Source organism: Amphiura filiformis, chromosome 14 (assembly GCF_039555335.1).
Source record: "Amphiura filiformis chromosome 14, Afil_fr2py, whole genome shotgun sequence".
Taxonomy (NCBI): Eukaryota; Metazoa; Echinodermata; class Ophiuroidea; order Amphilepidida; family Amphiuridae; genus Amphiura; species Amphiura filiformis.
In genome coordinates this window covers 118,768-190,856 of record NC_092641.1, presented here as the reverse complement: position 1 = coordinate 190,856, position 72,089 = coordinate 118,768, and the positions used below count along the sequence as shown (strand labels likewise).

At 34.6% G+C, this 72,089-nt stretch overlaps 1 protein-coding gene across 1 annotated transcript; it reads left to right on the top strand.

Moving 5' to 3' along the window:
* The first annotated feature begins 23,648 nt into the window (after nucleotides 1-23,648).
* Nucleotides 23,649-33,517, top strand: LOC140170509 (uncharacterized). Its single transcript, XM_072193865.1, has 14 exons — nucleotides 23,649-23,778; nucleotides 24,300-24,413; nucleotides 24,998-25,111; nucleotides 25,672-25,785; nucleotides 26,672-26,785; nucleotides 27,300-27,413; nucleotides 28,254-28,367; nucleotides 29,201-29,314; nucleotides 29,803-29,916; nucleotides 30,937-31,050; nucleotides 31,488-31,601; nucleotides 31,909-32,022; nucleotides 32,666-32,779; nucleotides 33,462-33,517. Exons 1-14 carry the CDS (start codon nucleotides 23,649-23,651, stop codon nucleotides 33,515-33,517), a joined length of 1,554 nt encoding a protein of 517 aa, XP_072049966.1.
* The last annotated feature ends 38,572 nt before the right edge of the window (nucleotides 33,518-72,089 follow it).

The following is a 72,089-nucleotide window of genomic DNA, read 5'->3' as shown; positions in this document are numbered from 1 at the left end:
TCTTTAATTTTCAACCGATATCAATGAAGGAGTCTTAAATCAGGGCTAAAGGGTAGAGGTGAAAATAACTGGTATACTTATTTTGCTCTCTGAATACGTGTATACGAAACATGGTCTCGGGATGTTTCTTTCCTGTCATATTTTTATAAAGAATACTTTACACTGCCTTGAAAGGCCTAATCATTATCTATTGAGTAAAACTAGTGTTATCTATATCATGTTGAGTAATGACCATGATGACTGGTACCTTAAGGGATCTGGAATGAGCGTTTTGAGCGTGTCGGCAGTATTTTTGTGGGACATGAGAGCACATCAGACATATCGAATTGCATTCTGAATACGAAGAATGTCTTTCTGCTATCAAATAATTTTCATTTTTTGAAATTCACGATATAATACAAATTTTATGACAAATTATTAAAATTTGATATTATTCACATTTTTGATATATAACATTCCTCGAAGTAAATTTTATAAATCCAATGATATATTCTTAAAGTGTATGTAGCTGGGAGGAAAAGCCGACGATCAATTAAAATTTTGACCTTTCATATTGAAGATATGGATTTTTTACCAAAAAGACCTAATTTTTTTAATGTTTTGGGAAAAAAATCCATATCTCAAATACAAAAGGTCAAAATGTTCAATTGATCGTCGGCTTTTCATCCCACCTACATACACAATTTTTAATCATTTGCCATAAAATGTGTATTACATTGCGAATTTCAAAAAATCAGAATTATTTGATATCAGAAGGACATTCTTCGTTTTCAGAATGTCTGATGTGCTCTAATGTCCCACAATAAATACTGTCCAAACGTTCATACCCCATCCCTTAATGTTTTGCTCTCTGCATTGTGTATACTGTTATGTGTATTGCAGCATCAGTCGCTGATGATTGGTGCAGGCAGTTCCGTTTAACATGTACCCGTAATATTTTACTCATTCTTCATCCCCTGCCCCCTGTGCCATGTTTGCGGGGCTAAATTATAACCTTGATTGCTATTGGAAACCGTAGTTTAACTTTTACGAGGTGCCCTCAATTTGTGGGCTTTAAGCGACACCTAGACGTGATAATACGAATAAGTTGGTATGATTCTAAAGCAGTTTTCAATATATGCATTTGACCTGATAATGTTCGACTTGTATGTACCACCCAATGAGCCGGCGATAACCAGTAAGAGACGGCTTCAAATCTCGACCGCCGCTTTGACCAGCGGTTGATTGGGGTTGAACCTCGTTCCATTATTTAGAACAACAGAACCAACAAGAGGGAACCGGTAGGCAACCGGTGATTGAGTTTTGAAGGTATCCCTGAAGTAGAAGTGATAATAACATCCGGCGTATAATAACTACCGGCGTATTTATTATAACATGGACAGAAATATAATTTGAAGTCTATTTCTGTTAAAACAGCTACCAACCTAGCCTACCTTCAAGCTATAAGAAAAAAGAATAATAAGAATATCGTATACACATTCGCAATGATTATTTTAATACCGTATATTTTCCTTGAACGAAACCATTAGACTCTACAGATTTTTGTTTTGTTCTTCCATAGGCGGGGCATCTGTTGATTACAAGATATCAAATTTCGAATTGATCAAAGACTTTTTATTAGTCTAGTAAATCATTAAGTACAAAAGAAGAATTGCAACACTAACCAGAACAGCGACACTGACTCACCGACCGAGCACTTTGTAGAAATATTGTATTGATATTTGAACTTTAGTAGCCTCTCGCGAATATATTTCTTTCTTTATTATCTAACAGCAATTTACACGCAGCGATCTATATCACGTCTATTACTTCTATTACGTCTATTACGGGATTCCCCGGCTTTGCTAATGCTTTCGTGCTTATATAAAACTGTGTGTCCTGAACTCACCACCCAAAAAAAGGTGGCGATGTTACGTTTTTCCAAATTCGACTCAAATTAAATGATGATATCTCTGCCAAGCAAGAACTTATTGTCATGCTTGTGGTCTCATTTTATTGCTAAATATAATGCACTTTTAATCCTGTAAAAAGAAATTCTTTAGCCTTTTTAATACTGACACTGTGCTTCATAGAATTCACAATGGGCAGAGGTGGGGGATGTGGAGGTGGGGGATGTGGTACACACAAACTCTATGGGATTGATATTTTTAGTGCATAATCTGCTTCTGTAAAGGCTCTAAATTGGATTTTTACTAATTGTTTTTAATCATTTATGATTGGTTTAGTCTAGAAAATATAAACTTTTCCACACAAAAATACCCGTATTCATATTAAACACTGTAGTAAGTAATGCGGATGTCTTCAAAATCTAAAAGTTACTGTAAAATTATAATTACTTATCATATCATAGTCAAAGTATAGATTTTCTGAAGGGAAATTTGATGAGGAATCTAAATATGGGCAAATGTTTCAGTTCAAATGATGTTGAATTCTAACATACTTTGAGACACCCTGTATTCCGAGATTACCAAACAGCTCTGATTTTGGTTCTTCCAAAGTCAGTAGGCTCCCCCTATCCTCTAACCAAACGAATGATGTTTACTTCCAGTTTATTACTGCAAGTTGGTAATAAGCAATGCAATAAGTAACCCATTTTTTTATCCGAATCTTTTTTATTCCACCCTGTATAACTTGAGGGTCACCCTGTATATTGCGTTGAAATGTGTATATTTGAATTGCTTATGCCGTCAACTTTTTAAAAATGTATACTTTTGCTAGTTTAGGGTTAATAATTGTGGAGATAACCTAATTAGAAACTCGATTGGTGTAAAAAATCATAATATTTGTGATGCAACGCTAAGGGTGGCGAGTTCAGGACACACGGCCATGCAATATGTGGACCACAAACATAGACCACAAACCTATGGATGGTGTTTTCAATTTGTTTGCAATTTTGATGTGTATTGAGTGCTGAATAAAAATGAAATGAAAAGACAAGTGTGTCGTAAACACCAACAATATGCTATACTTTCGTGGGAATTAATATAAGTTTGCCATATCATGGATGCCCAGCAAACACAAAACGTTTTCGACATCATTCGCAAAAGGTTATAAAAGGTTGGCAGAAAACGTTTAAATGTCGGGTTATATAAAAGGTACATTAATGGTATAAAACGTTGTCATAACATTAAATAACATTTGTTGGTAATTTACTGCACAGCAAACACAAATGTTTTACAGAAAAACGTTTTAATAACATTCCAAAAACATTTTTGAAAACTTGGTACAAATCATTTTAAACAGAATGTTATTTTGGGGTTGAAAAAATATTTTGCAAAAAATGTTTGCCCAAAATATTTTCAATAACGTTTTCACGACCTTTATATAACCCGACATTTAAATGTTATTAAAACGTTTTGTAAAAACACTTTAAGAACATTTCTGTGTTTGCTGGGTGCAAATATTTTAACATAATGTTATTTAAGTGTTGACAAAATATTTGGCCAAAAATGTTTGCAAAAATAGTTTACAATGACATTTCGAAAATATTTTTAAAATATTGTTGTAGTGTGTTTTCATACAAAACGTTTTAAAACGATTTCATGACCTTTATATAACCCGACATTTTAATGTTATTAAAACGTTTTTACCTAAACCAAAACCCAAAATATAACTTATTTAAAATGTTTTAAAAACGTTTTTGTGTTTGCTGGGTGGTTTATTACCTAGGTAACAGGGAGGAGTGTTCGGACAACGGTGATAACAACGCGGTCCCAAGAATAGCCTGAAAAAAATAGACAAATAAAAACTTTCGGCATAGAGAAGTAATCTTTTGTCATGGTTAGTTCCGCGCTTTGATATTATTGATAAAACGTAAGGTATTCATATATCGTTATATTATGTGAGACTATTATTTTTAACAAACACACAGTAATTTATTTTAGACTTTTAATTACGCTAAGCAATACATTCTTTTCAACTTAAAAAGTACTTTAGCCTCTGTTCCTATTTGCCAGCTCTAGTTCTTGTTGATAATGACGTCACACAGCCAAAATATTATCAAATTGACATTTCAATCAAAATAACGGAGGCGTGCGGCCTCTTCACCTCTTGCTTTGACACAAAGTCGTGGCCCATGACAACTAACATATCGTAAACGGAATCGATGTAAAATAAAACCCTGAACACGTTGTTTAAGAACATGTTAAATGCCCATTTAGCGATTGTTTTCAGAAAATTGTAAAAGACATCAAAGTTCAATTTGTGCACTTTTGTTAGTACTAACATAGCCTCTTAAAAGCCGCGTTAAGAGTTAAGACATTTTTCCTCTAAGTTTACATTTTATGACTCGAGATCAAAGGAAGCTTTGAATGTATTTACAACATTTTGAAGATCCCATTTGGGTGCAATGCCCTACATGATATATTTTGATCCGATACATATACATTGACGGAAAAAATATTCCTAGTTGATTGGAGGCACACTATACAAAAGTCACAGTTTGTATCCTTTTTTGACGATTTATGTTGTGAAAAATTGTCAATATAATTCTATAGTTTTTTTTGTTTTTTTTGTTTTGTTTTTTTTTTTTTTTGTTTTTTTTCTTTCAATGTTTATTAGATTTTTTTATTATGAGAAAAACAATTATCAACAAATTACAATAATCACACACAAAAAAAGGATAAAAAAACCCAAACAACAGCAGACAACAAATTTTAACATGAAAGTACTTTGTTGGGTAATTCAATATACATGTAAATCATGATCATGCAGCCATTACCTAAAATAAAATAAAGTATTACAGGTCAAATCTCCATTTACGGAAGTGGGAGCTGAGTTTACCTTTCTTTTTCGCAATTAAATATTCTGTTTCCCTATTATTCTTAATGTAGGCCTTAACGCTAATAACATTTGGTTTTTTGTTTTGAAACTTGCTCACAAATACATGATACTTAACACATAAAAATAGATAAGTTAAGAATTGATCATCAGGGACACCAAACATTTTGTCAAAAACTGAAATGGAAAAATTAATCCTTGTTTTTTACAAGCTAGCTATTCTAATAAATTCAGATTATTTCCATGTTCTCGTGAAATCACTGAATAGGATTGTGTGTCGGCTTATTTCCAACGTTTTTAATAAATATTAGAGCACAAGACACAAATTCTATATCATTTTAAATAAGACTTAAATACTATTGCCTTTACGATCCAATGTCAACTTTGTCGCTCGCTCGCGGACGATGTGACAACAAGTTCATGGTTTGTTCCGTATTCATGATATCAGTTATATTATATACCTCAAAACACTATACAGTGTAACCTTCACAAACAGGCGTTACAATGTATGCTATGCCAAACCCAAAAGTCCTCGCCACACTTCTAATGTGTAGGGTTAGGATTTCGCACGATTACACACAACAAGACTATCGTATCTACAACACCATTACTCCCCCAGTGAAATAAATGCAATAAATGGATATATAGAGCACGGCTAATCAAATGGTCATTAAATTTATTTGCCTCATCTCGGCATCTGCATTGTTATATTATTGCGCTATTAGTCTACTAACTTATGATTGTTGAATGAATAGATGAATGCTGCAGCTGATTTAATTTACCAAGCACACTTTTGAACGATTTCTAGCTGCAATTTTCCAGAAGCGTTGTTGTCTGGAAGCAGTTGTTGTCTGGTAAGTGACAGTATTAGGTGTATCTGTTCCGCCCGGTTTACATTGTTTAGAACAATAGAAAACGGACAGAACCGTCGGTCGAGTTTTGATTTCATCCTTTACACATTTAAATCTTTTTTTTTTCATTCGTGGTATAAAGCATATGATCTCAGCCAATTCAAGACTTTTGTCTGTGGGATTTAAAGCGTTTGTTTTAATTTAAACAGTCAATGGGCATGCCCTAATTGTCCTGGTCCGATTTCTGAGCAAAAAGAGATCTTGATCACACTATGAAAGAGTACAATACGTAAAACTGGACCAACTAGAATTCTCTCTACTTAATGTAAATTACCATATCGTTTAAATATATGGTACACGATGTATTGTTGGTCGAAGCAGCCGAAAATATCGACTTTCATTATCAAAATCAATATATTATTAAAAAATAACACTTTGATATTTTGCAAAAGATCATTCTACAAATCATATACTTTGAAAACTTGCTTGATTTATTGTTGTTATTGAGTTCTGTAGGTTTTACAAAAGTGTTGCTGTTTCAGCCCTCTTTACAACATAACTCAAGAACCACAGGACCTACAAAAGTACATATGTGATATTTGAATTCTTCTCACACTCGCTATGAAATGATCAATGCAAATTTTGCCAAAGCTCACTACCATTTACAAGATGCTGTGAACTACCAAATCGTAACAGTTTAAAATAGATGCTAACCTTAAATGGAATAGAAAGAGCCACCGTGTTGAGTAATTAATCATAAAAGACTAGTGAAATTGTAAAGTAAGTCAAATTATTAACTCTATTTGGCTTATGCAGTCATGAATTGCACCTTGTTATTTCAAACTAAAGGATGACTTTGGTATTTTATAGGAAACGATGAATGGATTAACTGAGGCCTGGTGTTTTCCTTTATTGTCCATAAAAGTTAGGAAGTCATGATTAAAAAAATCCTGTTAGATGTTGCCTATCGTGAAAGATAAATATCATTATACACGCTTTATTTGACAACTCTCGTCAATTTAATTCTTTGAGTAAAGCTCTGAGACACACACACACACACCACCCCATCCCAAATAATAATATACTATAATGTATAAAGTGTACCTATTTGTTTCTTCTCTATCTAATTTTATTATGTTTGACAAGCTTTTTGATTTGAAAATCCTTAAACTACAAATGCTGTAGGTATGATTGATTTGTCGTTTTGCTTCATAATGTGTAATGAAAACCTGCGTTTTCTAATTTTCGAAGTGCTTCTTTATTCCACAATCTTTTAAATCATAAAAGCTGAACTCTATAGATTTTAAACTGATGCCAAAGTGAACAATAACGTAGATGCAAATAATTGCATTGGGCTTTTCCATAAAAATGTTGTCCATCTTTTATAGAGGATATGAAAACTTGATCCAATAAAAATTCAGACTTATCACAAGCTGAGGGGCGTATATTTTCTGGAATAGCACATTTCCCCGCGTAGAGGTTCGATACCAAAAGCCAAACCCTCAAAAAGTCAATAATTTAAACATTTGGTTGTTACGTACGCACAAGTATATGCCATAACAAAAATATATTCTAAGAATTCATCATTCCACTTTTACAACATCTCCCAGGGAACATCATCTGCTCAGAATGGACTCAATCCCACTGTGTCTCGCATTGCTGGTGATTGCTATATCAGCAAGTTTAGGATCAGCACAGGATACTGGAATAGGATCAGAATGCATTAATAACGTATGCCAAAACGGAGCACGTTGTGTAACGAAGGAAAGCGGTGCTGCCTTCTGTGAATGTATTGTTGGTTTCCATGGCCAATTATGTGAAGAGAAACTGGGTGGTAAGTTTAGTTATAAGGTTAAAATTATAGATATATTTGTTGATTTAGGTCAAAAGGGCGCACAACTACATCCGTATAATCAATCAACTATCACAAAATAATGTTCTGTTTGTGTTTTTAATTTGGTAAGTTGTAATGTTGGCGGTTGCAAAATTGGTGGTATTTGAATTAGAATACATACGTGTTAATGAATTAGTAATATAGTTTCCTTTGGTAAAATGTATACTTTTGTTTGTTTTCTTAGGAAATTCACAAAGATGTAATCCAACAGGTCAATCATCATTTCTATTCCAATTCGGACAGAAAACAGGGGAGTTGGTTTCGCCAAATTTCCCTGAACTCTATGATGATAGGCTCGATTGTAACTACTTCATTGGTACTGCTGACGCCAAAATGATAAGACTTACTTACAACGTTGTTCAATTGGAGCCCAGAAAAGACGTCATTTCAATAGGCTTGGGCGATACGTATGACTTAGCGAACGCGAATGCAACATATGATGTCAACACTATTAATGATATACCGGAAAACGAGAGAATAGTTACATATGAAACAGACAAGTTATGGCTAAATTTATTCACCGATAGAAATATTAAAAGGCAAGGATTTAGTATTACATATGAGATCGGTAAGTAATGAATTTCTAATTTGCCTTTTAGAATGATTAAATGAATACCGATAATAGGCATTATGTGCCTATATTAACGAGTTGCTCGCACAAAAACGAATTTTTAGGGTAGTTTGTGATACTTTTTTAATTTTGTTTCTTTTAATTTATTAATATAACACTGATATTTATAAATTAAACCCAACTACCCTAAAAATTAGTTCTTGTCCGAGCAACTCATTAATAGGCACATATGCTTATTATCAATTTTTTACACTATATATATAATTTGTCCTAAATTCATGTATTACACTAGCCTGAAGTAGTAAATTGAAACACATGAGGTTTAGGTACAACAGTAAATGCTGTTAAAGCTTTATACTGGGCCAAAACAATCATATTTGGGTATTTTTTTAATAGATGCACTCTGTAAACCTGCACATTATGTTATCCCATTGAATCCAATGTAATCTCAAGAAGTAAAGTAAGCATTTGATTAGATGAAAGATTCCAAAAAGGGCAACAAAGAGACAATACGGTTTCGTCAGTCAATCTTTATTTAAAGCATTAATTTTATATTTCAATTTTTTTCTTATCTGTTTTAATCTGATTTAATGGGGTATCATAATGTGCAAGATTAGATTTACCCAAATATTGTTTAGTTTAAAAAAAATTCAAAGTGTAAAGATACTTTTTTCACGTATTATACATTATTGCGGACATAGGTGATAAATGGTATGAGTACTCTAAAGGAGATCCCAAGGCTTAATATAAAGGGTATCGTTTGTGCCCCATGTGCATATATTATTGGCCTGAACTCAAGAATCTTCACGACCATATACTTGTTTTTGGAGATATTGAGTTTTTTAAAACTCTAAATGTAATGATAGAGAGGTATATAAAAGTATACTTTTTAGAAAGGAAATCATGCAAGTAATTTAACTAGCCTAGCATAACAGATTCCTGCAAAAATGAGCAGTTTTCAGAACGTTTCAAAATATCATTGACTGACTTGTGGCAGGCATACGGACTATAACTAAAAATTAAAGAAGGCTCTGCTTTGTTATCTATTTAAGAAATAAAGGGTAATGCTTTATCCTTTACACCCAAATAATGTGTCCGATGCAGTAACACCGTCAATAATGGGTGAGGCGCAGCCGAACCTATTACTTAAACGTTTTTACTGCCGAGGACACATTATTTACGTGTAAAGGATAATACTGCACCCTTTATTTCTATACTATTACCAGAAAATAATGCGATTTAAAGAGAAAGCATCCTTTTAGGCACAAATATTTTAAGTTCAAGGTGGAGAGCGTACGTGTAAGTGACAGCGCGTTTCGCGAAAATATTGCCCGCGTAACCAAACGTAATGCTGTGCGTAGAATGTGTTACGGCGCTTGACACATTATTGCAGAATAATGGGCTCTCACGTGACGTGTTTTAACATATCACAGTGCGCGATTTTTACATATAACGTTTGTAAGATAGATTAAAGATTATACTTGATCAATAATCATGAAGCTAATAATCTTTTTTTTAAATTCCCAGATGGTGATGAATGCGAACCCAACCTTTGCGGACCTAGTGAACAGTGCGTAGACTTGGAATTTGACTACATGTGTGAAGGTGAGTAGCTTCATTTGCTCTTTCATTATTAAACTCACTCTTGAAAGGGTTTAGCCAAAGCAAACAAAGACAAAGACAATTAAAAATTTTATAGACATAGGTAGAAGCTTATTATCCTCTTCAACAGTATGATTACGGATTGGTTTAAAATGTGTTTGACTGGCGCTATGAAAATGAGATACATGTAGAACTAAATTGAGGTACCTATGAATACGACCTTCATGCACATTTTACACTGTAACTCAGAAAAATAATGTGCTGACTTTAGGGGTCATTCGTGGTGTACGCTTACCTAATAATAGTGTAACACGTGTCCTAATGGCAGGAATGTGCTTTCTCTCCTTTTTATTGTTGTTTTCTTTATAAATCGAAATAACTTCTTTATATTTCTAAATGTGTCCTTTTCATTAGATATAAATGAATGTTCAAGTGAACCGTGTCAGAATGGAGGTACCTGCATTGATGGAATAGGGCGATATGAGTGTATTTGTTTTTCGGGTTTTGCTGGAGTGAATTGTGAGATCGGTGAGTATGTAGCCAAGCCTGCTTGACTAACGTGCTTGACTTACTTTGAAGCCTGCTTGACTAGCTTAGGTTAGTCGCTCGTCTAGTTAATTAATAACTTTTAGTTAGTCCAGATAGTGTCCACTTTGAACAACCTAACGTTAGTCAAGCAGTTCTTAGCTACTTGACTAGCTTGCTTGACTAGCGTGCTGCAAACCACGTTACTGGTAAAAAAATGTGGAAATAATGAAAAAGTCTATCTTGTCTAGTGGAACTTATTTTTAATAGTTTTGCGTCTAACCTGGTTATCATGATGACAACAAATTTATGACCACTTTTTTGAGAATAACATAAACCTGGATATAACAAACGTTTTACACTCTCCACAAGACCATGGAGGCACTTACAAATTGTGAAACTTATTATCAATACTTATCATGTTCAGTATGCTTACCTTAGATTTGTTTAAATATAAACAGTATATACATAATTTATATACATATACATACATAATTTATATAGCGCCTTTTACAAATAGATCAAGGCGCATAACAGTGAATGACAAGAACATACAAAATAGTAAACAAAGCATAAAATTAATAAACATAATAATGAGATTTTAAGAGTTTCTTGAAACTTGTGATTGAGCGTGCCTCCCTGATGTTACGTGGGAGGCAGTTCCACAGTGCCGGTGCAGCAGCTTGGAATGCTCTGTCGCCAATTTGAATTCTGCCAACATGAGGAGTTATTTGAGTTATGTCCATTGAAGATCTTGTGACGAGTCCGGAATGGGGTTGTTTTAGTGAAACTAAGTCAACGAGATATTGAGGTGCAGATCCTTCAAGGCATTTGAAGATGTAGAGGCAAACTTTGAAGGTAGAGAAGTTTCAGGGGTGATGCGTTCTCTTAATGGCAACAGTAATGTTGTTAACAATGATGATAGTGCCAGGTTGTCATTTCCAAACTTTCCATACATGCATGTTCAAAGCGGTTGCGCAATTTAGTATTGCGAAATGAAAGTTATTGACTAACTTAAAACTAGTCAAGCCGGCTTGACTAACTTAAAACTAGTCAAGCAAGCTTGACTAACCTAAAGCTTTGTCACATAGCACACGTCACTATCAGACACATTTGTCACATACACTGCTCCAAAAAGTATCCTTACACTTGGAAAAATAATCACAATTTCAAAACTAATCCTGCACACTATGACACCATATTGAATCCAATTTTACCTCAAAAAGTAAGGTTACAAGCAATTGAATAGACGAAGGTCCAGTTTTAAAAGTGACAACTATACAAGGTTCAAAAAGATTCCAACAAGCGCAACAAAGAGACAACACAGTTTCATCAATACAGCTTTATTTAACGCGGTATTTATTTCAGTTTTTTTACATCTCCGTACTTTTCAGAACTTCCATTTCATTTGTCAGCTCTTTTGTTTCGGTTTTCTGTTGTTCCTTTTGTTTTAAATTAAAGGCACGCACAAATTAGCCATTTACCACTCTCAAACCAGATGTCTAGTTCGTGGAGTTTTGAATAGACCAGGTGGTCACTTTTAAAACTTGACCTTCGTCTAATCAAACGATTGTAACTTTGCTTCTTGAAGTCACATTGGATTCCATGGGGTGTCATAATGTGCCGGATTAGATAGTGCATAAAAACAAAGTTACCCAAATATGGTTCAGTTTTGTGATTAGTTTTCCAAGTGTAAGGATACCTGGAGCAGTATATACATATCGTGACTATCACGCGTGTACGTGTGCACGGTGACCGCGTTATTATATGAATAAGGAAGCAATTAATTAGTCTGAAGGTTCATTAGTCTGAAAAGGGTAAATTTTGTGGTAAGGACAATTCAAGTTAAGATTATTGATAAGGTTAGGGTTAACTGTATGGTTAGTGCTATCAGAGACATTGTTAAATGAAAAGTTTAAAAATAATGCAAAATAACTTAAGCAAATGTAAAGGAAAATGTCATTTCTCCTGGTACTAAATTCCACTTAGACCAGGTCTAACTTTAGACCCGGTCTAACTCTTTTGTGCATACGGACCTTAGAGTTTATAAATTATTATATTGTTATATTGTTATTGGGTTTCTGAATAACAATCCGTTATACAATCGACTTCTTTTTTTCCTTCTTCTTCTATCTCGTTTCATTACACATAGATATCGAATCTCCAGTATTTCTTGATATACCCGACAACATTCGACAGAACACTGACATGGGCGTATCGTGGGCTACAGTGTCTTGGATGGAGGTGTCAGCATCTGATAATGCTGGATTTGTTACTATAACATCAAGTCATCCACCCGGTGATCAATTCCCTATTGGCGCTACAACAGTGACTTATACTGCAGTAGATTCTTCATCAAATACGGTCATTAGGTCCTTTATTGTTACCGTACAAGGTATGCACCATGACAATATAACTGATAACTGTAACCTTCTATAACTGTAACTAATCAATGTATATAATTCAAATGCACTTGACAAGGTGCCTCAAAATGATTGATAGCCACAATGAGGTAGAACCAATGAGTACCGACTCCAGCATGGTTGCGTGTCGTCATGGTGGGCAGATATTGTACCTGCTCCAAACTTCGATTCTTGCTGTCTTGTTGTTTGCGATAAGCGTGTAACGCGTTGGGCCAAAAATTCGCTCTAAGCGCCTAACACGATCACTTGAAAAATGACAGAGGTACACTGATTTCCCTCCATTAAAGAAAAATCAAATAAATGGATTTGCTGCGAGTTAATTTTGAGTCGAGACGAGGTAATTTTGAGTCGGGACTCTTTTGGTATAGTCTCATTGGTGTAGTCTCTTCGCTTTAGTTTTGAAATATAAAACAAAGCTTCTTTCTTTCAAATGCAACATTCGAAATTCTAGAAATGACCAGAAGTTTAAGGACCTTTTCTAATGTCAATTAATTTGATATATCTAGCTTATAATACAGGGTGTCCCAAAAAAAGAGGCCCCTCATTGTGCCCTCTTTTTCGCCTAGTTCTGAAAAATTGAGCAAATATATTTTGGTATGTAAAGAAACCTTTATTTGTTAGCTTTAACAAACCGAAATAAATATTTCAATCGGCTTATAAGTTTTAAAGATATGCCCTTTTAAAGACATGTATCCGTTTTTCACTCTGTCCACGGAGGAGGTTTGGCTACTTCAAAGATTGAATTCAATCTTCAAAACTTCAAAGTGAATATACCATGCATGAATATAAAGCATTCCTCGATGATAACCTTAAAAAACTTTACCGGTGGGTTTATGGGTTATGGATTTTGTTAAGTGTCATTAATTTGGGCGAAATTGATGTGGGATGGGACTTCTTTTACTATAGTTGCAATAACTTATGTTTATCTCGGTTATTTTATGCCTTTTTGTTTTATTTTGTTTCTTATACTTTTTTATTTTATTGCTTCTTGCTTTCTTTTTATTGACAACATAAGTCATTTCTCTTTTTGGAATAAAAGAAACAGCCCTGAAAAGGGATGTTTAGTTTGTCTTTGGTTCTTCTAAAGTGAGTTTACTGTGCTGCTCTGCCCTCTACCTGGTTGCCTCCTTTCAGGTTTAAGCTCTAGTCCTCATTGCATCAATTGCGTTGCGTACCAACCTTGTGCGCCGGATACTTGCGAATATAGTAGTAATACATTTGCAAATGTCTTGGATTTTGCCACAAATGAAGAAATCAAGTGGTGTGAGGTATGGTGATCTTGCAGGTCACTCCACAGCAAGACCCATCCCAACCACTCTGTTTGCTATCCGTGGACAGAGTGAAAAACGGATACTTGTCTTTAAAAGAGCATATCTTCAAAAGTTGTGAGCCGATTGAAAAATTTATTTTGGTTTATTAAAGCTAAGAATTAAAGGTTTCTTTAACTATTAAAATATATTTGATCAATTTGTCAAAAATAGGCGAAAAAGAGGGCGCAATGAGGGGCCTCCTTTTTTGGGACACCCTGTACGTACTATTAATATATGAATATATAATCGTCCCTAAACACTCATTTGTTTACAAGACATGTTGACATATATTTTACCGAATTGTTGTTAATGTATAATTTTATACATGTTATTTTTATAAATGTTGTTATATTATTATTATTATTATTATTATTATTATTATTATTATTATTATTATTATTATTATTATTATTATTATTATTATTATTATTATTATTATTATTATTATTATTATTATTATTATTATTATTATTATTATTATTATTTTTTTTTTTTTTATTATTATTATCATTATTATTATTATTATAATCACTAGCTACTGACGATGTCAGTCAGTTTGATAAGCCCTTAATAAATGCAACAAAGACCGATTAATTTTGTATGTTGCATAATTGTGAAACCATCACCTTATACACGATTCATATCAATATAATATACTTTAAACCAATAAATAGTCAACATTATCTTGCGCCGATTGCTAAACAATTACTAAACAAAACATATTTAGCGTTATATCTGTTTGGCGAATATATCTGTCAACTCGCTTCAGATTTATTTGTATAATATAGATTATAGTGTTTCCTTGACTTTGACTTTTAGACAAACTGCTGTAGTTTAACAACAGCTATATCATTGTTGCATACCAGATGTACATTTGCGTAAAATGAAAACAATAACGTAAACATAATGGAAAAACTGTTTTCTTAAATACAGATGCAGAAGATCCAGTTATCATTGGAAACCCAGGAATTACCTACCAAACTACGGACCCTGGTTCGTCAACTGCTGCCGTTTTCTGGACGGTACCCATTGCAAGTGACAATTCTGGATCAGTTACATTGACATCAAGTCATCACCCTGGTGATTTTTTCCTTATTGGTGATACGCTAGTGACATATACAGCAGTGGATCTATATGGCAATGAAGTAATTGAATCATTTACTGTTACCGTTGAGGGTAAGACAGTCCAGCTGATATTCCAAATGAATCATGTCAGGCTTCTAATCACAAGAAATAAGTCCCCCTTTCAATATTTGGGCATGACATTGAACGTTTTATTTGTGTAAAACATTACCTTACGATGTTATGACGAAATTTTGAGAGGGCACTTGTTTCTTGTGAATGTTTATAATAAGACCATAAAATATGATTTTAAAATTGTCTTAATGTGATCCATCATCACATTTTGAAAAGTAATATTCGTATACTGCCCTTTTTGAAAATCTGAAGGCTGCAAACCACTAAAGCAGTGATAACGACTGGAGTACAGTCTTTTGGTACCCTTCAGTTTTGAAATTTATTACATATGTAGCTTATTTCTTCCAAATGCAACATTCTTGTAATGATCAGTTACTGTGACACAAAGTCATTATCCCGGAGATGAGTTTTCTATTGGTGATACGACAGTGACTTACACAGCAATGAATGGCAATAGCAATATGGTTACCGAATCATTTGTTGTTACCGTAGTTGGTAGGTTATGAAGTGGAATGCGATTTACAATTCGAATCAAATCCTTAATACGAACCACTGTATACAAGTTTTAAGACAGTGTTTTTGTATTTTCTCCGCCTTGCAAAAAAAATTCAGCTAGAAAAAACTAACGAGTCTAAACTATTTTAATTATTTTGATACCCCTCGATGACATCTTCAAACCGTTTATTATTACATAAACAAAAATAAGTATACTAGCTGATCATGTTGACATCCGTACTGACTATTTAGTCATCTCAACATTGTTAGATAAATACCCATCGCATATAACAATTACTCGAAACGAATGAAAATAGAAAGTTAAAATATCTTCAAATCGTGGGCAACTGGAAGAAACAATCCAGCAGTAGTAAGTCTTAAACACATTTTCAATGTTTTCATGATATTTTTAATTCTTGTCCACTTTCGTTTTGCAGATACCGAGGCTCCAGTGATAACCGGCATTCCCGATGACATAGATCGAAGTATAGACACTGGATCAAATACAGCGACTATAACCTGGAATGAACCCATAACTACTGATAATTCTGGATCAATTACTGTGACACAAAGTCATTATCCCGGAGATGCCTTCCCTATTGGTGATACGACAGTGACTTACACAGCTGTGGATGGCAATGGCAATACGGTTATCGAATCATTTGTTGTTACCGTATCAGGTAGGTTACTGTTGGAGATATTAGCATCTCATTAATATGTATGAGTTACGTCATCGGGGTTCCGATACACGATTCCAGACAACACTTGGGTTTCTGATCTGCGTCTGAATTATTACTCAGATTTTCAGCATTAGGAGCTGATGAACAGTTAGGAAGTGGCATTCGAATGAACGTTGCTAAAAGCAATATCTAATTGAGATTTTTTCCGACTTGCCAAATATTCTACTAGGAAAGATTCGAATCTTTTTTTGGAAATAACGTCATCAAACCGTTTATTGTAACTGTATAAGGTGGCTGATAATAACTATAAAAAATAAAACAAGTATGCATACTAGTTGATCATGTTAATATTAGAAATACCATAGAAATCCTTCTTTAGGGTGTGAAATTTGATGCAAGCAATAATATCCCAGTTTAGGGTTTAAAAACAGGCACGTATTACCTATTCGTGTAAAATTATGCATTCAGTCCGTTTACGGTATCGTTTTAGCCCAGGGTTAAATCCTTGTTTAGGATGCTTTTCAAAAGTTGATTCTCGCGGATGGTGCACAGGTAACAATAGGAGCCCCCCCCCCTCCCGTGTGTTAGACCAACATCCATTGCATATGGTAATATACCACTAATTCTATATAACAACATTTTCAATGGAAAGGCAGGTCATATCAAGCACCGAAGCACGATTTTCTCATTCATAAAATTCTCAGAACGAAAAGACATTATTATCAATTAAGAGCAGAAGGTGGAATCCCCATATTAGCAAATTTCATCATATTTCTTGTTTTAAACCACTCAAGTTTAAAGACCACAATTTTACAGAACATCCTCTTTTTGGCGACCTGGTAGAAAAATCGATTTCCAGCAGATGAATTTGGGGGAACTCTTCATCAAAATTGTTCAATAATAGTTTTGCATTTGCATATGTAAAACTACTTGACATGCTCATGTCAGAACTGAGCCATCTCACCATTGTTATACCAATCCATATCGCATATAACAATTATCCGAGAACCAATGAACAAAACACCTGTTAAACAAAAAAGAACACATACAACTGTAAGAAAACAGTCCGGCGGTAGTAGGTCTCGAAACAATCCGGCAGTAGTAGATCTTAAAAACGTTTTCAAATTATCTTTATTTCTTATTTTCTTAGATAACGATGCCCCAATCATATCCGGTATCCCTGATAACATAGTGCGAGATGTAGACGCTGGATCAGACACAGCAATTATTTCCTGGATTGAACCTACAGCCACTGACAATTCTGGATCAGTTACAGTGACATCAAATTATGAACCTGGGTATCCTTTCCCTATTGGTACTACGACAGTGACATACACAGCTGTGGATATCAATGGCAATAGGGTTATTGAGTCATTTACTGTAACCGTAAATGGTAGGTTATAAAGTATATGTTTTGACTACTTGATATCACTCGGTGTACTAATTCACCATTTATGAATGAAGACACATGTAGCCATATATTATTTGTCACATATCGCACCTGTCCTGATTATATTATTACCCAGTTAGCTTATAATTATATCGGTTGACCTCGCACCTGTGACCAATCCCAGGATCTGGAGATGGGCTTTTTGGCGATTCAATTCATTGGGTCGTCTAATATTCCATGATGAAAATGATGATACATCATGGTGACGTCACCAACTAAAGCCTCATACTCCACAACTTGAGGTCATATTTGAAGCTGGTCTCCACTATATTGAGATGTCACTGACATCAAATCGTAATCCTGGAGGTGCCTTCCCTATTGGCACTACAACAGTGACATACACAGCTGTGGATATCAGTGGCAATAGGGTTACTACGTCATTTAATGTAACCGTAAATGGTAGGTTATGAAGTCTGTTTACTCTTGATATCACTCCATTCACTAGTCACCATCTATCATGTCTATGAATTGAGAAACGTATTTATTGTCTCACATCGCACGTGGTGACTGGGACGGACTTTTCTATCGTATTTTCTCACTTATTCTTATGCATTACTGTTAATAGAATGAACAACATTTTATTGATGAATTTGTCATTTTCTTTAGATATAAATGAATGTTCAAGTGGACCATGTCAGAATGGAGGTGTCTGCACTGACTTAATACGACGCTATGTATGTACTTGTCCTTTTGGTTTTGCTGGAGTCAATTGTGAGATCAGTAAGTATCTATGTGGATTCATTGGTAATTAATGTTGATTAATGGTAATTAATGACTTCAGATCATGTAATGTAGGGCCTACTGAACACGTGTGAATGTATGTACTTGCCATTTTGGTTTCGCTGGTGTCAATTGTGAAATCAGTGCGTATCTACGTTTATCCATTGGTTATTAATGTTATGACTGCAGATCATTTAATGTTGCGGCACCTGGACACATGTTATGTGCTGGACATCAATTTTAATATCGAGACACAGAGCAAACGTCCACCCACAGTTTATGTAAAGCATCCATTTGCCACCAACCACACAGATCTTTAAATGACCACGTGTTTTGGAATAAAATGATGAAGACTCTGAATGAACTTTTTAGTCATCAACGCATGTGATAGTTCACCATATTAATTTTTAAGCGAAGTAACTTCTTTTTATTGATCAATTTATCATGTTTTTTAGATATAAATGAATGTTCAAGTGGACCTTGTCAAAATGGAGGCGACTGCATTGATAGAATAGGGCGCTATGAATGTAGTTGTCCTTTTGGTTTCACTGGAGTCCACTGTGAGACCAGTGAGTATCTATTATGTTAAATCATTGGACATTAATGCTGTGACTGCAGTTCATTTAATGTAGGGCCACCTGAACACATATCACATGCTGCAAAATCAACTTTAATATCAAAACACAGAACATATTTACACACACAGGTAATGTTAAATTAAGGTGGGTCTTGGGGTTTTTTACTTATCTTTTCTTTGCTACTCTTAATATGAACGCATCAATACAAGCTTGTGTGAGTTCGTGACAAGCTTGTATAATCAAATAGCTCATTGGTCACATTTCACTATTCATTAATTTAGAAGCATGTAACATATTTATGTCACATCGCACCTGTTCTGATGACCGGGATCAACTTTTCTTCTCTTAATTTTGTTCCTTAATGTTTCTTATTACTTGTTTTAAAGGAGTATTTCGTGATCCTAGCATCCTATTTTTATGACATTTGTCAGTACATATCCACGAAAAAAGCATATTCCCAAAATGTCAGTTGATTCCGATTTTGCGTTTGCGAGTTATGCATGATTATGTGTATTACACTGCTCCATAGACAATACGTTGTAATTTCGTTCTGGTGCACCAGAACGAAATTCAAATTTCATGATATCTTTGCTAAACGAATTAATCTGCAAGAAATATTTTGTACATAAACATTATGTAGCCAAAGTATTCTAGTGATATAAAAATCTCAACTTTTTTTGAGATCAGTGGGGGGATGAGGCTGTGGATCACGAAATGCCCTTTTAATCGAAGTAACTCCTTTCATTTGATGAATTTGTCCTTTTCATTAGATATAAATGAATGTTTAAGTAGACCATGTCAAAATGGAGGTGTCTGCAGTGATGGAATTGGGCGCTATTCATGTTCTTGTCCTTTGGGTTTCTCCGGAGTCAATTGTGAGATCAGTAAGTATCTATGTTGATTCATTAGTAATTAATGTTGTGACTTCAGTTCATTTAATGTTGGGCCACCTGAGCACACATCATGTGCTGGAAAATCAACTCTAATGTCGAGGGACAGAATAAATTTACGCACGCAGTTAATATTAAATTAAGTTTTTTACTTATCTTGACTTCGTTTCTCTTAATATGAATGCACCAATGCAAGCGTGTGTGAGTTCGCGACAAGCTTGTATTATTAATCAATCACTCCTCACTCTTCAAGAATGGAGAATTATGTAATATAACTGTATCACATCGCACCGGTCTTGACGACAGGATGGACATTTTTTCTCTCAATTTTGCTCCTTACCTTTTCTTATTAATTATTTTTATTCGAAGTAACTCCCTTTTATTTATGAATTTGTCCTTTTCATTAGATATAAATGAATGTTCAAGTGGACCGTGTCAGAATGGAGGTGTCTGCACTGATGGACGAGGGCGCTATACATGTACTTGTGTTTTGGGTTTCGCTGGGGTCAATTGTGAGATCAGTAAGTATCTATATATGTAGATTCATCGTTTTGACTGCCGATCATTTAATGTAGGGCCACCTGGACACAATAAACAACAAACGGAAATTATATAGCGTCTTAGCATAAATATGAACAGAACACATATCATGTGCTGGAAAATCAACTCTAATATCAAAGCACAGGACAAATTTTCAAACACAGTTTAATGTTAAATTATTTTTTTTATACTTATTTTGTTTTGTTTCTCTTTTATATGAATGCATCAATGCAAGTGTATGTGAGTTTGGGACAAGCTTGTATTATAAATCAATCAGCGCATTGCTCACTCCTCACTATTCATGAATGGAGAAGCATGTAATATAATTGTGTCATATCGCACCTGTCCTGATGACAGGATGAACTTTTTTTTTCTCTTAATTTAGTTCCTTATTTTGTCTTATTAATTATCTTTAATCGAAGTATCTCCTTTTTATTGATGAATTTGTCCTTATTATTAGATATAAATGAATGTTCAAGTAGACCGTGTCAGAATGGAGGTACCTGCACAGATGGAATAGGGCGCTATTTATGTACCTGTCCGTTGGGTTTCACTGGAGTCAATTGTGAGATAAGTAAGTATCTTTGTATATACTTCTAGTGCACGTTTCTAGTCATTGTTATGTATTCTTCTCCCGTGCATTATATTCGCGAACTACCCTTCATAGCCCAAATTATATAAACCTGCACGCCAAAAAAGATTTTAGATAATACGTGCACGCTCAAATACTAGAAAGACTACTTTCACAAAACCAATTACGTGTCTGTTATATATATACCATCAAAAAAGTACGAATATACATTCTGTAGTGTTAAAATATTTATAGGGTAAAGTTTATGGTATTTTTTCATGCGCACGATGTAAATCATAGGTTACAAACTGTGTTCAATTTTGCAACTATCATTGCCATAAATTATGATTAATGAACCCAAATAAATCAAACATCAAATGAGAATAATCGAGCTTCTATTAATTAAAAACAGGGGGGCCATATACCAGATGACACCATTTCTAAATATTCAACATTTTACAAATGAAATACATGTAGGCCTATATCTAAAATAACATATAAACGCCCGTGAAAAACACACAAGCGCATAATATCATGCTTTATACAGTGCAAATTGTAAAATTCCACTGTCGTGTGTTTTAATATAAGTAGATGTTAAAGTTCAAATTACAGAACTATATAGTCCCGTTGATATTTGTTATATAAGTTTATTCTCACATATCCATCGCCGTCGTACTAGTGGGACGTCAAAATCGATCGTTTCTAGGTCAACTGGTTCATGCTCTCTGTGCTCGGAACCACGATCAAATAATCACAACATAAAGTCAATTGGTTACAAACCATGCGTGAATAAGTTACTAAAGTGTGACGTATGGCGCAATCGATACCATTGATAGCTAATTTATAAAGTTAAATGCTACCTGGTCAGTAATCTGACGGTGTTTTTAAAATTTAAGATATCTTTCCTAATATTCAAACTAATATAATGAATGCAGCAATTGATATTGCCTATCATTTTAATACACTCAAGTATATGACGCATAATGTACTCGTGCAAATGCATTCGTCAAGATAATTGCACTTGCCATGGAGTTATTGCTTTTAGCTCTCGAGCCTTTCGGCTCTCGAGCGAAATGCAATAACTCCAAGGCGCGTGCGATTATGTTGACTAATGCATTGCACTCAGTTCATTATCCTTATCAGATTCATCAGTAATTAATGTTGTGACTCCAGGTTATTTAATGTTGGACCACCTGATCGTATATCGTATGCTGCAAAATCAACTTTAATATCAGGAAACAGAACAAATTTACACATACGTACAGTTTACAGTTTCTCTTAATATGAATACATCAATGCAAGCTTGTGTGAGTTTGTGAAAAGCTTGTATTATAAATCAATCAGCGCATTGATCACTACTCACTATTCATTAATGGAGAAGCATGTAATATAATTGTGTCACATCGTACCTTTTTTATCTTAATTTAGTTCCTTATTTTTTCTTATTAATTACTTTAATCGAAGCATCTCCTTTTTATTGATGACTTTGTCCTTTTAATTAGATGCAAATGAATGTTCAAGTAGACCATGTCAGAATGGAGGTGTCTGCACTGATGGAAGAGGGCGCTATACATGTTCTTGTCCTTTGGGTTTCGCTGGGGTAAATTGTGAAATCAGTAAGTATATATGTAGATTCATCGGTAATTGTTGTGATTGCAGATTATTTAATGTTGGGCCACCTAAACACATATCATGTGCTGGAAAATCAAATTTACACACAAAGTTAATGTTAAGTTAAGTGTTTTTTTTAAACTTATCCTTACTTATTATCTCTAAATATGAATGCATCAATGTAAGCTTGTGTGAGTTCGTTTATGAAAACATTTTAAAAGTGTGTGATCATGCATTGTGTACCCGCGGGTACCGAGTGTCCGCAAACGTGGACCCCACTAACTCGGACCCCAAAAAACTCAGAAACCCCAAATTTAGGGTGGTAACTTTGCATCCCTTTTATCCCTTTTATGGGCCCACGTTTTTTAAGATTTGCACTATAGGGTAAACTCGAAAACGGTGCCCCAAACGGACATACTGTATGTATAGTTGCTTTGAGCCCTTTGGGTTATCGCGAAAATGTATGTTTAATATATTAATTATTTCATTGTTAGCGTTTCCCTTAATTTCATCCATAAATAATCACAGAGTATTATCTGTTTACAAAATAAGCAGTTTTTTAATTGTTTTCAGATGCAATTAGCGTGCAATTCATTATCAGCACTACCTGTTAAGCAAATAAACTAGGACCTTGCTCGTGTTTACATTGTTATAGTCAAAAACAGATAATATGCATTGATAGTAAAATCCGTTTCTGAGTATACCAGGGATGGATGGATGTGGTATAACTGGTATTTTGAAACTTTTCCTACTAGGAATTTTATTGCCATTCGATTGATATTGATATGACAAAGACAATTGAACAAGTATTAAATCAAAAGAAAATATTAATACGTCCACTTTTAATCGATTTTAATGTGTTTAGGTGGCAATTTGGACTGAAAATGAGTCATTCACCAGATATTGTTGATTACAGTCATTTTCATCCATGAACAAAACATCTATACAGCACATTTCATCCATGTCCCTGTTTTCATATATTAATGACTGCGATTCCAACCCATGTCTGAATGGTGCTCCATGTATTGATGGTATCAACGAGTATACATGTCAATGTATAGTGGGTTGGACAGGTACCAACTGCCAAATCAGTCAGTTAACTACTTATCCTACAGCACATTTCATATCTGCTTAAACTCTACAACAGCCTCATCTCTTTTTCTGAAAAAGACACATCTTGAAGGTCAACACAAGAAATTCATGCATATACAAAATGAAGAAAATTCTTATTGCCCACCTGGTAAAATGCATACTCGTAGCCCAATCTCGTGCATCATAGCACTCAGTTTTGGTTTGTAATTTCAAAATTTTGCAATTAAACATTGGTGCTTTCAAAATGAGATGCAAAAAACCAAATGTAATACAAACAATCATTATATTAATACAGATATAGCAACTTTTCCATTCTAGAGATTAGACCCAAAACAAAATCCGCTTAAATTAAGTGTAAATTCAGAATTAACCCGCCCATGGCGGAATAAACTGGTATAATGTAATATGAACAGTTAGTGCATTCGTGTAAAATTATGCATTCAGTCAAGGGAAATAGCACAGATGGATGTCATCTTAACCTGTGATTTGAGTTATTAATTATTTATGTCCATGTTTCCAGATATTAATGACTGCGATCCCAACCCATGTCTGAATGGTGCTCCATGTATTGATGGTATCAACGAGTATACGTGTCAATGTATAGTGGGTTGGACAGGTACCAACTGCCAAATCAGTCAGTTAACATTGCATATCTACTTAAACTCTTCAACAAGCCCGTCTCTTTTTCTGAAAAAGACACGTCTTGAAGGTCAACACAAGAAATTCATGCATATGCAAAATGAAGGAAATTCTTATTGCCCACCTGGTAAAATGCATACTCGTAGCCCAATCTCGTGCATCATAGCACTCGGTTTTGGTTTGTAATTAAAAAAACTAATAAATAATCCCATCAAACAACCGTGAGCGGGTCAGTTGCCTGATGAAGTCTGATGGTTTCAGACGCAACGTAGTTGCAAAAAAATGTAAGTTCCAGTATTTGATTTAATTCAAAACCTTGTGAAACAATCATTATATTTATAAAGATATTGCAAATTTTCCATGCTAGAAATTGGACCCAAGACAAAATCCGCCTAAATTAAGTGTAAATTCAGAATTAACCCGCCCATGGCGGAATAAACTGGTATAATGTTATATGACCAGTTAGTGCATTCGTGTAAAATTATGCATTCAGTCAAGGGAAATAGAACAGATTGATGTCATCTTAACCTGTGATTTGAGTTATTTTAATATTAAAATTATTCATGTTCATGTTTCCAGATACTAATGACTGCGATCCCAACCCATGTCTGAATGGTGCTCCATGTATTGATGGTATCAACGAGTATACGTGTCAATGTATAGTGGGTTGGACAGGTACCAACTGCCAAATCAGTAAGTTAACTACTTATCCTATTTTCGTCAAATTGTAACCGATTTGAATGTGTTAGGTGTCAATTTGGACTAAAAATGAGTCATTCACCAGATATTGTTGATTACAGTACTTTTCATCCATGAACAAAAAACATATACAGCACATTTCATATCGGCTAACTCTACAACTCTAAAACAGCCTCATCTCTTTTTCTGAAAAAGACACATCTTGAAGGTCAACACAAGAAATTCATGCATATGCAAAATTAAGAAAATTCTTATTGCCAACTTGGTAAAATGCATACTCGTAGCCCAATCTCGTACAACATAGCACTCAGTTTTGGTTTTTGGTTTCAAAATATTGCAATTAAACATTTGTTCTTTCAAAATGAGATGCAAAAACTCAAAATTAAGAGTAAAATCATAATTAACCCACCCATGGCGGAATAAACTGGTATAATGTAATATGAACAGTTAGTGCATTCGTGTAAAATTATGCATTCAGTCAAGGGAAATAGAACAGATGGATGTCATCTTAACCTGTGAATTGAGTTATTAATTATTCATGTCCATATTCCCAGATATTAATGAATGCGATCCCAACCCATGTCTGAATGGTGCTCCATGTATTGATGGTATCAACGAGTATACGTGTCAATGTATTAATGGTTGGACAGGTACCAACTGCCAAATCAGTAAGTTAACTACTTGACATTTTCTCTTATATTATCGAGTATTACACTGACAGCACACAGCAGGACCATGCACTGTAGAAAATTGGATAGGCCCCTATACGTAAATCTAAACTATGTTTCAGTGTATCAATCAAAATAAATGTCGATGTATCGCTGTTTATAATACTGGTGATAAATGCGAAATAAGTAAGTGGTTGCGTCTACAACACCAGGCATCGTGTTTCCTTGTCCTTATTTTACACTTACACGACCTGCGCATTCTCTTGATTTCGCTGCAGTTTACTTTCTTATTTCTTATGCTTTTTTATGTTATTTTCTTTGAATTTCTTTTTCATTGTCTGCATTCTTTTGCGCTTCATTTTCGTACTTGTTTTCTGTTCTTGTCATTTAATTTATTCTCATCCTCCTTCTTCTTCTAATTATTGTTGGCAATGTCTATCTTGAGTTTCTTCATGATAGCTTGAGCGTGTAGCTGGTATTTGATTATATCCTGATCTTTTTCGCTGCATTGTCATTTTGTAACATATCCGACTTAAACATGTATAATTAATAGAGCAAAATTATAACTATTCTATAAATTAAATAAGGTTTTTCAAACTCTAATGGTGACCGCAGGTTAAATTGCTAAAATTTTCATTAATCACACCTAAATAGACAATACGCATTTTGTAGGCAGGAGCTTTATAATCAGCGCCAAAATTGCAACATTGAAACAAACAGCTATACAAACATCCAACCCACCCCATCCACCCCATCCCATCCACAACTATACAAACATACGACCTCACCCCATCCACTAGTAGTTGTACTTTTGTACTTTCCTAATTATTAGAAAGTTTTATAATGAATTCTGGGTTTTAAAAAAAAAATATTATTCAACTCCCAGATGTCGACGAGTGTGCCTCCAACCCATGTCTTAATGGTGCTACCTGTATAGATGGTATCAACCAGTATACGTGTCGATGTGTATTGGGTTATTCAGGAATCAACTGCCAAACCAGTAAGTTAAATACTTGAAGAATATTTCTACTTACTAGTAGTAATCGAGTAGCACACCATATTATATGCATAGTGTAGAAAAAAAGGAAGAGGTAAATCTATAATATGTTTCTTCCCAGTAACAAATTGTTGAAATTATGTTTTTTTATCAATTAAGTCGTGAAAGGTGAAGCACATTTTGGTCTAATCAGTTTTGGTTTGTGGTATCAAAATATTGCAAATAAACATTGGTTCTTTCAACATGAATGCAAAAACCCAAGTCTAGTCAAACAATCATTATATTTATTAAGATATAGCAAACTTTCCATGCTAGAGATTGGACCCAGGACAAAATTCACCTACAGTAAGTGTAAATTCAAAATTAACCCACACATGGCGGAATAAACTGGTATAATGTAATATGAACAGTTAGTACATTCGTGTAAAATTATGCATTCAGTCAAGGGAAATATAATAAATGGATGTCATCTTAACCTGTGATTTGAGTTATTAATTATTTATGTCTATGTTTTCAGATATTAATGACTGCGATCCCAACCCATGTCTGAATGGTGCTCCATGTATTGATGGTATCAACGAGTATACGTGTCAATGTATAGTGGGTTGGACAGGTACCAACTGCCAAATCAGTAAGTTAACTACTTATCCTTTTTTCGTCGAATTTTAACCGGTTTGAGTGTGTTAAGTGTCAATTTGGACTGAAAATTAGTCATTTACCAGATATTGTTGATTGCAATATTTTTCATTCATGAACAAAAAACCTATACAGCATATTTCATTTCTGCTTAAACTTTTAAATAATAAGATTGAATAAATGTATGAAGTATTTTTAAATGGTTTGAAAATGTGTACCTTACTCATAAAGACTTATTAAATCAGATTTAAATTTGGATTTAAATAGGTTAGTAGAATTTGAATTTTGTGTGTCATGAGATATTTTATTCCATAAAATGGGACATGATGATCTTATTCCTTTGGATGAGAAAGCCGTTTTATTTCTAACCAACTGGTAATCGTTCTTTCGTCTTGTGTTTATGGTATGGACATTTTTTTCTTTTCATGAAATAACATTTAAATAATATTGGTAATAAATTAACAGAATGCTTATACATAAAGATTCCAAGATAATATTTATACATGTCAGAGATAGTGAGAATCTTTAGACTTTTGAATAGTGGAGCTGAATGAGCCCTAAAATCACTCTTAGAAATGTTTTTTACGACTCTTCTGTAATTTGTCCAAATAAATCATATGTGTATTTCCCCAAGTCAACATACCATAGCTCAAATACGGCATTATCAATGAAGAATATATACAATACGTTATACTTTTAGGAATAAAATATTTTAACTTATGCATAATACCTAAATTTTTAGAGATATTGTTAGGTATTGCTTCAATGTGATATTTAAATTAATATTAGTTATAGATATTTTAATAATTAAAATTATTCATGTCCATGTTTCCAGATATCAATGACTGCGATCCCAACCCATGTCTAAATGGTGCTCTCTGTATTGATGGTATCAACGAGTATACATGCCAATGTATAGTGGGTTGGACAGGGACCAACTGTCAAATCAGTAAGTTAACTATTTGACATTTTCGCTTATCGAGTACTACACTGACATCACACAGCAGGACCCATGTACTGTAGAAAATTGGGTATATGTAAATCTAAAATATGTTTCAGTGTATCAATCAATACACATGTCGATATATCGCTGGTTATACTGGTGGCAGATGCGAAATAAGTAAGTTGTTGCGTCTACAACACCAGGCATTAGGTTTCCTTGTTCTTCTTATTTTACATTTACATGTCCGTCTTATTCTCTTCATTTCGCTGCAGTTTACTTTCTTATTTTCTTATGTTTTCTTGGTTTTTTTATGTTATTTTCTTCGAATTTCTTTTAGCTTCTTTTTCATTGGTTTGCATTCGTCTGCGTTATATTTTCGTACTTCTTTCTTGTTCTTTTCATTTTATTTATTCCCATCCTTCTTCTTTAATATCTTTATGTTCTTTGGCTATGTCCTTCTTGAGTTTCTTCATGATAGCCTGCGCGTGTAGCTGGTATTTAAATATATCCTGCTCTTTTTCGCTGCATTGTCATTTTGTAACATATCAAACTCATACATGTTTAATTAATGGAGCAAATTATAACTTTTTTACAAAATCAAATAAGGTTTATTTCAAACTCCAATGGTGACCCGCATGTCAAATTGCTAGAATTTACATCAATCACACCTTAACACACACTATGCATTTTGTAGGCAGAAGCTTAATCAGCGCCAATATTGCAACATTGAAACAAACAGCTATACAAACATCCAACCCCACCCCATAGTTGTACTTTCCTAATTATTAGAAAGTTTTATAATGAATTCTGTTTTTTTTTAAATATTATTCAACTCCCAGATTTTGACGAGTGTGCCTCCAACCCATGTCTTAACGGTGCTACCTGTATAGATGGTAGCAACCAGTATACGTGTCGATGTGTATTGGGTTATTCAGGAATCAACTGCCAAACCAGTAAGTCAAATACTTAAAGAAGAGTAGCACACCATATTATATGCATACTGTAGAAAAATGGGAAGAGGTAAATCTAAAATATATTTCTTCCCGGTAACAAATTGTTGAAATGGTGTTTTTTATCAATTAAGTCGTGAAAGGTGAAGCACACTGGTCCAATCAGTTTTGGTTTGTTGTTTCAAAATATTGCAATTAAACATTGGTTCTTTCAACATGAGATGCAAAAACCAAAATCTAGTACATACAATCATTCTATTTATAAAGATATAGCACATTGTCCATGCTTGTGATTGGACCCAAGACAAAATTCACCTTAATTAAGTGTAAATTCAGAATTAACCCGCCCATGGTTGAATAAATTGGTATAATGTAATATGAACAGTTAGTGCATTCGTAAAAATTATGCATTCAGTCAAGGGAAATATAATAAATGGGTGTCATCTTAACCTGTGATTTGAGTTATTAATTATTTATGTCTATGTTTCCAGATATTAATGACTGCGATCCCAACCCGTGTCTGAATGGTGCTCCATGTATTGATGGTATCAACGAGTATACGTGTCAATGTATAGTGGGTTGGACAGGTACCAACTGTCAAATCAGTAAGTTAACTACTTAACCTATTTTCGTCAAATTTTAACCGATTTGAATGTGTTAGGTGTCAATTTGGAATAAGTCATTCAATAGATATTATTGATTACAGTAATTTTCATCCATGAACAAAAAAACCTATACAGCACATTTCATATCTTCTTAAAATCTTCAACAACCTCATCTCTTTTTCTGAAAAAAGAGACATCTTGAAGGTCAACACAAGAAATTCATGCATAAACAAAATGAAGGAAATTATTATTGCCAACTTGGGAAAATGCATACTCGTAGCCCAATCTCGTACATCATAACACTCAGTTTTGGTTTATGGTTTCAATATATTGCAATTAAACATTGGTTCTTTCAAAATGTGATGTAAAAACCCAAATCTATATAATACAAACAATCATTATATTTATAAAGATATAGCAAACTTTCCATGCTAGAGATTGGACGCAAGACAAAATTCACTTAATTAAGTGTAAATTCAGAATTAAACCGCCCATGGCGGAATAACTAGTATTCTGTCGGTCCGTGCCACGTCACTTCCGGTTGATGATGCAACTCACGGTCGAGTGAAAACAGGTCCCTGATTCGATTTTTGTTGATGGTTTCTGTCATTGGTGTTATGTAAATTTCGATCGCAAATAGTCAGTGGAATCAAACAACCGTTTCTAAGTCTTCAGAGGGGAAGAAACTTACTTGATTTACCGTTTATACATGTATACTGACAAACTTAAAATTAAATTCCATGGTCGAGTGTCGTTTTTTCCGAAATTGAATGTCACTCCAACAGCATCGGTATGTTGCCTCCTTCACAGCCGGTTTCTGTTGTTCATAACAAACCGTGAGCCACATGCAGTTTGGGCCCAAGACTAGAGATATCCCGGATGTTGGACCGACAGAATAACGTAATATGAACAGTTGGTGCATTCGTGTAAAATTATGCATTTAGTCAAGGGAAATAGAACAGATGGCTGTCATCTTAACCTGTGATTTGAGTTATTAATTATTTATGTCTATGTTTCCAGATATTAATGACTGCGATCCCAACCCATGTCTGAATGGTGCTCTATGTATTGATGGTATCAACGAGTATACGTGTCAATGTATAGTGGGTTGGACAGGTACCAACTGCGAAATCAGTAAGTTAACTACTTGACATTTTCACTTATGTTATCGAGTAGCACACTGACAGCACACAGCAGGACCATGTACTGTAGGTAAATCTAAAATATGTTTCAGTGTATCAATCAATACACATGTCGATGTATCGCTGGTTACACTGGTGGCAGGTGCGAAATAAGTTAGTGGTTGCGTCTACAACACCAGGCATCAGGTTTCCTTGGTCTTCTCATTTTACATTTACATGGCCTTCTCATTCTCTTGATTTCGCTGCAGTTTACTCTGGTTATCACTCCTCACTATCATGAATGGAGACGCATATAATATAACTGTATCACATAGCACCTGTTCTGATAACCTGGATGAACTTTTTTTTTTTAATTTTGTTTACATTTAACTTATTAATTATTTGTATTCGTAGTAACTCCTTTTTATTGATGAATTTGTCCTTTTTTAGATATAAATGACTGTTCAAGTAGACCATGTCAGAATGGAGGTGTCTGCACTGATGGAAGAGGGCGCTATACATGTACTTGTCCTTTGGGTTTCACCGGACAGAATTGTGAGATCAGTAAGTATCGTAGCACGATCTCGTACATCATAGCACTCAGTTTTTGTTTGTGATTTCAAAATATTGCAATTAAACATTGGTTCTTTCAAAATAAGATGCAAACACCAGAATCTAGTACAAACAATCATTATAAAGATATAGCAAATTTCCCATGCTAGAGATGGGACCCAAGACAAAATTCATCTAAATAAAGAGTAAATTCAGAATTAATCCGCCCATGGCGGAATAAACTGGTATAATGTAATATGAACAGTTAGTGCATTCGTGTAAAATTTGAGTTATTAATTATTCATGTCCATGTTTCCAGATATTAATGACTGCGATCCCAACCCATGTCTGAATGGTGCTCCATGTATTGATGGTATCAACGAGTATACGTGTCAATGTATAGTGGGTTGGACAGGTACCAACTGCCAAATCAGTAAGTTAACTACTTGACATTTTCACTTATATTGTCGAATCGCACATTGACAGCACATAGCAGGACTATGTACTGTAGAAAATTGGGCATAGGTAAATCTAAAATATGTTTCAGTGTATCAATCAATACACCTGTCGATGTATCGCTGGTTATACTGGTGGCAGATGCGAAATAAGAAGTTGTTGCGTCTGCAACACCAGGCATCAGGTTTCCTTGCCCTTCTCATTTTGCATTTACATGTCCTTCTCATTCTCTTGATTTCGCTGCAGTTTACTTTCTTATTTTCTTATGCTTTCTTGTTTTGTTTTTTATGTTATTTTATTTGAATTTCTTTTAGCTTTTTTTTTCATTGGTCTGCATTCTTCTGCGCTTCATTTTCGTACTTGTTTCCTGTTTTATCATTTCATTTATTCCCATCCTTCTTCTTTAAAGCAAGCCTGTATTATTCATCAATCAGCTCATTTATTACTCCTTACTATCATGAATGGAGAAACATACATGTATAATATAACTGTATCACATAGCACCTGCTCTGAAAACCTGAATGAACTTTTTTCGCTTAATTTTGTTCCTTACTATTTCTTATTAATTTTTTTTCGAAGTAACTCCTTTTTTTATTGTGTAAATGTGTCCTTTTCATTAGATATAAATGAATGTTCAAGTAGACCATGTCAGAATGGGGGTATCTGCAATGATGGAAGAGGGCGCTATACATGTACTTGTCCTTTGGGTTTCACCGGTGTCAATTGTGAGATAGGTAAGTATCTATACTGGAAAAATAATTGCGATTTCAAAACGGAACAATATTGGAGGTAAATTTGTATTTTTAATAGATGCACATAGATCTAATCCTGCACATTATGACACCACATTGAATCTCAACAAGTAAAGTTACAAGCAATTGAATCCGTTTTAAAAGTGACAAACTGGTCTATACAAGGAGCAAGGATTTCAACAAGCGCAACAAAGAGACAACACAGTTTCTTCAATTAAGCTTAATTTAAACCAGTTTTTATTTCAGTTTGTATTTTTCTGTACTTTTCCTAACTTCCATTTTATTTGTCAGTTCTTTTGTTTCAGTTTTCTTTGTCCCTTTTGTTTTAAACTAAAGGCACGCATAAATTAGCCATTCACCACTCTCAAACCAAATGTCTAGTGCATGGAGTTTTGAATAGGCCAGTTTGTCACTTTTAAAACTGGACCGTCGTCTAATCAAATGCCATAAAGTGCCGGATTAGATAGTGCATCTATTAAACAAATACATTTATCCAAATATGGTTTAGTTTTAAAATTAGGATTTTTCTTCCAAGTGTAAGGATACTCTTTTGGCGCAGTATATGTTATCACATTGGGAATTAATGTTGACAGTAGATATATTTAATCTCAGGCCAAGTGTCACATGGATAATGCCATGCCATGGAAAATCACCTTTGCTATAGAGGCACAGAACAAACTTCCATACATTGCCTCCAACCAACGAAACATATATACATAGATTTTATGTGACCCTAACAATGAAATTGAATACTCTGTTTGAATTTTTCAGTAATCAACGTATGTAATAGTTCACCATGTCTTAATGGAGCAACATGCAATGACATTGGAGCATCATACACTTGTACATGTGCTCCTGGGTGGAATGGAGTAAACTGTGAAAGAGGTGAGCTACTTATGTATCAATTTAAAGCGTATGCGAGCTCGTGAGAATCTTGTATTCTTATACAAATAGCCTATCGATTAGTCCGTATATTAGCTCACCATATAGGATATAGAAACGTATAATATAATTGTATGACATCGCACCTTACTTTCCTAATATCAATTCGTCAGCCTGCTACGCTTTTTGTCTAAGTCATATTTGTAATTTTGAGAAAAAGTACAAAATATGGTTCAAGCATGCATTTTAACATATTTATTCACCAATCTTTGCACAAGAACAAATGATAATGATACAAATGAAAAGGAATAATCTGACATAATTAGGGTGATTACGTAACTGATGCATGCTTGAACCGCAATTTGTTCTTTGCTCTCAAAATTACAAAAAATGACTTGGACAATTAGCGTAGCAGGCTGACGAATTTTGAGAACAGAAAGTACTTATGTAAATTCATTGGAAATTAATATTGTGACTGCATATAATTATATCTTGGGCAACCTGAACACATAATTATAATATGCTGGGAATCAACTTCAATGTCGAAGTACAGAACAAACATCCATCTGCAGTTTCTGTAAAGCATATATTGCCACCAACCAAAAAAATGTTCAAAGATCGTTAACAAAATCACATGTAACTCTAAAAAATATAAAATGGAGACTCTGTTTGACTTTTTAGTGATCAACGCATGTGATAGTTCACCATGCCTTAACGGAGCAACATGCAATGATATTGGGGCATCATACACTTGCACATGTGCTTCTGGATGGGATGGAGTCAATTGTGAAAAAGGTGAGTTTATATTAATATGAACGTACTAATGTAAGCTTCACATTACAGGTGAACATTTTTTTGATTTTAATTTGGTTAACCAACAAGTACTGCATATTTAAAAAAACATGAGGTCACTGTCAAAAGGTCTTACTTAATCCCCTACCTAATACACGTTGGTTGCTATATGTGTATGTAAATGCCACATTCTCTATATATCTTATGGAGTTAATATTCACCCAGGAAATTATGAATGAATCTTGTAAATAAATTGATCATGTAGCTACGAAAATGATCATGTAATGCAAAACAAAGTATTTGCGTTAAGCACTACTTTCCAAAGACAAGTTTTTTGTTGACTCTCACCACTTCACATCTAAATGTGTACGTACCGTCGCTATATCCGATTTCTAAAACTTTTTGTAATTTTAGAAATAAAACTCTCAATTTAAGATGGCATACAAATCTCAATTTTTATTTTGATGTCCTTATTTTTCCTTTCGATGTGACGGTTATAAAAATATAAAATGAAGATTTTGTTTGATTTTTCAGTGATCAACGCATGCAATAGTTTGCCATGTATTAACGGAGCAACATGCAAAAACATTGGGACATCATACACTTGTACATGTGCTTCTGGATGGGATGGAGTCAATTGTGAAAAGCCTGATATGACAGGTGATCTTTGTTAGCTTAACAGTGAACCCCATAAGAACTTCCTGCCGATTAGCCAAAAAAAAAAAAAGGTTTTCATTATTAATTGGACCAATCAGCATTATTGTTAGAATGATTTCACCACACAAAAAAATGGGGTGAATTATTTTCAAAGCTCCATTCTGATTGGTGATTAAAGTGAAGATATCATGTAATTGACCAATCAGTGGCAATGTTAGATCGGCAGGAAGTGCTCATGAGGTTAATTGACAGGTTTTTTTGGAGATGTCTAGGTGAACCGATTTTAAAGTCACCGTAACCTAATAAGAATAGACAAAGGGTAACCGAATAATTAAACAATTACTACCAACAGTCCATATTAAAGGCCTATTCAGTGATCCCAGCGCAAGTGTAAAAAATAATACAATAATTGTTTATTACAGCTTAAAAGTGAAGGATAAGGCATTCAAATTGCCATTTGGTATTTTTGAAATGAAAAATCTGGCAAAAAACGTAGAAAACGACAGTATTGACGAAGTTGAAGCCCCATTCAAATACATATGTATATAAATTACAGATTCATGTAAATGCCTCCAGCTGAACCACTAGCAGGCTATGTTAGCACATCTATGACAATCAAAAGGTTCCAAAATCTGAATTTTGATTTTTACGATCGTCAGGATGTTCAAATCACTGAATGGGCCTTTAACACATTTGGACAACCGGTGCGATGTGCATTTTGGCCGTTTTATGTCGAAAATTAACCTGTTGTAATAATATTGCACATTGCAGTAGATCCTATAGTTATTCTGAAATGTTGACCGGTTCCTCAATGAACATAGCGGGTACTGACGTAGCATGCTTGGCTGGAACACCTGAAATGAGAGTGAGGGACAGAGAGTAGATAAAGAAAGAAAGAAGATATTAAACAGTGGACAATGTAAAATAGTATACAACTCACTTTTTACATGTGTTGATTTTATTCCTTTACACATTTATCCATTTATGCAGGTTGTCCGCCTAACAAACCCAAGGTTAATTGTGATGTTAATCCATGTGACGGCAAAACCTGCACTAAATATCCCTATGCTAAATGCGAGCCCGACTACTGCGGAGGTTGCAATTATAATTTCATATGGAAGGAAAAAAACTCAAGTCTCACAAATGTAAGCAATGTATCCTAGTAAAGTGAGATCCATGTGTGTTAAATATAAATAAGGGGACCTCTATAGATTCCCATAGTTGTATTCTATGGTAATTGGTATAGTGTTTCCCATTTCGCGGTCCCGGTGCCGTGTTTAGCGACATTCCATGTTAACCAAATGTGCAAAAGCCTGAGCTATTCTTTGTCCTTTAGGCTTCTTTCAGCTCAAAATTGACATATATTTTCCTCGAGCTAATTTGTCCTATTAGACCCTAGACTTATTCTTAAATTTAGGTCGGTACGGCACCGAAAGCGTGGGGGCACTGACGTGTTCCGCCGGCAAGGAAGTTATTCCGGGGAAATGTTTACAAAACACGCGTGAAGAAACAGGAATAACACTCATGATCTAATTGCAATTTCAAGCCATTGATATATATAGAAAAGATACTAAATATTATATTTCTAAATGATGATCTCCTCTCATACCACTAATCACATTAAATAAAACATTTACATGTACACAAAATATACACAATTTACCAACCGCGAAAGACGCTGACCACGAAAGACGGATATGATATCTCAATCAGAATCCAGGCGCTGACTACGAAGAAAGAAAATCAGGTGTGCGCTACGTCTACGTGGTAAAAGATCGTATAGTGAGTAATTAATCGATTGAAGCAAAATAGCGATATAACACTAGCGTACGTCTCTTCATATACATATATTTATTTCACCGTTGCTGTTCTTGTTATTTTTTCATATAAAAAAGGTGGCAGAAATAAACCAGGATGTCAAGTTGGGCAAAATGATGGAAATAAAGGGAATGGAAAAGGAAACGACCCAAGTTGCAAAGATCGTAAGTATTCAACATGATTGGTGCTTAGACACGGTTGCTATACACGTACATTCGTTTCTCTCTTTCGTTTAATCCTTCTTTCTTAAATATTTCTCTGTATATTTCTCTGTGTGTTTTACAGAAAACGGAGCTCCGGAGCCTATGGAATCTGCACCTACGCCTCCTTCTGGTATGATATTGTGTATATGAATAGATAACACCATTGACGCAATCGTAAAACATCGACATAAGTTGGTATTTAAAAAAATGTGTACAATGGGTACAAGCTTACTCGGTAAAGCTTACTCGGTTTTTGTGAGACACTTTGACAATCACACTTATCTGCTTATTATGGAGTAATTGTAATTAGGTCGGATGTGGTTTTTGCAAAGGCGTAGCGATTTATAGTGTATTACGCACAGGACCAACGCCTAGACGTTGATCCACAAGCCCAAGCCTAAGGCCACCATGTCGAATTAGAAGTACGAAGAGATATTTATCCTAAATTGATAGTAATAGATTAAAACAATGTTTTAATATTCTCGCACGTGTATGGCATTTTTGTATGATAACAGAGAGTCTTTTAATATATAATCTACTTTAAAGTAGGTTATTATAATCTTCAACGTATTTTATAAATCGATATGTGGCTTTTATTTGCAGGGAAAAAATCGTCTGGATCGTCTAGTTCAGAGGAGGACCGATGGAATGTACCATCTGGTGTATGGAACAGGCATGAAGGTAGAGGATCTAGTTCAGAGGAGGACCGATGGAATGTACCATCTGGTGTATGGAACAGACATGAAGGTAGAGGATCTAGTTCAGAGGAAGACCGATCGAATGTAAGGAAAAGACATGGCAGACCATCTGGTGTTAGGAATACTGCAGGTGGAGGATCTAGTTCAGAGGAGGACCGATCGAATGTAAGGAAAAGACATGGCAGACCATCTGGTGTTAGGAATACTGCAGGTGGAGGATCTAGTTCAGAGGAGGACCGATGGAATGGGCCATCTGGTGTCAGGAACAGACATGACAGACCATCTGTTGTTAGGAATACTGCAGGTGGAGGATCTAGTTCAGAGGAGGACCGATCTAATGTGCCATCCGGTTTACGGGGCAGAATAGGCAGGACATCAGGAGCAAGGAATGTTGGCAGAACATTAAGTTCAAAAGAAAAATCGAACAGATCGCGTGTGCCTTCCGCTGTTAAGGATAATACAGGTGGATCGTCTAGTTCAGAGGTCAAATCGAATCGGGCGTCTCGTGTCAGAAATCGAATTCGTGGTAAGCTATGTTTTAATTGTAACTAGCTATTCTATTGATCATTTCGACATTTTAACAAATGCTTTACTAAGAAAAGTGTGTCATTCTTTATGAGAACATCTTAAATGTGCGCGCTCAACTTGTGAATATTACGCATTTATAAGGGGTTGACGTAGTGTGAGATGTCGGAATAAAGTTTGATAGTGGAGATGAGATATAAGATGTGCCATTGCAATGAACCAGTAAGAGTGCATTAAGAGTGCATTCATTGCTGGAATTTTCACTCTAAGGCCCGTTGTGTAGTTTGATTATTTGTTTATTTGCCGATGCGACAAAAACATCGACAATCTTAAAAAAAAAATGTGCTGCAACGACAAATCGAAAAGCAGAATTCAACACGAAGCATTTGTCGCCACAGAAATGAAATGAGAGAAAAACGAAAACATTTAAGTAGATAGTTATAAAGGAAGAACTAATGAAAAAAATGAAACATAGAGCGTTAGATGGAAGAAATGTAATGAGTGTAAAACATCATGTTTTAGCCATATATTAATTTATTTTAATGTTGTTTTTCAGTCAGAAACAATAAGCAACATTCAGGGACACATGTGGAATGGTAATAATGCCAGTTGACCTACAACTTCACACCTCACTTCCAAAGGTAAGTTTCTCTTTATTTCGTTTAATCCAAGACGGAATAATATTAAAAATTATTAGAATGTTACCAAAAGAACGAATACAAGATGGTAAGATGGATTACTAAATATTAGCTCCTAGATAATTAACATACAAAATGTTTTTGTTTTATTATGGTCGTACGTATAGCCTCACTTTCTATATCATAAAAATATTATATTATATTAAATCACTTAATATCTTTGTCTTGTATTTACCCTTCCAGGACCATGAAAGGAAGTCATCAGAAACGCCAGCTTTACCACTAATATAAAATTGATATTACGCACGCGTTATTGTTTTCGCGTGCTATAATTATGCGGAATTACGCAGATTGTAATATGTGCCGTTCACATTGAAACAATTAGTTTCTCTTCCTAGAATCGATGCTTGTAACCAAACAGATGACACGAATCTTAAGATTTGGTATACCGTATAAACGTAACATTGACTGCTTTTATTCGGGGCATGATTAAAATTATGGGCCCAAGGTGATCTCAAAACCATGACCATGCCCCTCGGCTCAGCCATCATGGTCATGGTTTTGAGATCACCTTGGGCCTATTATTTTAACCATGCCCCTCATAGCAGTCAATATTTGTATAATATATTATATTTCAAATACGTTAACCTACAGACATCAACAATTAACATGTACGTGAAAGTAATATTCTGAGCAAATAGAGTATAAATCATTGTCAGCATATAAATTAAATCGAATCTCAGCCAGACAAAGTCACAAAATTTACATGGTGAAATATGTTTTTTGTCATTGAGTATTGGCAATATTGTATTTCTGTCATTACTTTGCTGTCATATCCCAAGATCCAATAACATTAAGAAAGTACTACACCCCTGGCCAATGTTGCGCATATTTTTGCATTTTTCTCAGAACTTATATTGCATTGGTGACAAGTAAGATATATATATATTATAGGGCCAAGGACTGCAACTACTGCGCTGAAAATTCAGCAACTCAAGGCAAGTAGTTATTGATAGATTTATCAAATCTTGGTTTCCCTCATTTTTGACTGTAACTCCACAACTGTTGTCTGTGCTGAAATAAAATTTCCAGTGCAGTAGTTGTAGTCCTTGCCCTATAATATACATATCTTACTTGTCACCAATGCCCTATAATTTTTGAGAAAATGCAAAAACAGGCACAAAATTGGGCAGGGTGTAGTAACCTTATAATAGCATTAATAACATAACATATAAGAGTCAATGAACTGCGAACTTGGCAATTGTTTCTGCTACATATCCTGGACTCATTTACTTTCATGACTGTTAAACCTAGCAACTATTTGATAACATAGTGTACAAGAGACAGCATTTTACCTCTTACCAGTATCTTTCTCACACATATAATTCACGCTTCAAGCAAGTTTTGAACAATTTGAACCCAAAATGAAAACGAAAAGGTTATCATAAACCTTAAATTTTCTTTATACCAATTTGAAACCTTAGTTCATTATGTAATGTGATCAAGCAAAATAGGGCGGATGCCTGGAATAATGATTTTGAGATATAGCCTATAACAATATTCAACTTCCTTTTTTATTTTATTGTTCTCAGCAACACTTAAATGGCTTTACCGCTGGAACTGTACAGTTTTAAACAAACTAAAGCTCTGAAAATGGCTTATGGGTAATGAAATTGGAAACTGAATTTTGATTCTGATCGACATCTTACTCATTTAGCTTGATTGCATCACATATGACCCTTAGCATGTTTCGTAACCAGCCTCTACTGGCAAAGTACAAGAAGATTGGTTTTACCTTGATTTACCTTGACAGGTGTCAGGAGAGTATACTCACGAAACATGCCTGACAAACAATAAAGGAATGAAAAGGCCATGCTTTCATATACAAATTTCCTTACGCATTTCTTAACAATTGATATTGATCATAAACATTGGCGACCAAAACATGTCTTCTTGGAAAACGTTTAGTAAGGAGTTTTCCTGTTTACAGTGTATTTTAATGGCGGGGTATTTTCATACCTATTATTTACGACACAACAAGGCCTCTCCATTTCCTCTAGCTTCAGTTTAAATTTCATCTACCGTATCAGAAGTCAAATAAAAGCTGCTAAGCTGTAGTTATGAAACGTACTTTGTATTTGTGAGTATTATTAACCCTGTGAGAACTACCTGCCGATTGGCCAAAAAGAAGTTTTCATTATCAATTGGACCAATCAGCAATATTGCTAGAATAATTTCACCTCGCCAAAAAAGGAATTGTTTCAAAGCTCCATTCTGATTGATTATTAAAGTGAAGATATAATGTATTTGACCAATCAGCAGGTAGTGCTCAGGGGGTTAGGTAAAGCAATTTTATTATATTAAGAATTCTATAATATAATTTCACTAAGTTATCTCAAGAATTTCGTGCCTCTCCAAACCCTTAGTCCTCGCATTTCCCCATACAAAATTTTGCATTTTATGGAATAGTAGTTAAATCTGTATTAAAATTTAAAACAATCTTTCTCCCCGTCAAGTTGATTGAGCACCCTCATGCTATAATTTGCACTGTCTTCAAAATCAGGTAACAACAAGAATAGCGTGAAACACGTGAAACAAATAGTGTTTTGTCCGTGCGTTTTAAATGGAAAATCTCCTCTAGGTAGTAAAATGTCAGATCCGTACCTATTGGTAAATAATAAAAATATTTATCCGTTCACAGATATGTAAAAGTATACTTTTTCTGGATCGCCATGGCAAGAGCAATAATTTGGGGAACTTTTCAACAGCATTTGAGCAGTTTGAATTTTGACCTCTGTGTAAACTTTGACCCGCCATATCTCAAAATGTTCAATGCTGGCAGAGTTCCAGTAAACTTATCTTTAACGTTGGTGGTCTTGAGAAGCAATATAAATCCATCAAAAAACAAAACTATGGACACCAAAACAAGCTTCTGTGGCAAAATTTAGTTTGGCAGCTGGAATATATCCAGAGAACTTCTAAATCCAGTGGTTGTAGTGGATCTCGGGGTATAATGTGTTTAAAATACCCTATAGCAGGGTAGACTATGCCATAGTCGAATTTTGATTTAGAAAAATGTGTTATTATTAATCATGATGAACGCATTCTGTTAAGGAACTCAAAATTATACTGATATTTATTAGAAATAAATTGTAATGGAAATAAAGAGTTTATATAACTAGGCCTAGATGATTAGTGACAATAAAAGTTATATTGAATGCAGCATATCTTGCATAATTATAATTGCTCACTTAATATTGAACAACTCTGATTTTGTAATCTACCAGTTTATTGATCGCGAAAGCCCGTGCAAAAATCCGACTATGTACTTTGACTTTTAAGCAGAACTTTACTCTAAAAGACACTGTCAATCATACTTGTTTATCAACACAATTTTAAGTTGTTTATCAATACAATTTAACCGCAAGTACCAAGCATGCTGGTAAGACGCGCAAAGTGTACGTCCATACACACCACTGAGAGTTTAACTGTCGTGCCAGATCAGACGTGCCGCAAATTTCATCAATTGCTGTGTACGATATAGTTATAGGTAATGGCACGTGGCCGGAGTATTTAAACCATAGCGAGATCTGGGCCACCAAACACAAGCAAGATCCATTTAAAGATGCATTACATCATGGCCAATTTGAGAAATTGGTATAACTCTTCATAGAGTCCCGTGTTAAAAATAATAACCGCAAGTCAAAGTAAGTAGTCCACTTAGGCAGCTAATAAACAGAGGGAGTAAGATGAAAATATCAGATGTGAAAATTTATCAATTGCACACAAATGAATACAAATCCGCGTTTTATGCTTAAATGTAATAGCCAGAGTATGCAAAATGGGAAAGTGGATTACGCAAAACATGATAATATTTTTGAACCCTAACAACAGTGCTGTATTTGTCTGGAATCTGGAGTACTCTGCAGTGTGCTGAGGTACCGGCCAACCAATCACCCCAGACATAAGTAGAGGCGAATATGATTTTTTCTATAAATCATCTTCTGGAGACGCTGGGGGCTTGAAACTGACATGGGCAATTCCATGAAAAAGCCGAAAAACCTAAAATCAAAGAAAGACCTGTAACTTTTGAAATACCAATACTGCCATGGTAAATTTGGTATAACCGGTATTGAATGAAAGACATCAACAAACTCTTTACATTGAGCCATGTACATTGTTACGAGTCGTACTTGACTCAAGGCCAAAATCACCTTTTACCCGAACTCACACGAATGCACAACACAAATACACTGTTCGTTTAAGCTAACAATATCTAAGTCTTTAATTGAAAGCAAGTTTCGTTTGGTACAATGTAATGACTACAAATGCACATATACATTAATCAAATATAATCACTCTTTATCTATTTTGTACTTAGCCAGCATTCTTCTTCTTGGTGATCATAAAGTTCTTGTAATGTTCTGGACGACTGATGTAATATATCCCTATTCACTTGTCCTGCGACAATCAACAAAGTCCTTTGTACACTTGCATTGATAACTCCTTGCGTATAAAATCCTTACACGAAAATGGTGTTCTCCAAACACGTTTACAACTCCTTGCGCAATTCTCCTATACTAAACTCCTTGCGCCGTCCTCCTATGCTAAACTCCTTGCGCCGTTCTCCTATGCTAAACTCCTTGCGCCGTTCTCCTATGCTAAACTCCTTGCGCAGTTCTCCAAACTTAACTCCTTGCGTTGCTTTCTCCAAACTTGGTGCTATTTCCACCTTTCACACAATATCTTCAGGAAGCAGGACTGCGATGCAGTTGTCCCCACTTATTTTGACAGTTGCGTTGAATCAAAATACCAGACTTCAGCAAGTCGACAGAAGAATATATTTCCTTTCTTGGAAGAATGACGTTCTTTGACGTATTCTAGATCTTCTCCGACAACACTGGTAAATAGTAATACTTTGACTACATAAAATATTTCTGGTTTGTAATTTCCTTTCTTTCAAGGAATTGGACTGTAAGCATAGCCCAGATCAACACTATCAACTGTGTCAATAATTGTGTTTACATTTCTTATATATCAAGCATGGGAAAAACCCCATTCTATTATGGGCCATTTACTACCTTCACATTATCCTCAATCTGGGAAATTCCAAAGTCTTAATTATAACATTAACCTTTCACATGACATCACTTCCTGAGGGGAAATCCCATTACATCACTTCCTGAGGGGAATCCCATATATGATGTCATCTCTTTACAATCTGAAGGGGGGTTTCCAAATATTCCAAATTAGATATGATTCAACTTGTTTTGCTCAATTTGAGAGGGGAATTCCCGTAAAATGTCATCACTCATGTAACTTTGTAAACAAAGATAAATCATCAAATTAAATTACTCAGGGCACATCACAACATTGATACAGGTTTACCAGACAATTTGTTCAAAAAACTTTTTTGTGCTCAATTTTGTTATTTTCTGCCAACAAGTTTGAATCTTCTTTTCACATTTTTATTGCAAATGTTTTTTGTTTCATGAGAGATGAAACTTTGTTATATAATATTGATTTTTAAGAAGTTTGTCTCTCTTCTATCAACAATGACTTGTTATTTATGGCCGGAAAACTGTAACGCGTGTTACCGTAACGCGTGTTATCAACTTTTTTGAAGCTTACTAAAAAAAGTATAACTTGAATTATTGTTATCATAGTGTTCCAACAAAGTTTAACAGGCCAGTGTAAAGTTGTGCACAAAGCTTTCGATTTAAAAAAAATCATCTCCAGTGAGTTATCACTATAGTCTACATGTATACTCTATAACAGCAAAAATAGCAATGTCTGAAATATTGAATCTTACGCTACTACTACTAGTAGTACTACAAAATGATGAGAGAAAAACAAATAAATAAGCCAATAAATATTGATAAAACAAAAGAAAGGTGAGGAGGGAGCAAAAAAAGGTTATTCCTCAATATTAAGTCCAAGGGGTGTATAAAGAGAGCTGCTGAATCCAAAAACTTTCTTTGGTGAGGCGAGAGGGAGGGTCGGAGAGTTTGTGAGAGGCATCTATGCCTGTGATGGAGAGATCATTTATGCTGTGGAGAGTTGAAATAATTCTTCTTTCTTCTGCCTATTTTCAAGGCCATCATTATTTGACCGATTATGACCAAAGTTATGAAAATGCTCCACAGTCCCAGTTTTGACATTTAACATGACACATTTGGCTTCAAACGTCACGAATGATTAACTGTGGCTAAAAATGTGGTTTTTACCAAAAAAGCTTTTTCTCATAAAGATTACATGCTACAGTCATGAGATATTGACATTGACCTGACTTATGGGGTAAGCATAGAATTGGGGTCAAAGGCCATTAAGGGAGCATTTCCGGTACACAACCAAATAACTTCAAAATGCTTCGTTTCCTACAGATTACATTGTGCTGTGACACGACTGACACATATGCATTGACATTAGCTGGTGTCTATGGAGTAAACACACATTTAAAGTTCAAGGCCATGCAGGGGTCAAACAGGGTTGATTATTGAATTGAAAATCACCTTCACTATTTGCTGCATATTAAGTTCTGTGATCATCAGAATAATGCCAAAATGGCTCTAGCATAAGGACCTGCATATAGGGTTATACTCAGATTTGGAGGGATATGGTTTGGGTCAAAAGGGATTACGTTTTAAAATGTGTCAAATTTGAATAAAGATTAGTATAATTATGTGATTCTAAAATGATTCAAAATATGATAGAAGACATTTGGAGGTCAACCAAAGGTCCAAAGGGTACAATTCCCAAATGTGTCCAATTTAAATGAAAATTAGCATATGTAGTGTTGATATGATTCAAAACATGCTGGAGATCATTTCCCTAAGTCAATCAAGGAGATAACTCATAGGATCAACTTTAAGAAGGCTGTTAAAGGGTATCTTATGCAAAATCTTACTTTGTAGATGTGAAATTCTGGTAAGGCAATTCCCCTAAGTACCTGGGGAGGGGTGTGCTTTTTGGGTGGGCTTGTTGTGGTGGTTGGGTTGTTGGGGTGGGGTCTGGCATTGAACCCCAGTTAATCGTGGTGGACTTGCCTTTTCATACACGTCTGCAATATGTGTGCATCCGTGTCGGCCCAGTGCGCATGTCGACTGCTGCATGTGTCTCATTTCACATGATGCCAATGAGTGGCGGGCTCGTCTCCGGGTTGGGGGTCGCTTCGGGTTATCCCAGAGTCACATATATAGTTGGGGAATGTTCTCTGTATTCCTAAATTGTGTGACTGGGGGATGATTTGATGTGACCTCTGCTCTGGGGTGGGTCTGGTGTTCATTCCTGGCTGTTTTGTGAAGTGGAACACATGTGGCGGACGACGGGTGCATCCTTTTGATATGGATGTACGCATATTGGCTTTATGATTAATATTAATTGTGCAATAATAATTTTTGATTTTTGATGGTATAATATTTAGTGTTTTGATATTGTTGATGTTAATGTGTGCAATGTTTAAAAGTTTTAAAGGACCCCTTTGGAAATAAGCCGTTTTTAGGGCTTAAAGGGTTATCCTAAGCATGTCTGCAATTGTGTATATTGTAATTTTAAATGTAATTAGTCTTTTTATATTCTATGTTTTTATAATGTAAACTCTGTAAATTGAATGATCACAAACTCAAATTGAATGATCATAAACTCAAATAAAATCAAATCAAAGGTTGTCAGAAAACGTTTAAATGTCGGATTATATAAAGGATTATATGAAGGGTATAAAACCTTTTCATTAAAAATAATCTTTTTTGGATAACTTACTACAGATATTGTTATTTAAGTGTTGACAAAATATTTGGCAAACAACTGTTTGCAAAAAATAGTTTACAAAAATATTTTGAAAATATTGTTGCAGTGTGTTGTCATGCAAAACGTTTTTTAAACGTTTTCATTACCTTTATATAACCAGACATTTATATAACCAGACATTGTTATTAAAACGTTTTTTGCCTAAACCAAAACCCCAAATATAACTTGTTTAAAACGTTTTTAAAACGTTTTTGTTTTTGCTGGGTTGACAGTAGCCTGTCCGGTAAAGCCTTTCAGGTCAAAATGTACTACTATTTTGATTAATACAGGGTGTATCAAAATGATTGGTAACGGGATATGAAAAAAAAAAAAAAATATGTCAATAATATAAAATTAGCAATTAATATAGTTTTTGTGGTAGTAATAGAAAGGGGCATTATGTTTACTTATTGATCTAATAACCTGAAGTTAATTGGTTGATGCATCTGTAAGTTATTGTCATTTAAACGCAAATCGTCGTAATGTTAGTTCTACTTGCACAACTCAAGATAAATAGGTTCACTGCTTGAAATTTTTATTGCATAAGCTCTCAATCAATATCTCATTTTCAGTCTACATAACATAAAATTGTACTATGAAAAAGATAGTTCCTGAAGTCTCTGCCTTACGACTTTGGCAGTGTGAAGTGAAGCCCCATCTTGAATGAACTTAACACCTGAGGTGGAATCATTCTGTAACTGCCCATATCAAATTTTGAAACAAGTTTAAGTTATAGCATGTTTGCATGGGATACTACTTGCTCTCGGAAACTGTCTTCTAAATCTTATCTGCACTTCTCCATAGCTTCTTCGCTCTGAAACCACGCTGAAGTGTGGATACTGTTGAACCATTCCAACTTTTACCAGGTCTACCCTAACAGATACTGTCTACAGTCTCTGCCACAACTTCTATAGACTTAGTTATCTCAATGCATGTAACAATTCAAATTATCATCCTATCAACCAATAAATATTGCTTAGATCATTTATATACATTATAAATGAAGAAATAGGCAAGGAAAAAAACATTTCCAAGATTTTCAAAATATCATTCTCACTTAAAATCTACTTTCCTTTAGAAACATGTAACTTCTGAACGAAATCTGCTATCTTAATGATCTAAAATTCTTAGAAAAGATAAAACTACTATAATATCAAATATTAAAACACTAAAACCCAAACTGGTGCAAAAATATTAACAAAAGTCTGCAAAAATGAGAAGTCGTCGGTACCAATCATTTTGATACACCCTGTAGAAAACGACACATGGTTCGGGCTGTACGAGAGTGCAAAACACACCACTTTTGATTACTTATTGACAGTAGTCTGCCTGGTAAAGTTGTCAGGTCAGTTAAAATAGCCTTGTTTGTCTACAAGATCTTGTATTAATCAGCTCCAGCATATTTAAATGAACTTGTAGAAATGTATTCACCAGCTTTTAACCTCCGTTCTGCTACAAAAAGACTTCTTCAAGAAACAGTTGCCAGAAACCAGTGGGGCAGCAGATCATTTCATGTTTCAGCTGCAAACATTTGGAATAATCTGCCATTTTCGGTTCGCTCTGCCAAGAGCTTATGTAGTTTCAAAATAAATTTCAAAACACATTTGTTCCAAAATGCTTTTAATTGACTATATGCATATCATGAACTATGCAACACTGATAAACTGTTTTGTTATAATATGTTTGTATCATTGTACATTGGTTGTTTTTTTTGCAAAGCGCCATGAGCGTCTCTCGACGGATACCGGCGCTTTATTAAGTGAACATTATCATTATTATCATTATTATTAACAAATGGTGCCACTTGATGAATAGCTTGTCAACAAATCAAATCGGTACAAAGGAACAATGCGTTAAGCAATGTGTTGCTCCTCCATTCTTATTCAAATCTCCTTGGGCCTACGGGCAGCGCAGCATGTCACACTCGGTCGTTTCAAGTTATGAGTCTTAAGTTGGGTTTTGGTTTTAGTCACGTGGTTTTTCTCGACCTATACGGTCCCTCATGAGCAGTAAATATTTGTATACTAATAAATTTCATGTTACATCCATGTTTTTGTGAATCACTGAAAAGTATTGAAAGGCTTTATTACGTACTATATATAAAGCAATATCTCAATAATTGGGTAATTCCAAACGCATCATGCCGCAACGCGAGGCTTGCAAAAATGTCTTTTAATGCAGCAGCCAAACATGTAGGTGAATGGCATAATTGAAACTATTTTTGGTAAGTGAATGAATAAGGAAAGCGAAACTTGTCCAAACCGTCGCCATTTCCTAATCTACGTAATGCAAATTTTTCGTTGTGGAATGATGCGCTTGGAAATGCCCATATTACTTTAATTAGTGCGTATCAGACACATACACTAACCTTTTCGATGGAATGTGAACTTTGCCGCTAACAACAATTTCAGGGTTTGTGCCGCAATCAGTATTTTAGTAATGTACTACCGCAAAACGCTATAAAGTACAACTTACGCAAACAGGTGTGACAAATATGTGCTATACCAAACCCTTAAGTCCTCGGCACATTTATAACGTGTAAAGTTAGAATTTCGCAAGATTACACATAACAAGACTCTCGTATCTACATCACCATTACTCCCCCAGTGAAATGCATGCAATATTTGGATATAAATATAACACGCCCAATCAATTGGTCATCATTCATTTGTCTCATCGCGGCATTTGAATCGTTACATTATTACGCTCAGTTGTAATTAACCTACTAATTTATGATTGTTAAACAGATGAATGCTGCAGCAGGCTCATTTTATCAATCACATCTTTGAAATATTTTGTTTTCAAGTTCTGGCTGGGATTCCCAAAGAAAAGGTATTATCTGGAAGCTGATTTGGTAAGTGACAATATAACAAAAATGTTACATTTTTTTACCAGAATAAAAACGATGTTAAAGATATTTGGTACGTGGTGGAAGCATGATGTTAGCCAAGTCGAAAGTTTTTCTGCGGGATTTAGAGCTTTTGTTTTAACGTTGCGGCATATGGGGCATTCCCAAATTCGACGGTCCCTTTTTCTGAACGAGGGGATCTTGATCAAACTTGGACCAACTAGGATTTTCTCTACTTCATGTAATTCACCATGCCTTTTAACATATATGCTCAAATGGAAAGAGAGTCATCCTGTTGAGTAAATTTTTCATAAGAGTCGAGTTAACATTTTTTTTTCTTTTAGATTGTACTTGAAGATACTTTAGTAGTAGAAATACTATAACTTGTAATGCAAGTGAAATTATTAACTTTATTCTCCTTGTACATGTGTATTACACCTTGGTAATTCAAACCAAACATTGACTTTGGTATTTTATAGGAAGCAGCTGCTCACAATGAACTCAATCTCGTTGAGTCTCACATTGCTGGTGATTGCTTTATCAGCAAGCGTAGGATCAGGACAGGGTACTGGAGTAGGATCAGAATGCAATATTAACGTATGCCAAAATTTTGCACGTTGTGTAACGAAGGATAGTGGTGATGCCTTCTGTGAATGTATTGTTGGTTTCCATGGACAATTCTGTGAACGCGATGACATAGGTGGTAAGTTTAGTAAAAAGTTAAAGTTACAGATATGTTTGTTGATTTAGGCAACTACCTCCGTGTGATCAATCAACTAATAGAAAACATTTTTGTTTGTTTTTACTGTGGTATTAAAATTGAAATGTTAGTGGCTGCAAAATTGGTGACATTTTAAAATATACTGCGCCAAAACAGAAAAGTATCTGTACACTTGGAAAAAAGTATAAATTAATAATTGCAAAATATTTAATATTATTATTTGATTTTTATTTGACATTTCCTCTGTTAATTGACATCTTAAGCATATTACCTATGATAATATGATGCTTAACAAACAAATTACACCCTTGCATTATTATCAATGTATAAAATCAACCGTAATTGCCATCTATTTTAAATTAGACACTTTGGCGAATTGTTAACGCTAAACTAAATAAAGGATTGGGATTTAGCTAGGTTTCATTTACAAAAAGGAGCATCATTTTTTTTTTTTTTTTCCAAAAATATTGGTGGTATTTTTCTGCAATATGAAGTAGAACCCCGCTAAAGATTACTGTTTCGTTTTTATGGTAATCTAATCTTCTATTTTCTGAAATTAACTTTGCGGTTAAAGTATAAAAACCCACCATAAAAAACGAACCCAAAATAAAAAATATCAATACTAATGTAAATAGTACTAGTACTACTAATTTCGACATCAAACGTTTAACGTAACTCAAAGGCGGAATTAACATACCGAAGTATATCACGAGTACAATCATACCGTTTCCATGAGCAGTATAACAGTAAATTACAGAATAAATAAAGATTTATATTAAATGTATAATTATATTTGTTTTGTTAGGAACTTCAGCACAATGCAATCCAATCGGACATCAGCCATACCAATTCGGAGAGAAACAAGGGGAGTTGATTTCGCCAAATTACCCTCAACCCTATAGTAATAGGCTGGATTGTTACTATTTCATCGGTACTGCTGATGCCAAACAGATAAGACTTACTTACAACGTGGTTCGATTGGAGCCCGATAAAGACGTAATTTCAATAGGTTTGGGCGATACGTTTGATTTAAGTTTGACGCAGGATAGCTATGATGTCACCACTACTAGTGAAATACCGGAAGAAAACAGAACGGTTACATATGAAACAGACAAGTTATGGCTAAATTTTTTCACCGATAGAAATATTGTAAATCAAGGATTTAGTATTACATATGAGATCGGTAAGTACTGAGTTTTTAATTTGCAAGATGATTGGACAGTATTTTTTGTGGGACATGAGAGCACATCAGGCATATCAAATTGCATTCTGAATACGAAGAATGTCCTTCTGATATCAAATAATTTCGATTTTTTGAAATTCGCGATATAATACGCATTTTATGGCAAATGATTAAAAAATGATATTTTTAATATTTAACAGTCCTCGAAGTAAACTTTATAAATCTAATGATATGTACTTAAGTGTATGTAGCTGGGAAGAAAATCCGACGATCAATTGAAAAATTTGACCTCTTGTATTAAAGATATGGAATTTTTCACCAAAACATAAAAACAATTAGGTCTTTTGCGGAAAAAAAAAGGTATATCAATAATATGAAAGGTCAGAATCGTCAATTGATCGTCTGCTTTTCATCCCAACTACATACACTTTCAGTACATATCATTAGATTTATAAAGTTAACTTCATGCGGCTACAAAATTACAACAATTTTAAAAACATCACATTTTTATAATTTGTCATAAAATTTGTATTATATTTAAAAATCAAATTTTTTGATATTAGAAGGAGATTCCTCGTATTCAGAATGCAATTCGATAGGACTGGTGTACTCTCAGCTCCCACAAAAATATTTGGAAACGTCGCTAAACGTTAATATCCCATTCCTAAATAGATGAAGACATAATCTGTCCTAAATATAGGTAATGGACCTGATGCCGAAAATTGAAAAAAAAAAAAGTTTAGGTACAACAGTAAGTGATGTTAAAGTTATACATTATTGCGGGACGGAGAAAAGGATGACATATAGCGGTAGTTGCACTCAGATATTGAGACAAGCTGATATACAAGATACATGCTGTAAGTACTCTAAAGGAGATCGCAAGGCTTGGTATACGGGTATCGTTTCTGCCCCATTTGTAATGATGATTGGTATATAAAAATATACATTTTCAGAAAGGAAAGGATGCAAGGAATTTAACTAACATAACAGATTCCTGCCACAATTAACAGTTTTGGGCTTTGAGAAAATTTCAAAATTTCAGGTATATGGACTATAACCAAGAGTTAAAGAAGGTTCTGCTTTGTTATCTATTATTAAACATTTGTAACATAACGACTGTACAAAAAGTAACGCAGCTGTTATAAATATGCCTATAGCTTCAGCACTAATAATTGTTTTCACAATATTGCAACATAGAAGGAATAGTGATTTATTTACGCCCATTTGATACCTCTTTCGTCCAATTTCGTTCAATATTAACATCACAGCAGTGTTTGTAAAAGACAAATACCCGAATTTAAAGGTTGCAGCTATTTGTATTGATTTGAAGTCAGCGCGAAGATATTGGAGGGTTTTATGTGCTGCGTAATACCCACTGATTGCTGTAAACGGCATCTTTTAAATTCGGGTATTTTTCTTTAAAAGCACTGCTGTGTTGTTAATATTGAACGATATTTGACAAATGGGGTATCAAAGTGCGCGTAAATAAATCATCCTTCTATATACGATGTATGTTGCAATGTTGTAAAAATAATTATTAGTTCTGAAGCTATAGACGTATTTATAACAGCTACGTTACTTTTTGTGCAGACTTTATATTAAAGATTATACTTGATCAATAATCATGAAGCTAATAATGTTTTTTTTTTAATTCCCAGATGGTGATGAATGCGAACCCAACCTTTGCGGAGCTGGTGAACAGTGCGTAGACTTGGAATTTGACTACATGTGTGAAGGTGAGTAGCTTCATTTGCTCTTTCATTATTAAACTCACTCTTTCGTGGAATGCCAACAGTAATTGGTCTACTCTTCCAAAAAATAATTTGACACTTTTTTTACTTTTCTGAAGTGCATTTACTAATTTCAATTATTCATTTAAAAACAATTCTGTAATTAAAGATTGTCTAAGTGACACGTACATGAATGGAATTACAAGTGTGAATGATTGATATTAATTTATAATCTGTTAATGTTCCTTTCCTCCAAACTACCAAAAAAACAACTACAAGGTATCCAAAAACAGAACCCTCATTATGCCCTAATCTTCACCAATTTTTGAAAAGTTGATCAAATTTATTTTGGTTTGTAAAGAAACCGTTAATCGTTAGCTTTGATAAGCCAAAACAATTATTTCAATCGGCTCATAATTTTTGAAGATATGCCTTTTTAAGGAAAAGTACCCATTTTGCACTCTGTCCACTGAGTAAATAAAAACAAAGCAAGAAGCAAACAAAGTAAGAAACGTAAGACGCGTAAGAAGTCCCATCCCACGCCCACAAATTTATGACACAATGAGGGTTCTGCTTTTTTGGGACACCATGTAGTTAATGTGCCCTTTTCATTAGATTTGAATGTTCAAGTGAACCATGTTAAAATGGGGGTGTTTACACTGAAGGAAGTGGGTGCGATGTATTTATGTCTAATGTTTTGTATTTACTATTAATTTTATTTATGAATGTGTCCTTTTCATTAGATATAAATGAATGTTCAAGTCAACCATGTCAGAATGGAGGTACCTGCATTGATGATATAGGGCGCTATGAGTGTATTTGTCCTTTGGGTTTTGAAGGAGATAATTGTGAGAACAGTAAGTATCTATGTTTACTAATTGGAAAGTAATATTGTGACTGCAGATAATTTAATATTGGGTCACCTGAACACATCAAGTTTAATATGAAGACAGAGAACAAACACAGTTACCGTTAGGTTAAGTATATAATTATTGCCACCAATCCATAATGTTCAAAGATCGTTAACATAAAACACGTGTAGTTTAATGTGCCCTTTTCATTATATTTAAGGGATCTGGAATGAGCGTTTTGAGCGTTTCGACAGTATTTTTGTGAGACATGAGAGCACATCAGACATATCGAATCGCATTCTGAATACGAAGAAGTCTTTCTGATATAAAATAATTTTAATTTTTTGAAATTCACGATATTATACAAATTTTATGACAAATTATTATCACATTTTTGATATATTACAGTCCTCGAAGTAAATTTTATAAATCTAATTATATATTCTTGAAGTGTATGTAGCTGGGAGGAAAAGCCGACGATCAATTGAAAATTTTGACCTTTCATATTGAAGATATGGATTTTTTTCCCAAAAGACCTTTATACGAAATGTCAAAATTTTCAATTTATCGTCGGCTTTTCATCCCACCTACATACACTTTAAGTATAAATCATCAGATTTATAAAGTTTACTTCGAGTACTGTTAAATATAAAAAAATCAATTTTAATGATTTGTCATAAAATGTGTATTACATTGCAATTTCAAAAATCAAAATTATTTGATATCAGAAGGACATTCTACGTATTCAGAATGCAATTTGATATGTCTGATGTGCTCTAATGTCCAACAATAATTACTGTCCAAACGTTCATACCCCATCCCTTAAATGAATCTTCAAGTGAACCATATCAAAATAGGGGTGTTTGCACTGAATTAAGTGGGCGCTATGAATTTATTTCTAATGTTTTGTATTTACTATTAATTTTAAGCTGTTTTCATGAATTTGTCCTTTTCATTAGATATAAATGAATGTGCAGATGAACCATGTCAGAATGGAGGTACCTGCATTGATGATATAGGGCGCTATGAGTGTATTTGTCCTTCTGGTTTTGAAGGAGATAATTGTGAGAACAGTAAGTATCTATGTTAACTAATTGGAAAGTAATTTTGTGACTGCAGATAATTTAATACGGGGTCACCTTAAGGTTGGTCTGAACCCTGGAATTATGGAAACTTTCGGGCCTCATAACTTCTAAATTGTTGGTCTAAAGTATATAAAAGTATACATATTTAGAATGGCAACGACTTGATGAGTTCATCTGTGAGGTCAAATTTGGGCCAAAGTGCCATTTTTGGCCCAAAATCCCAAAAATAACGGTTTTTAGCCCACTTCTTTTTTCGTGCATCCTAACAAAAAAATTCTTGGGCCAAAATTTTTTTTTAATTAATTTTTAAAAACTAGATCAAAATATCTAGGACCCGTTTTATAATTTTTTTGAATTTCGACCAACTTCAAAAAAATCCGATTTTGGCCCAAATTTCAAATATTTTTGGTCGAAATTCAAAAAAATAAAAAACGGGTCACATAAAACACGTGTAGTTCAATTTGTGCCCTTATCATTAGATCTAAATGAATGTTCAAGTGAACAATGTCAAAATGGGGGTGTTTGCACTGAAGGAAGTGGGCGCTATGGATTTATTTCTGATGTTTTGTATTTACTATTAGTTTTAAGCTATTTGTTATGAATTTGCCCTTTTCATTAGATATAAATGAATGTGCAAGTGGACCATGTGAGAATGGAGGTACCTGCATTGATAATATAGGGCGCTATGAATGTGTATGTCCTTCGGGTTTTGATGGAATTAATTGTGAGAACAGTAAGTATCTATGTTAACTAATTAGAAAGTCATATTGTGACTGCAGATGCTTTAATGTTGGGTCACCTGAACTAATCAACATTTATGAAGACAGACTTCTATCCACAGTTACCGTTATGTATAATTGCCACCAACCCATGATATGTTCAAAGATAGATAACATAAAAAATATGCCCTTTGCATTAGATTTAAATGAATCTTTAAGTGAATCATGTGAAAATGAGGGTGTTTTAGCTGAAGGAAGTGGGCGCTGTCCCGGGGGGGAGGGGGGGCACTCCAACTTTGGAGGTGTCACGTATAGGGCTGTTAAGACCCCCTTTTTCAGCTTCGCTGTCACCCAAAGACCCCATATTTTTTACGAACACATGTTCTGTCACCCGAAGACCCCATATTTGTCCATTATTTGTCCATTTGATCTGTCACCCAAAGACCCTTACAAGTTCAATTTGAACAGCAAGTTTCATTTATTACTGATTCTGTTACTTATTTTGAAAAAACAATGAAATTTGAAGCCATTTAGAACTAGAAATTCGATTTTCGAGGTTTTTGCGGCGCTGTCGGCTCTCATCCAAAGATTCCATTTAAAAAAAAGATCATGTTCTCACCCAATAACCCTATATTTTTTATATTTTGCTATCACCGAATGCCAAAAATCATGCTCTCACCCAATGACCCCATATTTTTACATTTTGCTCTCACCGAATGCCCCTTAGTGCGAAAGTGCCAGCCCTACACCTCCTATTGTTTGTGTTTATTATTAATTTCGAGCTAGTTCTTATTCATAAATATGTCCTTTTCATTAGATATAAATGAATGTTTACGTGAACCATGTGAGAATGGAGGTACCTGCATTAATGAAACTAGCTCACCATTCATTAATAGAATCACAAATAATTTAATTGTCTCACATTGCACCTGTCCTGGTGATTGGGATGTACCTTTTTCCTCATATTTGGCATTTCTTAGTTATTCGAATTAATTACCTTTTATTTATGAATTTGTCCTTTTCTTTAGATATAAATATTTGTTCAAGTGAACCATGTCAAAATGGGGGCACCTGCACTGATATAGGACGGGGCTATGTATGTACTTGTCCTGACGGGTTATCTGGAGTCAATTGTGAGAGCAGTAAGTATCTAAATTTATGTTGATTCATCGGAAATTAATGCTGTGACTGCAGATCATATAATTTTGGGCCAGCTCAACACATAACATGTGCTGGAAAATCAACTTTAATATCGAGACACAGAACAAACTTCCTCACGCAAGTAATGTTTGCTTTAGTTGAGGAACAAACTTCCATCCATAATCGCTCTTAAAAATCCATTGCATCCAACCAAATAAAAAAACACATGTGGCACTGAAAATAGAAAATGAAGACCCTGTTTTTCAGTGATCAACGCATGTGATAGTTTACCGTGTCTTAATGCCATAATGAGTGATTTGCTTTACTGAGACGGCCTCATTTTTTCTCAAATTTCTACGTGTTGCATGATTGTAATGCCCAGTGGTGTACTAAAATACCATGTGAAAGATTAAGCCTAAAATGCTTTAAATAATAGTAAAATCTAAGTTTTTATATTAAATCCAAAGATCTCCAGCGTGATTCAGAGTGATGGCTTAACACATAGCGTACATGATTATCATTGAATCAGTGACGTGACGTACAAATTGTATGCATATCGCTATTCGTCTTACGTCTTGACATATAAAATGTGTGCTTATCGCTATTCGTCTCACGTCTTGTACATCCCAGCTGCGAGAGGCTCTGCCAATAATCATGATAATAATACGATCGGCGAGCTAAAAACACGCTTGTAGGCACTGGAATGAAATAGCAATTTTCTTCGTTTTACCTCATTTGGTTGGCCTGAAATTAAAAAGGGGACAATGTGATCATTGAAAACTAACATTTAAATAGGAATCTATTCTTTATACAAATCACATATTATTGCTTAACTTTCGGACGTCATACACTTGTATAAATTATGTGCTTCTGGATGGGATGGAGTCGATTGTGAAAGAGGTGGTAGTAGGTACTGAATTTAAGGGTAGGATAGGTATTGTTGGTCGAAGCAACAAAAAAAGTCGTTTTTCATTATCTAAATCAATACCGTAAAACCTCGTCTACAAGCATATAGAGTGTTTTTGATGAAAGCTAAATTAATACGAGGCAGCCGTAAATATGCCAAAACAAAAGATCCGTCTTACGATAGTAATTCTTTGTATTATGCTTGTATCGGTAATGTATTTGCTCAAACTCCATAATATTATAATTGTTAAGCTTTCATCAAAAACACTCTATATGCTTGTAGACGAGGTTTTACGGTATATTATTGAAAAATAATACTTTAATGTTTCATTCTACTAATCATAGGCCTATAATTTGAAAACTTGCCTAATTTATTGTTGTTAATGTACGTTTTACTAAAGTGATGTTGTTTCAGCCCTCTTTACAAAGTAACTCAAGAACCACAGGACCTGCAAAGGTATATCTGTGATATTTGAATTTTTCTACACGCTCGCTATGAAAAAATCAAAGCAAATTTTACCAAAGTTCACTACCATTCGCAAGATGCTGTGAACTACCAAATCGCAACAGTTTAATATGGTTACTAACCTTAATGAAATCAAGTCTTCTTAAATATAACCAGTTGATCTTAAAGATATTCCCCACTGAACACAGGGGAACTGACGTAACATGATTGACTAGAACATTAAAAAATAAAAGTTAAAGTCAGAGAGTAGATAAGAAAAAGAGATATTTCAATGAGGTCTTGAACAGTGGATAATGTAATATTGTATATAACCCGCATGTATTTATCCATTTATGCAGGTTGTCCTCCAGATAAACCAATGGTTAATTGTGATGTTAATCCATGTGACGGCAAAACCTGCAAAAAATACCCCAATGCTATATGCGAGCCTGACTACTGCGGAGGTTGCAATTATGATTTCATATGGAAGGGGAAAAAACTCAAGTCTCACAAATGTAAGCACTGTATCTTAGTATAGTGAGAGCCATATGTGTTAAATATGAATAAGGATACCTCTATTGATTTCCGTAGTTGCATCCTGTGAGGTATAGTGTTTCTCATTTCCTGGTTGATATTCCCAGCAAACACAAAACTGTTTTAAACGTTTTAAACAAGTTATATTTTGACTTGTGGTTTAGGTAAAAACGTTTTAATAACATTAAATGTCGGGTTATATAAAGGTCATGAAAACGTTTCAAAAAATTTTTGTATGAAAACACACTACAGCAATATGTTTTTAAAATGTTAATGTAGCTATATATTTTTGGAAACATTTTTGCCAAATATTTTGTTAACACTTAAATTAAATTATGTTAAAATTTAGGTTTTAGAAAAATGTTTTTGAATGGTATGAAAATGTCTTATACCCTTTATATACCTTTTATATAACCCGACATTTAAACGTTTGCTGACAACCTTTTATAACCTGTTGCGAATGATGTCGAAACAATATTTGTGTTTGCTGTGTTTGCTGTGTTTGCTGTGTTTGCTGTGTTTCCAGTGGCGTAGCCAGAATTCATGGACCGTCGGTATATCACAAGTCTATGATAACACGACGGTCCCGGTGCCGGGTTTACCGGCATTCAATATTAACAAAATCTGCCAAAGTCTGAGCTGTTCTTCTTCCGTTTGATCTCTTTTGGCTCAAAACTAATTTTAAATAAGCATAAATATTACACATTTTAACCTCGATCTCATTTGTCTTATTAGGCCTTAAACTTTTTCTGAAATTTAAGCCGGTACGCCACTGAAAGCGTATTTTTCCGTATAAAAAGGTGGCGGAAAGAAACCAGGATGTCGAGTTGGGCAAAATAATGGCAATAGAGGAAATGGACAAGGAAACGACCCAGGCTGCAAAAAGCGTAAGTATCGTTTGGTGCTTAGACTCAGTTGCTAAACATATACATTCGTTTCTCTCTTTCGTTTTATCTTTTGTTGAATGCACTTGAGTAGTCCGCCATATTTACGGTATGATACGTTATGTGCACAACCTCTATAGTGCGTTGTACAATTAACGTCACTATGTAGTTCTAATTTTTCGTGCGTTTGCCGTTGCGACAACACAACGGCAATCGAAATTGTGCAACAACGACAAATCTTGACGAGGAATTAAAAACGAAGTATTAAACTATACTATAATTCAATATGGCAAATCACTTAATATATTTGTCTTGTATTAACCATTCCAGGACCATGAAAAGAAGACATCGGTAATACAAGCTTCACCACTAATTATAGAAAGATACTTAGCTCCCGGACGCTGTCTCTATTTCACCAAAACTTCTCAGAAAGACGGCCCAATATATCCAGCTTACTGAAGGCAACTTTGCACTTGCTCGGCATCCGATAGATATAGAATAGTATAAACAGTCACTCAAAAGTCTGAATTAAACCAAATATATATTTAATCCAAAATAGAATTCCGGCGATATAAGAAGGACAAATATTAATTGTTCTGGGTCCCTTAAAGGATATCTCCGGCAATCAGAACATTATGCCGCATATGTTAGAAAAATAATTATCAAACACGAATCACATGGTTTTATTTAAAACAACTTCATATTGACCATAAAAACAGTCAAATTATCACGCGATATTCAAAATTCCCGCACCGATATTATCCAGTGCAATGACGTAATTGTTATCTGTGCTGTCATCATCCTTCATTGTATTACTGGGCGTCACTCGAAAATGTCGGCGCCCGGGAATTTTGAATATCGCGTGTTGAGAGACGGTTGTTTTAATTCGCTTCTACATGTATGGTCAATATGAGTTTGCTTAAAATAAAACCACGTGAATCGTACTTGATAATTAATTTTCTAACATATAAGGCATACTGTTGTGATTGCCGGACACATCCTTTAAGGGAATAAACAAAACCCTGTAAATTAAATTAATGAAAAAGTGAAACAATCCAAGCTTCTAATTGTTTATCTCCTAAGGTGCATACATTAAACAATATAAAGTAATATATATTTCAAATATGTTAACCTAATGACATCAATTATGTCAATGCTTTGCAAATATGCTAGGATTATTTCAATATTTTTATGTGCAGTAAATGTCAATAGCTATATACAGACTTGACATTTAATATGGAATATTTCTTCACGAAGTGTCAAGACTAATCTGAAAGGGGTCTGCATAAACCGCACGGGTTATGGTGTCAAATAATTTTTGATACAAATGTGCTTTCCATGAGTCTTTACTTATCGTGGTCATAATGTAGTCAATTAGCCTAAAATGGCGAATTTAAGGAGACTGAATTTGAGTTTTGTGGGTGGTAAAATTTCTGACTTTTGGAACATTGTTATGATATTATCAAAGTGATTGAAGTTTGAGGTGATATGTACTGAGCCCAAAATACCAATAAGTGTTGTAATATTCCAGTTTTGAATATGGGTGGAGCTTTTGAAAAATGGCTCTTCAAAGTGGTTTGTACTCAAAAAGTTTGAATGCCCCCCCTAGGGCCAAGTGTTTTAAACTTATTGTACATAAATAAACGGCGTTTATTTAAAACAACTTCATATTGACCATAAAAACAGTCAAATTATCACGCGATATTCAAAATTCCCGCACCGATATTATCCAGTGCAATGACGTAATTGTTATCTGTGCTGTCATCATCCTTCATTGTATTACTGGGCGTCACTCGAAAATGTCGGCGCCCGGGAATTTTGAATATCGCGTGTTGAGAGACGGTTGTTTTAATTCGCTTCTACATGTATGGTCAATATGAGTTTGCTTAAAATAAAACCACGTGAATCGTACTTGATAATTAATTTTCTAACATATAAGGCATACTGTTGTGATTGCCGGACACATCCTTTAAGGGAATAAACAAAACCCTGTAAATTAAATTAATGAAAAAGTGAAACAATCCAAGCTTCTAATTGTTTATCTCCTAAGGTGCATACATTAAACAATATAAAGTAATATATATTTCAAATATGTTAACCTAATGACATCAATTATGTCAATGCTTTGCAAATATGCTAGGATTATTTCAATATTTTTATGTGCAGTAAATGTCAATAGCTATATACAGACTTGACATTTAATATGGAATATTTCTTCACGAAGTGTCAAGACTAATCTGAAAGGGGTCTGCATAAACCGCACGGGTTATGGTGTCAAATAATTTTGATACAAATGTGCTTTCCATGAGTCTTCACTTATCGTGGTCATAATGTAGTCAATTAGCCTAAAATGGCGAATTTAAGGAGACTGAATTTGAGTTTTGTGGGTGGTAAAATTTCTGACTTTTGGAACATTGTTATGATATTATCAAAGTGATTGAAGTTTGAGGTGATATGTACTGAGCCCAAAATACCAATAAGTGTTGTAATATTCCAGTTTTGAATATGGGTGGAGCTTTTGAAAAAATGGCTCTTCAAAGTGGTTTGTACTCAAAAAGTTTGAATGCCCCCCCCCCCTAGGGCCAAGTGTTTTAAACTTATTGTACATAAATAAACGGCGTTTATTTAAAACAACTTCATATTGACCATAAAACAGTCAAATTATCACGCGATATTCAAAATTCCCGCACCGATATTATCCAGTGCAATGACGTAATTGTTATCTGTGCTGTCATCATCCTTCATTGTATTACTGGGCGTCACTCGAAAATGTCGGCGCCCGGGAATTTTGAATATCGCGTGTTGAGAGACGGTTGTTTTAATTCGCTTCTACATGTATGGTCAATATGAGTTTGCTTAAAATAAAACCACGTGAATCGTACTTGATAATTAATTTTCTAACATATAAGGCATACTGTTGTGATTGCCGGACACATCCTTAAAGGAATAAACAAAACCCTGTAAATTAAATTAATGAAAAAGTGAAACAATCCAAGCTTCTAATTGTTTATCTCCTAAGGTGCATACATTAAACAATATAAAGTAATATATATTTCAAATATGTTAACCTAATGACATCAATTATGTCAATGCTTTGCAAATATGCTAGGATTATTTCAATATTTTTATGTGCAGTAAATGTCAATAGCTATATACAGACTTGACATTTAATATGGAATATTTCTTCACGAAGTGTCAAGACTAATCTGAAAGGGGTCTGCATAAACCGCACGGGTTATGGTGTCAAATAATTTTTGATACAAATGTGCTTTCCATGAGTCTTCACTTATCGTGGTCATAATGTAGTCAATTAGCCTAAAATGGCGAATTTAAGGAGACTGAATTTGAGTTTTGTGGGTGGTAAAATTTCTGACTTTTGGAACATTGTTATGATATTATCAAAGTGATTGAAGTTTGAGGTGATATGTACTGAGCCCAAAATACCAATAAGTGTTGTAATATTCCAGTTTTGAATATGGGTGGAGCTTTTGAAAAAATGGCTCTTCAAAGTGGTTTGTACTCAAAAAGTTTGAATGCCCCCCCTAGGGCCAAGTGTTTTAAACTTATTGTACATAAATAAACGGCGTGAGTTCATTGGACAACCCAGGCATCCGCGCAGGTGATTTGTACCGTAAGTTTATAACATTTGACATTTGACCCCAGTGGGGGACATTTAAACTTTCTGAGTTCGTACCACTTTTAAGAGCCATATTTTAAGCTCCTCCCATTTAGAAAAATGGTACATTCAAGTTCATTCATCTGTGACAAATGCCAATTGCATAAAAGTCGAGGAAATGTCACCTCAAACCCAATAAATTCTGATAAAAACAGAATAATGTTACATCAAGTCCGAAATTGTGAAATTAAGTATCACAAATCTAAATTTTTAATTATTTGCCATAAAATAAGTATAATACACGAATCGCGATATTTCAAAAAATCAAATATATTTGATATCAAGACATTCTTTGTATTCAAAATGCCATTCGATATGTCTGATGTGCTCTCATGTCCCACAAAAATACTTCCCAAACATTGCTACCAGAACCCTTAATTATGCGGGGTAATTTTAAACATTTTCTTACTTTTTGATGCATCATTTTGTAAATGTAATAATTCTATATTATTTTAATTTCTTGTAAATAGTATGTGCATATTGTAATACTTTTATGCCTTTTATGTGTATTTTGAATACATGTTTGCGTTGTTTCCTGTGCAGCAAGGTAGAACAGTGCTGGTCACTGATTGCTTGTCCCAGGTTAAAGATGAAATAAATAAATAGAATAAATAGGAAATCAATCAATAACCTTAACTTACGCCAATTATTTGATATCAGAAGGGTGCACACCAGTAAATAGCCTCCATTGACTTTCTGTACAAACAGGGTCCGAAAAAACAGACTAGATCACCCTATAGCCTATACAGCTTACGCCACCTCACAAATAGCTTGGTGTTTCTAAAATGTAACACATTTTGAAAGTTTGGCCAAATCGTCATAAAAAGTCGGATCCTGCTCATTTTTCACAGACAATCTATTTCACTGGCCTAAATGAGGATTACAAATGAATCAGTGCCTAATAGTTGGGTTATAAGCCTTTTTCTAATGTATTAAATTCGTGTTTCCTCGTTTGAAACCCTGATTTTTTTCCTCCTAGGGTGTAGGAGACTCGTATTTACTAGTGTGCAGTCAGAAGGACATCCCTTGTATTCAGAATGCAATTCAATATGTCTGATGTGCTCCCATGTCCCACAAAGAGATGAACATATATAATTCATCTCCCAGAGACGCGACACAAGAAACTGGAATGTTAGTCAAGAATCAGCAATCAATCATAGTTAACTTCCATGTTTAATGTTAGTTTCATACATGACAGTACGTGAGCCCATATGCGCCATTAGGCAAATCTTTACGTTATTATACTTATCACGGACTACATTCACCGAGACGCACAACGCCATAAATTATAACATAACCCGGAATTATGAGGTTAAATCACCAGGATTTTTCTAACAAGTCAACTAACAACTAACAAATCAAACTATTTGCAATGTATTACTTGCATTTGTCCCGAATATACTCTGCTCAAAATAGTATCGTTACACATGAGAAACTCGCATGATTAAACAAAACAAAGTTTAATAGTAAACTCACTGTGACTGAATGTAAGAAATAATAACATAACATGAAGAAAATCACGAGTCATGGAGGAAAGGAATTTTGAGGTTAAGTCATCAGGAACTTTCTGCAAGTCAGAAGTCAAACTATTAACAATACAGGGTGTTCCATGAAAAATTACCGGACGAATGAATTTGGACGGAAGTAGAGAAATAGTGTGTAACCCATCTTATTCTGCATCTTGTACGATAATTTTACTGGAATTGGTTGACTGATTGCGAAGAAATGAGCGATTACATAACGCATGCGTCAATTCACTTCATTCCGAGTTTTAAAGAAAGATCATTCAACACAATGCGCACTAGTGGTCAACTGTCAATGGGCTTCATATTTTGTTCGGTGATATCCTTTTCGTTCTTTTTAAACAATTTGTTTCTTGCAAAACATTGAATTAGGTTTTGTTCAAATTTGAAAACCTGCACGATATTGAAAATGAATGCTTGGATGTAAGATGATGCTCGGTACTTGTAAATATCTTTTTCGTTATTAAATGCTGATATAAATGTTACATAAAGAATTATTGCATAAGGAATTTCAGCTGGGTTAAAAAAAATTCTCACAAACATTTATGTTTTTAGAATATTTCCAACTAATTGTAATTCAAAGTTTTAAATCTTTTAAAACTTCAACATTAATGTTGCATGATATCAAAAATCACACGTAAAGCTGTAAACACTTGATCATTGTCATTCTTGGGTCAAATTTTCTTTGGAAAATTATAATATAACATATTTGCACAACTTAAAGAATTAAAGTTGAAAGCTTCCAATTGAAGAAATCAAACATTTCTCGGACAAACTGTTATTCATCTTCAGTGAAAACATGAATAACATAACACCGTCGGATTACAAAATAGATAATGTGGACTAAATTTAATGAGATACACAAACTTTTAAGAACGGTGAGCGAGTTTAAAAAGCGCCCTGTTGATCAAACTTGGAATGAACTGCATTGATGCGCGCATTATGTAATCGTTAATTTCTTCGCAACCAGTCAACCGAATCAACTAAATATTTTAGTATTATTTTCTGGGACACCCTGTATATTACTTGCATTTTTCCCGAATATATTCTGCTCAAAAAAGTATCGTAACACTTGAAAAACTTGTCATGATTTAAAAAAAAACAAATTAATAAACTCACTAAATGCAGCAATCCATACTGCGAATTACTACACTCGATCTTGTTAAAAAAAAAGGTACAAGTATTTCAATTGCAAAGCGTAGGATTTCAAACGTAGCAGAAGTCCCTATACAAATGATTCTGCATAGATTACTTGATGAGTATCAAATGCGGTACATGCTTTATTGTACACACCAATTTCAAAATTTTAAAAATTACAAAGATTTAAAAGTAAATCCTTAAGGTTGCAATTAGGGACCAATCAATTTTAGATTTCAAATTATTCTTATAGATTTGAATTTTAAATCTTAAAGATTTAATTTTAAATATGTAAGAATTAATTTTAAACCTAATACTTGATTGGTCCCTAATCATAATCCCTTCGGATTCATTTTGAATCCTTGAAATTTCGAGTGTCTGCTTGTCGCATGGTTGATTAATCGATGAAAAGCAGACTTGAACCCAATAGAGAGCCTTTGTGACATCTCTGAAGATGGCCGTGTCCATCAAGCCAGACACAGCGCATCCTTTAAGAAAGAAAAGAGACACCTCTTCAGAAGCATGTAACGTCGCATTATAGCAATTGTAAAGAGTGATGGATGACACACTAAAGTATTGAAGGATAAACTAAAGTACATGACTGAGAGTAAAGAATGAATTCGTAAAAACAGCATGATATTGCAAAAAGCAGTTTATATGAAGAAAATATATGTTATGTATTTCTCAGTGAAGATGATAAAAGATGACAACAAAACCCCGTTCACTTGATGCATAACTAATTAGCCTATGTTCTAAACTTTAAAACAAAAGAATTGATCAAGCCGTTTTTGGATTATACCAAAAATTCTTAGGGGGGACTTTTTTGGAACCATTTATTACCTTCCTTTCTCCTATTCCTTCTCTTCCTCTCTCCAGTATCTCCATCTTCTCTCCCTCACCTCTCCCCTACACTCTACTCCTGTATCGCTGCTGTATTTGTCTGGAATCTGGAGTACTCCGTACAGTGTGCTGAGGTACTGGTCGTCCATCCAACCAAGCACCCCAGACATAAGAAGAGGTGAATCTGATTGGCTAAATGTCATCTGTCGTTTGTTCTATAAATCATCTTCAGAGACGCTGGGGCATGAAACTGGCATGTCAGTATTCGTTAACTTGCATGTTTAATTACGTTCAACAAATGATTGCAGATTCTTGAAAATTAGCACAAGATGTGTTGTCATTTTCAACGGCTGAAATAAAACAAAAATGGATACTGTCATCTTTCTCGTCTTATTCCCGCATCACAGAATACTCCATGTGCTGCACATATGGTACATGTCACCAAACCTTTTTCAGGCAGACCAAACAATGATCATACACGCATGCACCAGGAAAGGATTATAGTGTGTTCTTTCAAATTACCAATTTCACCTAATAATGGATTTATGCATCCAGCAGGAACAACGGTTTTGTTATGCTCTAATAGTCTTCCTAAATGTATGTACTAAAGGTCAAGGTCTACATGCATTAAGGGATCTAGAATGAGCGTTTATGGCGTTTCGACAGTATTTTTGTTGGACATGAGAGCACCTCAGACGCATCGAATTGCATTCTGAATACAAAGCATGTCTTTCTGATATCAAATAATTTTCATTTTTTGAAATTCACGATATAATACAAATTTTATGTCAAATTATTAACATTTGATATTTTTCAAATGTTTGATATATAACAGTCCCCGAAATTATTTTTTATAAATCTAATGATATATTCTTAAAGTGTATGTAACTGGGAGGAAAAGCTGACGATCAATTGAAAATTTTGACCTTTAATATTGAAGATATGGATTTTTTTCCCAAAAAGACCTTTTTTTGGTGTTTTGGGAAAAAATCCATATCTTCAATACGAAAGGTCAAAATTTTCAATTGATCGTCGGCTTTTCATCCCACCCACATACACTTTTAAGTATAAATCATCAGATTTATCAAGTTTACTTCAAGTACTGTTAAATATCAAAAATATCAATTTTTAATGATTTTTTATAAAATGTGTATTACATTGCGAATTTCAAAAAATCAAAATTATTTGATATCAAAAGGACATTCTTCGTATTCAGTATGCAATTCGATATGTCTGATGTGCTCTAATTTCCCACAATAAATACTGTCCAAACGTTCATACCCCTTCCCTTAATGAGACGATAGGTTGATATCTGTGTCAAAAAATGACTGGTCTCTTTTCGTGTGACTTTCACGAGCTTTTAATTTTTGACCACTGGTAATGAGTACACATAAATACCATTCACAACATAAGAGCCCTTTGATATTGCTGCTGTTAAGCTCTCTTTCGTGTACATGTTCAATAGGCACTTCCACGCATCAGGAAGTAATTTTGTTGTGTTTTGCGAAAGCAAGCACTCTTAAAATTAATTCCTCACAAGTGAATAGAATCTAATCAAATTTGACAAGTATTACTAAACTGAGGAGATATCAGAAATTTTCCAAAATGACAAAGCAATCTATTCAATATTTGAATTAAAATGAATCGGATAACATGTACAACAAAAGGTGATCCCGCCCATGATTATAGTCCGTCAACTCATAAGTACAAAGTAAATAGACCTCGGAAACTGTAATTAAGAGAATAATTATTTCAGTGCAATGCGTGTGTAAATGCTTCTTTGGCGCGCCAAACTGCTGCGCGATTTGTACTTGCCGAGCACACCGCGCTCTGCATTGCTCATGCACGCAGTGCATGTGACACAAAGCATTGAACCTCGATGCCACATATTTGGTTTGTACTTTACGTGAAAGCTTATGGGTTTTAATGCTAGTTTTCACTGATCACATTATCCCCTTTTAATTTCGAGCCAAACAAATGAGGTAAAACGAAGAGAATTGCGATTTCATTCCAGCGCCTACAATGCGTGTATCGCTCGCCGATCGTATTACAGGTAATAGTGTACGGAGCATCACTATCAACGTGTGTACACATACGCTGACATCCACGGGACATGTTAGCAAGCATTCGATCGGTGAACTTGTTATTAAAGCACTTCAGGCTTAGTCTTTTGACGTGGCATTAGGTCACCACTGGGGATTATAATTATGCAAAAAGTAGAAATCTGAGTAAAATTGAGGGCGTCGCTGTGAGGCAAATCACACATTATGGCTTTAATCATGTCGAAACTGTCGAGGCCGAGTTTTTTTCATACAGATTGCATGCTACAGTCATAAGATTTGGACATTGACCTTGGCAATTGCCGGGGCTTCAATAAGGTAAGCGGTAAAAAACTGTACATCGACAGCTAACTGTGTCTTTTGCTTGCGGCTACTCATCACACCCGTGGTCTGTATGAGAACAAAGGGTACCTCTATCAAGTAGGTGCTTCCACATAGCTTTCTTTTGATCACCTATTGACAGTAGGCTGCCTTGTGAAGCGTTTATATGCTGCCAGGTCAGTTACCGATTTAATGGCGGAACCCTTTTGTCTTGAATGAATAGTTTGTCGACAAATCAAATTAGCACAAAGACACTATGCGTTACGTAATTCATTGTCCCACCATTTTCATTAAAACCTCATTGGCCCTATGCATATTTATTGATTTAACAACTCTTTATGTTTATAAAAATTTCAATCAAACGTATTTAGGCAGGACGGAGCTCATTAAGGAGCATGCATAATAGTTCATTTAGCCAAATATTATTTATTATCAACTTTTCCAAGAAATACGGCTCAGTCACACCCGTAGGCTGTACGAAAATACAAAATAAACCACTCGCCTAAGTGGGGGCTTTCACATTTTTGATTACTTATTGACAGTGGTCTGCCTGGTAAAGCTGTCAGGTCAGTTACTGATTAAATGGCAGAACTACTTTGCATCGAACAAATGGTGCCACTTGATGATTTGCTTGTCAGCAAATCAAATCGGCACAAAGAAACAATACGTTATTCAATTTATTGCTCCTCCATTCTTATTAAAATCTCCTTGGGCCTACGCCCACCGCAGCATGTTACACTAGGTCGTTTCAAGTTATTAGTTTTGGTTTGGTTTTGGTTATGGTCACGTGGTTTTTCTCGACCTGTACGGTCTCGGGAACATATTGGGCCCACGGTCACCAGTTCGCCTCATGGACAAATAGATTCCACGAGGTCCCTCATGAGCAGTAAATATTTGTATACTAATAAATTTCATGTTACATCCATGTTCTTGTGAATCACTGAAAAGTATTGTAAGGCGTGTCGGCTTTATTCCATCACTATACTGTATATAAAGCAATATCTCAATATATGGGTAATTCCAAACGCATCATTCCGCAACGTGAGGCTTGCAAAAATTTCTTTTTAATGCAGCAGCCAAACATGTAGGTGAATGGCATAATGGAAACTATTTTTGGTAAGTGAACAATTAAGGTAAGAGAAACTTTTCCAAACCTTCGCACGCAATTTCCTAATATACCTATGCAAATTTTACGTTGTGGAATGATACGCTTGGAAATGCCCATATTACCCTAATTAGTGCGTATTAGACAGATACACTAACCTTTTCGATGGAATGTGAACTTTGCCGCTCAGACGATGTAACAACAAGTGTGTGCCGCATTCATTATTTTAGTAATGTACTACCGCAAAAAAACTATAAAGTACAACTTACACAAACAGGTGTGACAAATATGTGCTACACCAAACCCTTAAGTCCTCGGCACACTTATAACGTGTAAGGTTAGAATTTCGCAAGATGACACATAACAAGACTCTCGTATCTACATCACCATTACTCCCCCAGTGAAATAATGCAATATTTGGATATAAATATAACACGCCCAATCAATTGGTCATCATTCATTTGTCTCATCGCGGCATCTGAATCGTTACATAATTACGCTCAGTTGTAATTAGCCTACTAATTTATGATTGTTAAATAGATGAATGCTGCAGCAGGTTCAATTTATCAATCACATCTTTGAAAGATTTAGTTTTCAAGTTCTGGCTGAGATTCCCAAAGAAAAGGTATTTTCTGGAAGCTGATTTGGTAAGTGACAATATAACAAAAATGTTACATTTTTTTTACCAGAATAAAAACGATGTTAAAGATATTTGGTCACACGTGGTGAAAGCATGATGTTGGCTAAGTCCAATGTTTTTGGTCATACGTGGTGGAAGCATGATGTTGGCCAAGTCGAATGTTTTTCTGCGGGATTTAGAGCTTTTGTTTAAACGTTGCGGCATATGGGGCATTCCCAAATTCGACTGGTCCTTTTTCTGAGCGAGGGATCTTGATCAAACTTGCATTTTCTCTACTTCATGTAATTCACCATGCCTTTTAACATATATGCTCAAATGAAAAGAGTCATCCTGTTGAGTAATTATTCATAAGAGTCAAGTTAACCATTTTTTCCCTTTAGATTGTACTTGAAGATACTTTAGTAGTAGAAATACTATAACTTGTAATGCAAGTGAAATTATTAACTTTATTCTCCTTGTACATGTGTATTACACCTTGGTAATTCAAACCAAACATTGACTTTGGTATTTTATAGGAAGCAGCTGCTCACAATGGACTCAATCTCGTTGTGTCTTACATTGCTGGTGATTGCTTTATCAGCAAGCGTAGGATCAGGACAGGGTACTGGAGTAGGATCAGAATGCAATATTAACGTATGCCAAAATTTTGCACGTTGTGTAACGAAGGATAGTGGTGATGCCTTCTGTGAATGTATTGTTGGTTTCCATGGACAATTCTGTGAACGCGATGACATAGGTGGTAAGTTTAGTAAAAGGTAAAGTTACAGATATGTTTGTTGATTTAGGCAACTACCTCCGTATGATCAATCAACTAATAGAAAACATTTCTGTTTGTTTTATTTTGGTATTAAAATTGAAATGTTAGTGGCTGCAAAATTGGTGACATTTTAAAATATACTGCGCCAAAACAGAAAAGTATCTGTACACTTGGAAAAAAAGTATAAAT

Coding starts and splice junctions, on each gene's coding strand:
- LOC140170509 (XM_072193865.1), top strand. CDS start 23,649: ATGTCCCTGTTTTCATATATTAATGACTGCGATTCCAACCCATGTCTG. Junction 23,779..24,299: donor AGGTACCAACTGCCAAATCA/GTCAGTTAACTA, acceptor CCATGTTTCCAG/ATATTAATGACTGCGATCCC. Junction 29,917..30,936: donor AGGTACCAACTGTCAAATCA/GTAAGTTAACTA, acceptor CTATGTTTCCAG/ATATTAATGACTGCGATCCC.